The sequence below is a fragment of the Bubalus kerabau genome, chromosome 1 (assembly GCF_029407905.1).
Source record: "Bubalus kerabau isolate K-KA32 ecotype Philippines breed swamp buffalo chromosome 1, PCC_UOA_SB_1v2, whole genome shotgun sequence".
In the NCBI taxonomy this organism is placed as follows: Eukaryota; Metazoa; Chordata; class Mammalia; order Artiodactyla; family Bovidae; genus Bubalus; species Bubalus kerabau.
Genome location: NC_073624.1, coordinates 186,558,485 through 186,619,432, shown reverse-complemented (window position 1 = coordinate 186,619,432; position 60,948 = coordinate 186,558,485). Strand labels below are relative to the sequence as shown.

Genomic DNA, 60,948 nt, shown 5'->3' with positions numbered 1-60,948 from the left:
GGTGTGAGGCTTATAAGACATGTATCAGGCCCATCAAAGTGCTTCACAGTGTTAGTGACCATCGCCCTGGCAGGACTGCCCCTGAGGCACTACCCACGGCTGCCATCTCCCCGACACCCTTTCCTAGAGGTTCCCCCTGCAACGTTCCATACTTGCAAGATGCCCCACAGAGAGTGGCGGCACCTCCATCACTCAGCACCCACCCAGTACCAGGTACTGTGCCCTGAGTCCTTACAAAAATCCTTGAGATGTGGCATGGGGGGAAAACATGAGCCCATTTTACAGGTGAGGCAATCAAGGCTCAGAGTGGGCAAGCATCTTGCTCAACACTGGAGGGTGAGTTGGTAGCATAACTCGGTCTGACTCTGAAATCACTGTCCACCCCCAGATTAAAAGTCCCTTCAGCTCCCAACTCCATCCCACAGGGAGAGGAGGGGTGACGAAAAACGCACTTGGCAGAAACATGGCAGGACAACAATTAATTTATTGAGAGTGAGGCAGTGGGGAAGGTCAGGGAACAGCCTCTCTTGTCCACATGCTCCAGGGCTTCTTTCTCCCCAGCAGCACCCTTGAAAAGCCAAGGTTGGCAGGAGCTGAGGGGAGTGAATTTAGAGAAGTGGGCTCAGGGGATCCAGAGAGAAGGAGGGATTAGAGGGTGGGTGGGGCTTGTGGGGTAAAAGGTGAGGCACATTGGGAGAGGAGAGGAGAGGAGAGGAGAGGCTCAGAGGGAGGGGGCAAATAAGTCAGGGTTTATAGTCTGTGGGTGTAAAGGGGGATGGGGGGCTTGAAGGGAGGTCAAAGGTGGAGAGGTCAGGGGTGAAGGAGGGATCAGGGAATTAAAGGTGGGACTTGTGGGGTCGGAGGTGAAGCAGGGCTCATGGGGGTGGGGTGGGGAGGGTGTGTTCAACGTGGAGAGCTCAAGGGCGGGGATAAAGTGAGGCTCAAAGGTCAACGGTTGGCCAGGGGAAGAGGTGCAAGGTTGTAGGGTCAGAGGTGAGTCAGGCTGGGAGGTGAAGCAGGGATTCTTGGTGGTCAAAGGTTAGCCTCCTAGTAGGGTGCGGAGGTGAAGTGATGGAGGCGCCCTAGGCCACCTCCTCCTCGGCCTCCTCCTCAAACTCGCCCTCCTCGGCCGTGGCGTCCTGGTACTGCTGGTACTCGGACACCAGGTCATTCATGTTGCTCTCGGCCTCAGTGAACTCCATCTCGTCCATGCCCTCGCCCGTGTACCAGTGCAGGAAGGCCTTGCGCCGGAACATGGCTGTGAACTGCTCTGAGATGCGCTTGAACAGCTCCTGGATGGCCGTGCTGTTGCCGATGAAGGTGGCGGCCATCTTCAGGCCGCGGGGCGGGATGTCGCACACGGCCGTCTTCACGTTGTTGGGGATCCACTCCACGAAGTAGCTGCTGTTCTTGCTCTGCACGCTCAGCATCTGCTCATCCACCTCCTTCATGGACATGCGGCCCCGGAAGACGGCGGCCACGGTCAGGTAGCGGCCGTGGCGTGGGTCGCACGCGGCCATCATGTTCTTGGCGTCGAACATCTGCTGGGTCAGCTCAGGGACTGTCAGCGCCCGGTACTGCTGGCTGCCCCGGCTGGTCAGTGGGGCGAAGCCGGGCATGAAGAAGTGCAGGCGAGGGAAGGGCACCATGTTCACGGCCAGCTTGCGCAGGTCGGCGTTGAGCTGGCCCGGGAAGCGCAGGCAGGTGGTGACCCCGCTCATGGTGGCTGACACCAGGTGGTTGAGGTCCCCGTAGGTGGGGGTGGTCAGTTTCAGGGTGCGGAAGCAGATGTCATACAGCGCTTCATTGTCGATGCAGTAGGTCTCGTCTGTGTTCTCCACCAGCTGGTGCACGGACAGGGTGGCGTTGTAGGGCTCCACCACCGTGTCCGACACCTTGGGTGAGGGCACCACGCTGAAGGTGTTCATGATGCGGTCGGGGAACTCCTCGCGGATCTTGCTGATGAGGAGAGTCCCCATTCCAGACCCTGTACCCCCGCCCAGCGAGTGGGTCAGCTGGAAGCCCTGCAGGCAGTCACAGCTCTCAGCCTCTTTCCGAACCACATCCAGGACCGCGTCCACCAGTTCAGCGCCCTCTGTGTAGTGGCCTTTGGCCCAGTTGTTGCCGGCTCCAGACTGGCCTGAAGAAGGAAAGGGAGGGGACACCCAGGCTGATATGGGGAAATCCCACGCTCCACCCCACCCCCAGTCATCTAGTAGTTAAATCGTAATAAGAAAATTATTATTACTATCCATTATGAATTGTTCTTTTGGGTTCCATCCTTGCTTCCCTTCACCCAGCAGCTAGAAGGATATTTTTTTGGAAAGAATTATTATTTTTATTTATTTGGCTGCACAGTCCGTTTCAACGTGTGAAATCTGTTTCCTGACCAGGGATTGAACCTGGGCCCTCTGCATTGGGAGCATGGAGTCTTAGCCATTGGACCACCAGGGAAGTCCTGGCTAGAAGGATTCTGATGAAATCTAAATCATGTTCCACCTTAGCTCAAAACCACCCCCACTTCCTCTCTTTCAGTAAAAGCTCCAGTCCTCCCTGAGTCCCACAAGGTCCTGTATGACTTCTTGGTCCACTGCCCCCCCAATACCCTTCCCTCCTCCCTCTCCCCCTCGCTCATTCCGCTCTAGACACACAGGCTTCCTGGCTGTTCCTCCAACACACCGAGCCTGGTCCTGCCAAGGGCCTTGGCATGGGCTGTACACTCTGCCTGGGGTGCTGTTCCCTCAGATACATACATGGCTCCTCCCTCTTTCCCTCCTTTAGGACTTAGAGGCTCTGCCTGACCAATCTATACAACTGCAAATCTTCCCCATTTCTAATTCCTCTTCCATACTTGATTTTTCTCCATAGCACTGATAAACTTGTTCTTTTTTTTTTTTAATTATTATGCTTATTGTCTGTAATCTTGGAGGGGAATGCAAGCTCCAGAGGACAAGGATTAGGATTAGACTGTCAGCTGTCATTTTTGTGAACCGGTAATATTTCTTCTTGCCCCCTTCTCTGCTTCCAACCTGGTCCGGCCCCCTTATCACCCATCTTGATCAGAACAGTGGCTTCTGCACTGGTTCAAGATCTTTCTGTGTTGTTGGGTGTTGTCATTATAGACATGCCTGAACCGGCTAAATCTGCTCCTGCCCCTAAAAAGGGCTCTAAAAAAGCTGTGACCAAGGCCCAGAAGAAGGATGGCAAGACACGCAAGCACAGCCGTAAGGAGAGCTACTCCGTGTACATGTACAAGGTGCTGAAGCAAGTCCATCCAGACACTGGCATCTCGTCCAAGGCCATGGGAATCATGAACTCCTTTGTCAACGACATTTTTGAGCGCATCGCTGGCGAGGCATCACGCCTGGTGCATTACAACAAGCGCTCTATCACATCCAGGGAGATCCAGACCACCGTGCGCTTGCTGCTACCTGGGGAGCTGGCCAAGCACTCCGTGTCCGAGGGCACTAAGGCTGTCACCAAGTATACCAGCTCCAAGTAAATATAATATGCCTAACCGCTGTTAACGGAGAAGGCAATGGCACCCCACTCCAGTACTCTTGCCTGGAAAATCCCATGGACGGAGGGCCTGGTGGGCTGTAGTCCATGGGGTCGCTAAGAGTCGGACACGACTGAGCGACTTCACTTTCACTTTCCCCCAGCCCCAGCTTACAACCTCTCCACAATCTGTTCTCCTTGAAGCCACTAGAGGGCGCCTGTGAAAACCCACGTCAGGTGTCACGCCTCCTCCGCCCGCTGCCCATCCAGGGCTCCCATCTCCCTGGGATAAAAACCAGTCTCCCCAGCAACGCACAAGGTCCTACACAACCCGCGCCATCCCCTCCCTGTCCTCCCCTCCTCCCTGCTCCAGTCACAGGGGCTTCCTCACTGTTCCTGCCCCAGGGCCATTGCACGTGCTGATGCTGTTGCGCTGCCTGGAATGCTCTCCCTCTCAGGTATTCCCATGACTGAAACTCTCTTCAGGTTTCTGTCCAATGTCACCTCCTCCAAAAGAAAAGGATTTGAAGAGGTGGTCTGGCTCCTGCGTCCACACTTTTACCACCACCTCCCCCTACCTTATCTCTCAGAGGCCACAGAATCTTTTGGCCCAACTGGAGCCACCCTTGATCATCCAAGAATCCCTCCCATTCTTTGGCCAATCTCATGCAGTCTCTCCATAGCCATTTCCTGAGGATTTATTGTGAGCCCTACCCACACAGAATCATCTTTATCTTCCTGAATCTTTCTCAAATCAGAGAGGGGCAGTCACTTGTCCAAGGTCACACAGCTTGTCCTGTCGATCCCTAGACTCCAGATTAAACTACTGTGTACTAAGGAGGAGAGGTGCTGGGGGGAGGGAGAGCCTGGGCTCTGAAGTCATGTGGGCGTGTGCATTTAGCTTGACCTAGTGCATGTGCTAAATTGCCTCAGTCATGTCTGGCTCTTTGCAACCCTATGGACTGTAGCCTGCCAGGCTCCTCTGTCCATGGGATTCTCCAGGCAAGAATACTGGAGTGGGTTGCCATGCCCTCTTCCAGGGGATCTTCTCGACCCAGGGATTGAACCCAGGTCTCTCGTGTCTCCTGCATTGGGAGGTGGGTTCTTTACCCCTAGTGCCACCTGGGAAGCTTGACCGAGAAGTATGAGGAAAGCTTTCCTAGAAGGTTGTTCAGTGTGTGCATTGCCCTTGAACTTGAGGGCTGCAAATGTGCCCATTGTTTTCGCCTATGCTGTTCCCTCTGTCTTGCACACCTTTCCTCTTTTCATTGCCCTTTGGTCAGCCCAAGTCCCACTTATCTTTTAGGCTGAAGACATCATTAAGAATGATACTGATAATAAAACCTACAACAAAACATCAAATGCTTATGTATTTTTTCCTCTGTGCTACGCATTGTTCTGAGTTCCTTATAAATATTAGTGGCTTTAAGCCTCACAGTCTTGAAAAGTAAGTCTCCGTATTAACCCTGTTTTAAGGATCAAGAGACTGAGGCACAGGAAGATTGTAGGGCCTGTCCAAAATCACCCAGTGGATTCAATCAGTGATTGAGTTTGACTTATTTTTCCTTCTCTTCCTATTTATTTATCTTCCCAGCTCCCTTCAGCAGGATGTCAGCTGCAGGGGTGGACAGAGCTTTGTTTGTTTTGTTCTTGGCTATATTCCCAGGGTGGGTACAGTGGGGCCTGGGGTATGCAGTAGGTGCTTAATAAGTATTTGTCGACTGCATGAAGTGGCAGAGCTGAGATCTGAACGCTGCAGTCTGGCTCAGGTCCATCGGTTAAATTAAAATGCCACCTCCTCTGGGAAGCCTTCTCTACCCTGCACTTCGCCTGTTGTGTCAGAGGCCTCCCCTGGATTCCCACAGTGGCCTGTGTATCCGCTTTCCCCACTGGGCTCTGAGTTCCTCAGTCCAGATGCTAGGTGGAGAATTTTCACCAAGCATGTGGAAGTGAAAGAATTGGGGGGAGGGGGGCGCTTCCCTGCCTGTGCCTCACGGTGACTCACCAAACACAAAATTGTCAGGACGAAAGATCTGGCCGAAGGGGCCAGAGCGGACAGAGTCCATGGTGCCCGGCTCAAGGTCCACCAGGACAGCTCTGGGCACGTAATTTCCTCCTGCAGAGAAGCAGATGGACAGCAGCTTGGTCAACTCCAGGAACCAGCACCCAGTCCCCTCCCAGGCCCTCTCCACCCCCACTCTGGCCAGGTGCCTCTGCCCCCTTACCAGTGGCCTCATTGTAGTACACGTTGATTCTCTCCAGCTGGAGGTCACTGTCCCCGTGGTATGTGCCCGTGGGATCAATGCCATGCTCATCACTGATTACCTCCCAAAACTAGAGAGGGGGAGGTGGAAAGGACCAAGAAGGAGGAGTCAATGGCCAGGCCTTCCCCCACCTCCATCTCCTGAGCTCAGGATCCCCAATCACCTCCCTGGCTGCCACCTGTCCCCCAGCAAGGTGAGTGGGGGACCGGGTCGCAGGGTGGGCAGGCGAGGATGAGGCAGCAAGTAGGGAGAGGTGGGGGCGGGGTTAAGCAGATTCAACACCCCAGCCAAGACGGCCGGTGGGGGCAGCTTTCCCTGGCTGCTGCCGTGGGCAGGGGCGGGGTCTCTTTGTGCCTGTGGAGGGGCCAGCGGGCCAGCTGTGAAGCCAGCTGTGGCGAGCGGACAGAAGGCCGGGCCCCACCCCCATCAGTTCTTTGTTTCCCAGCTTGGCCCTGCCCTTCGCGCCCCTCCCCCACCGACCCTGGGGTGCTGGCTTCCTGGGGGACCTGGCCCCCACAGTGGAGGAGCGCTGCGGGCTCAGTGGACTGCGCTCGGCGTCCTTCCAGGGCCCGGTCCCCCCGCGCACCTTGGCTCCGATCTGGTTGCCGCACTGGCCGGCCTGCAGGTGCACAATCTCCCGCATGGCTGTGGAGCTGATGCTGGACTCGGCGGCGCTGGCGCTGGTGCTGATGCTGCGAACTGCGGCGGCGAAGGCGGCGGCGAAGCACGGTCTCTGCGCCCCCGGGGCGCCTCTATATGAGCAGGCGGGGCTCGCGTCACGGCCCGGTCACCGGCCAGCTCCGCCCCCTGGTCCCGCCCCGGGACGGAGGGTGCAGGGAGGGAAGGATATCCCTCCCCTGCCTCCTAGAGACCTCCCGGGAGTGGGGATGCGCTGGACCCCCTTTTACTCCCAAATCTGGGCAGTGGGGGCGAGGCCTATCGGGCGCCCTCAGTACCCTCTCCCTCCGTCCCACCCCTCCCGCCGCTAGCCCGGCCTGGCAATCTGGGATTTGCCGGGATTGGGTGGGGAGGGGGTTGGGGTGGCCGAGAGGGAGGGAGAGAGCCCGGTAAACATGCAGCGGGGAGATTCAGCTTCTCCCCGCTCTCGCCCCCGCCGCGAAAGACCCTGCCTCAGTTTCTCCGGCCCAAGCCTCCCTTCCCATCCCGTTTCGTTGTCATTCTCCAGAAACGCTCGCTTTAACCACGAGGGCTCGTGGTGGGGGCCGAACTGGCTGCTCCAGAGGAGCTGGCTGTTTGGGGAGGTGGGAGGCGGTCGGTTCCTGCTGGACTTCTCTTGAAGCTGCGTAGTAAGTAAAACCACGATTTGCCTTCCATGTTCGACTGCGGATGCTTCTGGAAGCCGACGGAGGTGTGTGTGTGTGTGTGTGTGTGTGTGTGTGTGTGTGTGTGTTGGGCGGGGGGGGGGGTGGGGGGGACTGTGCACTCCCCCTGGACACCTCTATTGGGCTCTGAGTCTGTCGCAGGTGGGGTCATCCTCAGCGTCGCCTGGGGTCGAACAGCAGTGATTAAGACGTATAGCTGGATTACAGATTGCAGGGGAATAGAGGGCCCCTCCGAGGTGGGGGGCTGCCTTGTTCCCCCCAGCTCGGCACCTTCCTGTTCCATTGCTACAATTTATTACAAGTCATCGCCCTGCCTTTGCATTGGTAATTAGTACATGACCTTGCACAGGTCACTTGGCCTCCCCCTGCTGAATTTCCTCCAAGATGGAGCCGTCAGGAATGCCTGCCCTCTAGGCAGTTGGGAGGGTCTGAAAGCCCGCCCCAGGGTCCCCCGGCAGAGTGAACAATAAGTTGTAACTATTGGTATTACAATCATTATTGTGACACTGGGCTAGACTTCCTGTGCTGCCTCTCTTGGGGTCGGCTTCTGCTGGCATCCCAGGAAGCCTCCACATCCTCTGTGGCTTCTGGCTGCTTCAGGGTAGGGGTGGGTTTGGCCAGGCCCTTGGAAGGGCTGGGGCCTCACAGTTCTCACCAGTGGCTTCCGATTTTGTGGTTCTCCACAGGGCAGGGACACTTGGCAATGTCCCGGGACGTTTTTAGTTATGCCTAAATGTTGTGTGTGTGTGTGTGTGGCTACTGGCACCTGGTAAGTGGGTGTTGCTGAGCATTCTAAGGTGCACAGGCAGGACAGTCTCCCACCACTTTAAGAATTATCTGGTCCAAATATCAATAGGGCTCAAGGCCAGGGATCAATCCCCAACCCCCAGGGTCTAATGCCTGATGATCTGAGGTGGAGCTGATGTAATAGAAATAAAGTGGACAAGAAATGTAACGTGCTTGAATGGTCCCCAAACCTTCCTGCGACCCGCCCTGGTCCATAGAAAAATTGTCTTCTATGAAACCAGTCCTTGGTGCCAAAAAGGTTGGGGACTGCTGTTCAAGGCTAAGAAATCCTGCGTTAATTATTTGAGAAAAAACAAAATTGAGTTGGATCTTTAGGTTCACACTAGACACCAGAGCACTGCAGGAGACCTGGGTTTGATCTCTGGTTAGGGAAGATCCCCTGGAGAAGGAAAGGACAAGCCACTCCAGTATTCTTGCATGGAAAATTCCAGGCAAGGAATTTTCAAAGGAGCAGAGGAGCCCGGCAGGCTACAGTACATGGGATCGCAAAGAGTCGGTCATGACTGAACGACTAACACAACAAGAAGACATCAAAATAAATTCCTGATGGATCAGATCGTACAAATAAGGGTGACCCCTGCCCCCACCCCAGGATCAGTGAATTACTTCCTCTGTCATTTAAATGTGTGTAGCATCCTGGGACTTCAGTAGGTCAGATAATTATGGAGCACAGTCTCTTGGGATGGCTCCACAGAATCCCCTAACCCAGAAATTCTCAGCTGGGGGTTACTCCCCCTCCATTACAACCTGGGGTTGTGATTGGCACCCAGTGGGTGGAGTCTATGGAGGCTGCTCACTGGCCTCCAGTGCACTGAAATGGCCCCTGCAGCAAAGAATTATCTGGCCCTGAAAACCAACAGCAATAACCAAAGTCGAGAAACCTGAGACTTTCGAGATTATCAGACATTGTTATAATTGATCCCTGGGATGTGGTTCCCGGATTGATATACCAAGTCTATCAATCCATCTTAATGTCTCTCAAGAATTCATAAACCCAGTGTTGGCATTTCACTCTTTAATATAGCAAGAAAACATAAAAACATAAAGTGGAAGTGGCCCTGCTGGGAGGGGCTAATTTGGGGTTCAGCCCCAGGAAAATGGGACTTCCTGTGTCACCCCCTCCAGGGCAGGGCTGATCTGGGGTCAGGACTGAGCTCCAAACAGGTGGGGCTTCCTGGACTAGCCCACCTGGGGGAGGGACAGCCCCGCTGGGGAGCACAGACCCTGGAAAGCAGAGGGTGCCCTCTGTTTTTCTCTGCATCAGGGCATGCCTCGGGTTCCCTGAGGGTCCTCGGGGAAGGAATACAGAGAGGGGAAGTGGGGAGGAACGTGGCACACAGAGCATAGGTGGCTCTGGGACTTGGCATTGCCTGCGATGTAGAAAACCTGCAGGGATGAAGCCAAGAGAGGTTGTGGTGGGCTGACATCACCTTCATTCCATGGCCATTCTCCCACTCCAGTCTGGCCTCTCCTGTACTCCCTTCCTGGGAGATGAGGAGTGCCGGCCATACCCAAGGGCTCCCAGACAAGCAGACCCTCCCTGTACCCAGGTGTCCCACGGCATCACTTACCACCCAGAAAGCCATCAAAGCTCCCTGCAAGAAGCCGAAAAAAGCATCGTAGGGGTGGTGCCAGTGGTCCAAGACCCTGATGTAGCCCGTCAGCAGAGCCAGGGACAAGAAAAGGAGCTGGATGGTGGGCCGTAAGAGCCAGATTTTCTGTCCCCAGGAACCGGCCTGTATGTAGAGCTGGAAGGCGGGTGGCAGTGCCTTGAAACCCTGGGAGAGGGTAATCAGAGGGACTACACCCCGAGGCTGCATTTTTGTGCCCATCCGTGTTTTCTATCTGAACCTGCCAGTTTTGTATGGAAATGTATTTCGGCTTCCAAAGAGGGTAGGGGCTGTGTCCATCACTGTAACAGCTGTGTGCTCTTAACTACATGCTAGCGTTGGGAGAATTGTTAGTTGGTGAATGATTTCCTAAGAGTCAGGTGAGACCCTCCGGGTAGGCTCATGCTGTGAGTGGGCATTGCCACTTCCTGCATCAGGTCTCCAATCGGAGCAGGTTGGCCTCATTGGCGAACCCTCAAGGAGCAGAGTTTGGGTTCTTGATTTTGAAATGGAAAACAGAAAAAAAAAATCCCATCAGGTGAAATTTACTTCCTTGAGATGAGCAAGAACAGGACAGTGGTGCTTGTGTGCTTCAGGGAGAGATCAACTGTGGGCACTTGAGGGACGCTTAAGAGGTGGGGGAATTCCCCGAGATCCAGAATATTCTGTTCACAAAGTTGTCCACTCCATCCAAAAATCAGACCAAGGCCGGCCTCTGAGTTGTGTGTGGTCTGTCTGTGCACGTTGGCATGTTGGCGTGCACCCAGTCCCCCAACCACTGCCTCATCCCGGGAACGAAGGGAGTCTGTTTTGCTTGTTATTAATGATTAATAGTGACCTTTAGGCCAGATCCTGTTCTAAGTCCTTTGAGGGTATCAGTTCATCTATATGTTAACTCATGAAATCACAACCCTAGGAGGCAAGTGCTATTTCCATACAGATGAGGAAACCGAGGTTCAAGGTCTCACCTAGTGTCACACAAAGTTGAGGCTGGGAATAGAGCATGTACATTCCACCTCCAAAACCCTGTGCTTTTATCACTACAGGAAGCTGTAATTACTTTGTCTTAAAATACAAAGGGGCAGGGATGGTTTGGGGGAGCTGGCAGCTGAATCCGCTGTCTTTCAGGGAGAAAACATTGCTGGTGTAAAGGCAGCTGTGTGACCATCATGTGCCCCGGTGGCTGGAGCTTCTGTGTCGTTGTGTCTGCCCACCACCAAGCTTGGGTGCTTTGGGCTGGCTCAAATCTGCTTCTGCCACCCAAGCCTATGCCCCTGGGTTGTTGACTCCTTCCCAGAGGCAACTCCCCCCTGCCCCCCTCCCCTTCCCTTCCTGCCATTTTATTACCTAAATCTTAGATCTTCACCTCAGCTGGGTCTTGGGTGATTTCCCTTCCTGCTGTCCTTGGTGGAGCCCAGTCCTGGGCACAGACCCAGCCTGGCATGAGCCCTCTCCAGCTGCAGGGGCAGGGGCCGGGAGGACAGAGGGTTCTGCAAGTTGCTGTTCTGGGACCAGGACGCTGAATGAATCTTAAGAGGAGATGGGCCCACCCCACTCTTGCCCTCCTGACTCTGGGGGAACACACAAGCTCTGTGGGAGCTGTGCCTGGCACTGTGGGCACTGACCATGGGATGGTGGGGGTGGGGGGAACAATGGAGCATTTTCTGGCCTTGCTGGGTGTGCAGCTCACCTCCCACCAACACTCACCACCAGATACACCATGCAGTACATCCCCAAGGAGGCGTTCTCAGAATAGAAGGACATCCTGGGGGATGGGCAGGGGGAGCATGGATATCAGCTGGGGGTGGAGTGGGGTGGGGTGGGGTGGGGACACCTCCTGGGTTCCCCTCCCTGCCCACCCACTTGCCTGGCATCGAGGACATCTTCAGGATGCCCTGTGCAGCTGTAGTTGGTGATGTAGCCGTTCTCACAGTTGAAGGAGGTTGGATCGGGCAGGCATGTGGCCAGGAAGTGGGGCCGCAGTTGACCTGTGGTCATCTTGGCAATACTGGTCAGGGAGAAGCTGGCCAGGCCACCAAAGATGAAGGCGCGCAGCTGCTTGTAGATCATGGCCATGTAAGCGCTGCTCATGAAGGCTGGCGAGCTTAGCTGCAGGCCCCTGACCCGAATCAGCTCTCCCAGGCTGATCTGTGGGGCCAAAATGGATGGTTGAGAGGGTCACTGCTGAGGGCAGGGGGTGCAAGGAGGGAGGGAAATCCTCCACACTTTATCGCATATGGAAGGGAGGCTGTTGTTTCCCACTAAACCAGCCTAAAGTTGGGTCTTCTCATTCCATCACACACAAACAAATGGGTGATTTCTCCCACCCCTGTGTCTGAAATGGGCAAGACTCCTAAGCCAAGGAATATGGCTTCCCATTATCGCCAGGGAAAGGGTGGGGGGGTCCCATATCTGAAAGGGGTAGGATTTCGATACATCAGGAAAAGAGGCAGGGCATGGCTCTAGTTTATGTCAGACATAGGTAGGATTTCCTGTCATATATCTGGAAGGAGTGGGACTTCCTGTTACACCAGGAGAAGAGGTGGGACATCTCCCTAGTTTATGTCAGACATAGGCAGGATTTCCTGTCCCATATCTAAAAAGGGCAGGACTTCCTGTCATACCAGGAAAAGAGGTGGGACATCTCCCTACTTTATGTCATACATAGGCAGGATTTCCTGTCTCGTATCTAAAAGGGCAGGACTTCCTGTTACACCAGGAAAAGAGGATAGGCTTCCACCCAAATGCTGGAAAATTGTGGAACATCCCCTGTCACCAGGAGGAAGAAGCAGGATGTTCCATGTTTGAGAGGAGGAGGTTTCCCACCTTCCCAGGGGGCAGGGCTGCTTCCTGCCTTCTGCATAAAGGGTTGGGGCTTCCCAGTCTACTGGGGGGAGGTGGGGCTGAACTTCCTGTTCCATGCCTAAGGCAGAGAGGGGGTTCTTTCCCCTATACTAAGTCAAAAGTGGGGGCTTACTTTGTCCTCAAGGAAAGGGGTTTTATGCCATTGAGCAGTGAAATGTCCCATTTCAGTAGGAAAAAGAGGTGGTATTTACTCCTGCTTTAGATCTATAATCCGTGGGGGTTCCCATTTTGCCAGAAAAAGGGGTGAACTTGCTCATAACGTGTCACCACAGCCTGAGGTGAAGTGGCCAGCCTCTTACCGTGAAGATGGAGATGAAGAAGCCCATCTTTATGAGTGCCGAGTCTTCGATGATGTAATGGGCCATCCGGGGGTATTGGATGGTGGTGTCATTGCAAAAGAAGCCCTGGATGTGGGGTTCCAGCAAACCGGTCTCACTCAGCACAATGGGGAGGCTGACTGCAGGGGGTGGAGATGACCCCACTCATGGACGGGTTACCTGAGGTTGACTCTCCTTAGGCCTTCTGGCCAGTCTGTCCTCCCAGCATCTCCACAGCCTGGACATGGGGACATGGGCGGGGAGGACAGTCTGGCCAGGAGGCCAGAGCCCCAGGGACCCATTCACAGCTGGGGTCTTGGGAATGAGGTGGGTAAGGGGTAAGGATAATGATGGAAGGGATAAGGGTGGAAGGGCTCACTCTTTCCGTATGTGTGTGTGTCCTCCTGTGTGCATGTACATGTGTATGACTGTGGCTCTGCATGTCTTTGTGTGTGAATGTGTATGTGTGCTGATGGATAGCTAGTCTATGTCATGTGTATGTGGTGTGAATAGGTGTTTGTGGTGCTCATGAGTACATGTCTGTGTGTGAGAGAGAGAGAGAAAAAAAGAGATTATACATTGTATCCACGGATGTGTGGGTTGTGTTGGTGTGTGTGGCTGTGTCTGGTATCTGTGTGTGTTTCATGCCTATGTGGATGGTTCTGTGGCTGATCAAGCTGGGAGAAAATGGTAGCAAAGCTGTGTGTGAGCAGCCTCTGGGGCCCCTCACCTGACACTACCATCCAGAAGGCGCGCAGACCAGGGGGCCTGTCTCCAGCCGGTGTAGGCCTGCTCATTCTACAAGCCTCGACCAGGCCTCCCTCCCCATCTTGACTCTGTCATCCGCTGAAGCCTAGTGGCAGCTGGAACCCAACCTCTCACCATCCCCAGCTCCCTCTCTGGGCTGGAAGGGCCAAGCTAGTGTCCCAGCCTGGCCTCCGCATCCCAGCAAAGGAGCTTTGGTCACTAGTTCTACCCACTGGGGAGTTGAGGGTATTGGTCTATGGACCCCAAGCAAGCTCAGGCCACATGGGTACCCACACACCCAGAATCTGACACACACAATTATACAACCACACAGTCTGACCCAGACACCCAGATTCAGATGTACATACACAGACATATAACAGTATACCCATAATACACATAGGCCCATATAGACCCAGACACAAAGCTGGCTGCACAAATACTATTGGATGGACCACCACCCCAGATGCATAGTCACGGGCTCCCATAGATGAAGTACATGCATAGAAGTCACCCACAATGAACCGCCCCCCGCCCACCAAGCCAATACAGCAGGCAACACAATACAATATGCAGCTCAGGGACCCAAAGGGACACACGCATACATGCACACGTGCACACACACACAGAATTATACATTCACATGGATATGAGTGCAACACAGACCAGCCCCAGACATACAGATAGACCCAGGGGCTTGCACACAACATACCCATAGTCAAAACGTACACAGAGATATATATAGTAAAACATACCTCCTACCACAGACACATAGACCCAGATACACAACTCAAGGAGACTTACAGCACGTCAAGTCATATGCAAGACTGAAAAAAAAAGATGAGCAGCTGGACGCTGACCCCAGCATCCAGATCCAGGATGACAGGTAAGCACACAAAATCCATTCTTGTGGAGAGTCCCTTTCTGCTCCCTTCGCGCAGAGTCTCATTGACCCAGACATCCCAGAAATATGCTGATGACACGAATGTCCCAAGTACACACATTAGGGCAGGCAGCCAGCCCCAGGCCCAGCAAACCTCAGATAAAGACACACAGGAAGACAAACTCCCTCCAAGGCTTCTTGGGTGTCCACATAGGGCAGGGGCTCAAGGATGGTAGGGAGGGGGCTCACCCAGCATCAGACAGAATAAGTCCAAAGCCACCAACAGCTTGGCAGTCCAGGAGTGTGGCAGCGGATGGAACAGGGGTGTCCTGCGCGGGTCTCCAGGCCACAGGCACTGGTATCGGACCACCAACTCAGGCAAGGCCAAGATGGTATGTGGTAAGTTGATTGCCTGTGGGGAACAAAGGGGTTGGCATGCCCACCTGGACTGGGATTAGAGCTCAAGAGGCGATCTGGTCATAGTGGGGGAGAGGCTGGTTTGAATGGTGAAGATCAAGGTGGGCAGGGAAGGGTCCCATTGCAGGCCAGTAATTAGATGGCCAAGGAGGCGGGGCAATCCCGAGAATGGCCAAGGAGGTGGGACCTTCCTGAGGATGGCCTAAGGGTCAGAGGAAACTGAGGCCTCCCTGACTCCATTAGTTGGGAGCCCCATCCCATTCAGGGACTTAACTGATTTTGGGGTAAGGTCTTGAAAGTTTGAGTGGGGTCTGGAAGAAGGTGGAGAGGAACAAAGTGGGTGGGGACTAAGTGCTCAGACAAAATGCTCAGAGACCAGAGGACTCCAGGAAAGTTAGACTAGGGCTGGGGATGGTTCAAAGACCTGGACTGGGAATGGGGCAGAGAGTTCTGGAAAAGTGTTGCTGCTGCTGCTAAGTCGCTTCAGTCGTGTCCGACTCTGCGACCCCATAGACAGAAGCCCACCAGGCTCCCCCATCCTTGGGATTCTCCAGGCAAGAGCACTGGAGTGGGTTGCCATTTCCTTCTCTAATGCGTGAAAGTGAAGTCGCTCAATCATGTCTGACTCTTAGCGACCCCATGGACTGCAGCCTACCGGCTCCTCCATCCATGGGATTTTCCAGGCAAGAGTACTGGAGTGGGGTGCCATTGCCCAGGACAAAATACTCAGAGACTGGAGTCTCCAGGAAAGTCAGGCTAGGGAGACAATAAAAGGGCGGAGCCTGGGGAGAGGCAGTCCTAGCCCGAGAAAAGTAGAAAAGTGAGTGGGCCAGGAGAGTGGGCAAGGCCTCAGAAGTCGGTCAGAGAAGTGGGCGGAGCTTACGTTAAAGTGGGCAGACTGGAGGGTGGGCAGGGCTTGGGACAATGGTGGCTAGGAAGTGGGCGGGGCCTAGGGAGAATGACAGGGAAGTGGGAGGGGCTTACGAGTGGGCAGGGCTTGGGATACCGAGGGCGGGAAAGTGGGCGGGGCCTGGGAGAAAGGGAAGTGGAAAGGGCTTACGGAGTATGACGGGGAAGTGGTGGGGCTTGGGATTGGGCAGGGCTTGGGAGACTGGGGCAGCTCTGCGAGGGACAAGCCCACCTTTCTCAGGGTCCCGCGGGTAAAAGGCATATCGGAGTTGACGAGAGTCCTCCTGGGAGAGACGTCTCCGTGCTGGCGATTGCAGACCTTGGGCGATTCCCTGGTGGTCATTCTCCGGCTGAGGGCCTGGTTGGGAAGGCAGGACCCTTCCATCTCCATCAACGGCTGCCCTGTCCCTCTCCGCCACCCCGGGAGTCCTCGCCGCTCCTCATTGGTCCGCCGCGGACCAATGGGAATTCGCCTCCGGGCTTACCCTATCTTTACCGTCCCCGGAGCACCGTCCTCGCGGGGACCCGGGGTTGCACCGAGTGGGGATGGGTGAGGGTCTTCAATCCCACTCCTGCTTCTTACGGCCTGTTCCCGCGTCCAAGACCCTGTCTGGTCCCGTTCCAGCCGGGCTCCGGTGTCTCCCTTCCCCTGTTGCCACGCTCCTTTCTCCGAGTTTTTCAGTAGACGCCGAAGCATCTTTTCATCCTTTCAGCCTAGACACCCTCCGCCCACCCGCCCATTCCGTGAAGCCCTGGACCGAGGCGCCGGGTCCACCAGAGGTCGCCCGCGGCCCACACTGCCAAGGAAAGGGACCCAGAGTTTCCTTAAGGGAGGGAGTGAGTGATACGCCCCCAGAAGGAGAGCCTGGTGGGTGGATCTTTGGTGGCTCAAAGACCCTGGATCTTCCCTGGGGGCGGGACCTGGGTTTCCTTGGTTGTGCTCCCTTGTATTTGTGTCTTTTCCAGTCTTTCCAGGTCAGCCTGTGTCAGTCAGTGTGTGACTTAAGTGCCTTTGGTGGTCTTTGACCATATGATACTGTGTGTCTTTGAATGCATATCTCAGAGCCTTCAGGACTCTTTCAGGCTGTATGTTAGTGGGTATGCGTGACTCTGGGCATGAATCTGTCCTTTTGTGCTCTTGTGGCTAGCTTGGGCAGCTGTGTGTCTAGTATTGCATCTCTGGGCATGTCTTAGTGTGTGACTGTGTGTATGCCTGTATGGTGTATCCCCACCACTGTTTTGGTATGCATGTGATTGTGGTATTGTGTGTACTTATATTCTTGGGTGTTTATGCTCTGAATATGTATCCGTTGTGTCTCTCTGTGCGTCTGTGGCTAACTTTGGGGGCTACTCTTGTGTATCTGTGATTATGTCTCTCAGTGTGTGTATGTGTGGTGTGTTTGTGTGTCTGTCTTTGTAATTGTGTACTGCCTGAATCGGGATGTCTTTTGTACACAAGTGTCTGTTTGGTGGCTGCCTTTCTGGGCCAGTTGGAGAGTCCCTTCCAGGTGTTAGCCATGCTGGGGCCTCCTTCCTGAGACAGGCTGGCTTGCTTACCAGCAGAGTGAGCTGGCTTCTCAGGGACTGGGCCCTCTGAGGGGTACCCCAGGCCTGCCCTGGTATACTTGGGTCTTCCCCATCCCTGTGTTCGTCCACTGCCATTAGCAGGGAAACACCATTTCCTACCTTTGATGTCACTGGTGTGAAAATTTTCTCTTCCTCCAAATAGCTCGGGTCTTTCTCTCTTTTTTACTTTTTCTCTTAAAATTTGTGTGTGTGTGTGGCCACTGGTTTCTTTCTCTATGTACTCATACTTGACCACGATTCTGTATGTAGCACACACACACAAACCAAGACAAAGCAAACGTGGAAAATGTAAGTGGGCAGAAGCTTATACAGTGGAAGGTTCATGATCTCTTTTTCAGATAATTCTCCTGAATACCTCTAGCTTCCTTCCTTCCTTTTTTTTTTTTTTTTTTTTTTAAATTTACTTATTTATTGGGCCACCCTGGGTCTTAGTTGCGGCATGTGGGACCTAGTTCCCTGACCAGGGATCAAATCCAGGCCCCCTGCATTAGGAGTGTGGAGTCTTAACAGGGAAGCCCCCCACTAAGCTTCTTATAAACCTAGATATGTGCTATGCAAATGTGTCTTTGCTCTAAAACCAAATCCGCATTCTTTGTTTTCTTAGCCCTTAGAGATCTCTATCGAGCCCCAAATAGATGACTCAACCTCCCCCATGGCTTATTACTGAACTGATTCTATGAGTGATAATCTGACCATTTCGATGACACTTTTGACTATTTCCATTCTGAATTCTTCCTGCCTCTCTTTTGGCCCAGACATCTGCACTCGTTTCTGGACTCTGCTGCTTCATCTACAGGATCAAATCCCTGCCTACAAGTTACACAGAGGCACCAGACCATCAGCCTCAGTCGTGCCGGAGAGCACTTGCTGAATGCCAGGTGCCATTCTGGCTTCTGATTCGGGACAGTAATCCTAGGAGGTGGTCCCTGTATTAGCTATACTTCCCTGATGGGAACCTCGAGGCAGAGAGGTGAAGGCATTTGCTTTGAGACAGAACTGGGATTTAAAGCTAGCTATGCATTGAGACCTTCTCTTATTCCCATTTCAGTTCAGTTCAGTTCAGTTGCTCAGTCGTGTCCAACTCTTTGCGACACCATGGACTGCAGCACACCAGGCTCCCTGTCCATCACCAACTCCTGGAGCTGGTTTGAAAAGCAAGGCTCAGAGATGGGATCATGTGCCATTGTTGTTCCTCAACTAGAAACACACTGGTAGGTACATCCCCTCACTCCCACTTTCCTTATCCTGAACACTCATTACGTTGGAAACACACAGTTCAACAGTAGCTGGGTAAGCACCCCAACTCCACAAAGTCTAATGGCACCATCATGCCTTGTCATGTTTACACAATATGGCAAGTGCATTCACATGCCGGGTCTGTGTTTCCCCGGCTTCCCCAGGGCCAAGGAGACTCGGACCCAGCTTTTCCAGAGACTTAACCTGGAGAACGTGATTCCTCTCTCTGTTTCAATTTCCTCCTTCAACACGTGTGGACACTCCCTCAGCTCAAAACCAACCTCACTCAATTCTTTTTTTCTCATTTTTCTTCTTTTCTTGGTTTACAGCCCCCTACTAGGTCCCATGCTCTCTCACTGTGCACTTACCCAGTAATCACTAAAGATCTCTTTCAGGCTTTGCCTGTGGGGACACGAAGGATCCAGGCCAATGGACTTCATACAGGGTGGCGGGCAGTCAGGAACTCATAAGGAGGTGAGTTTGGCTAGGAAAAATCAAGGCATACTTCCTGGAGGAGGTGCCTGTTTGCTGGGCCTCTGAGAGGGGAGAGGGGTTCTCCCCCCTCCAACTACTTCCTGCCCAATCCCTCCCTTGAGCCCTGGAATGGCAATGGTGAGAGAATTCAGGTCCTTCCCCTAGAGGGGAGGGAAACCAGGGCCCACTGTCTCCTGGGGAGACAGTTGAGCGCAGAGATGTGACTACTGAACCATGTGGTGCTAGGCAACTGATGCTGAGAGCTCCATGGTGGGCGGGGCTGTCTATGTCAGATGTGCCGACCACAACAATGCGTCATGGCGCTCCCTGGCTGCGGCCTGCGCCTTCCCCAGGCCGCCAGGCCTTGTTCCCCCATCCTGGAGGGGGTGTACAGAATCCTGCTAAGTCCCTTGGCATCTAGAATTCAGAAGTCACTGGAAGTCCTTGACTGTGACTTTGACTTTTGGCATTTCAGTTTTTTTTTACTCCAGCCATTGGAATTGTAGAAAACTCAGTGATCCAGCTCAGCTGGAATGAGCCTTTGCCATGGGCCTGCCACTGCTCACAGCAAGTTCTCAGCTACCCTTTGAGATTTACTCTTATTCCCATTTAGCGGATGTGGAAAGTGAGGCTCAGAGAGCTGAAGCAGCTTGCCCCAGACCACACAGCAAGAAACTGGAGGGCTGAAATGCAAGAATGTTAGAGCGGGGGCAGCAAATTTTCCACTGAGAGACCAGAGAGAGTAAACATTCGTGGCTTCGTGGGCCAAACAATCTCTGTTGTAACTACCCCATTTAGCCGGAACATTGCAAAAATCACCACAGACTGTATGGAAACGAATGAGTGTGGCTGTGTGCTGATACAATTTTATTTGTGGACACTGAAATTTGAATTTCACACATGATTTGCACCTGTCAGGAGTCTTCTTTTGAGTTTTCCCAGCTGCCTCAAAATGAAAACACACAAAATGTCAGTGGACTGAGGTTTTTCCACCTCTAGAATCCATGCTGGTAACTATTATACTTCATTCATTCCTTTATTCAATAAATACTATCAAGGCCTATAATTTTCTAGGTACTGGAGGTAGCATGGAAACCAGGCAGGTGAAGATACTCCTCTTTGGGACTTAACAGTTTCTTGGGGGGAAACAACCACGAGCAAGTAAACAAACGAACAAGAATATCTCACGTGGTGGAAACTGCTAGTAAGGAAATTTCAAGGGGTGATGTAACTGGGGCCCGAGAGAGAGAGACACTTTCGTTTGGGTTGTCCGAGATGGTGCCTGGGAGTTCTCTGAATTCCTCTTTTTCGTCAGCTCGGGCAAACCTTGTCTGTGAGCTGCCTTGGGGTGGGGTTTAATAATAAACAGAATGGCCAGTGGCCTGTGAGCTTCTTGGCAGAGCGATGGTTATCTGGTGAAGCCTCTTTGTCCTCTGAATCTTTGTATCTATCTTCCTGGCTGGTCAGATTCCTCGGAGAAAAGATCCCACCATCCCCATCTTTCAGGTCCTGGCTGCTGGGTTGAGGGGTCGAGGGTCAAGGTGGGACAGTTTCAACTCTTGCATTCAAGTTCACACATTTGATTCACGCATGATCCTAGCATGATTCTTCCATTATCAACTGCATTCCTCCCACCAGAAATGTTGAGATTTCCGTGGTCTGGAGGGGAAAAAAAAAAGCAACCAAAAAATGGCTGTGTTTCCACCCTACTGGGGAGCAGAGCTGGTATCTCTTTTGGGAATTTACTTTCAACCAACGCTTCTACTATAGCTGCCACCCACCACATCTCTTTTGGAGTTGGCAGGAGGTCACCAATAACTGAGGTGTGAGACACGGTGGTTGATGGTGTTATTTTGCTAGGGAATGTGTATTTGGCATTCCACCCCATGGCTGACAAGTTTTGATTTAGGTTTTAAAACAGTCCCTTAACTATGGCTGCAGTGAGATTTTGGGAGACAGTAAAAGTAGGCGCTGGACCTTAATTCTTCTGCTTTACTCAGAAGGACAGCTGACCGCAGATCTGGGGGAACGAACATTCCAGGCATAGGGGACAGCAGGTGCGAAGGAACAACCTTGGTACAACGCAGTGGGTTCTTCAACTTGGGCAAGTGTCAGAATGTTTTTGAAGGCCCCTTCAGACACTGACTGCAGGGCTTCAGTTCCCAGAATGTCAATAGGTCTGGCTGAGGTGCTAGAATTTGCAGAGCTAGCAAGTCCCCAGGTGATGCTGGTTTGGGCACAGCAATTTTTTATAAACCGCTAGTATTAACGGAAGCGTTTTACACCTAGGTGTCAACAAGGGCCAGTATCATTACTGTTTTCTCCTTTTAATTCCTCAGAGAGGCTGCATACAAGGTTGAATACAGGGTCGGTATCCGATCTTTGTTCAGTTGAACCAAAACACCCCTCCCCCCATTTCCTGGGCCGCTGGTGGACGGGTGAGATCAATTCCCGAGTCCATTCTCCCTTGCGCTATAGGGGAAGTGAGACCTGAAGAAGGATGGGGAGGTCCACCCTGCTGGTCTGGGGAGAGCCGGGCTTCTCTGGGAGCCCAGGGCTTTTCTAGGGCTGGCCATCTGTCAATCCACGATTGCTTCCTCTTTTGAGGCAGAGTTCTGCCCGCATCTCCGCTCCTCCTCCCGCCCCCGCGGACACCACCGGAGCGCGAACGGGAAATTTGAGTTTCCTCCGCCTCACTCAAGGTTGTCCCTTTCCTACAAGGGGAATTTCTCCACCTGGACTCTCCAGCCTTTTGCTTGTGGGGTCCAGGGAGCCCCAGACGGGAAGCGTCTAGGTGGGTGGGTGGGGGCAGGCCAGGGAAGATCCGGGGTCCCGGGAAAAGAGAGGGAAGTAGAGAGAGGACTGAGCAGGGCACTCGGGGTTCCATTGGGAGGACTTATGCTCCAGAGGACAAGCGGGCTGAGGCCTGGCTGTTCTTTGACTCCTCCGAAGAAGTGCTGAGTTTAGGGGAGCCCTGAAGGAGCCTCAATGCTGGGGGGGAGCGCTAGGGAGGGATAAGAAATCCGGAAAAGAGACAAGAGAGAGAAGCAGAGAGGCGAAGAGATAACCAGGGAGATGCAAGAGAGATAACTGGGGGTCAAGAGGATTTGATGGAGCAGAGCGTGGAGAGCTAGAGAGAAAAGGAGACGGAGATTCAGGGAAGAGAAAGTTGGGGAAAGTTTGGACCGAAGGTGGAGGGGGCGGGGCGGGGCGGGGCGGGCGGGAACCAACCTACCCAGCGGGTCGCTGGGATCCCCACGGGCCACTCCCCGGAAAGCGGGACTTAGCTATAAAGGGCCGTGCGCGGGACCCGGCTCGCAGCCGCCCGCAGCCGGCCATGCACTCCAGCACCCTCGCCACCCCGGACCCCGAGGCCCAGCGGTCGCCCGCGCCCCCGGGTCGCGTCTGCAACCCGCTGCCCTGGGCTCTGAGCGCCGCGCTGCTGCTGCTTGCCGCTGCCTGCGCCACCTGCGTGGTGCGGGTCTGGGGCGTCCCCGGGACCCCTGCCTCGCCGGTTTCCAGTCCCGCGCCCAGCTCGATTCTCCCCGTGGGGCTGGAGCAGACTTCCGACCCCCACGCCCGCCTCCCCAACTCTCCGCAGGTGAGATACTGCCCGATCTGGATTCCGAGAGAGACCCGTACCCAGCCCTGGGACCCCTTCTCCATCCGCGTCCCCGCCTCCCGCAAGGTCTTTTCTGCGTCCCAGCCCGAGGGTGGAGAGACCCCCCCCCCCCGGCCTTCTTGGATTTCTGAGGGCACCAATTCTTTATCCAGGTCTCCAAGGGGGCGCCATTCTAATCCTAACCCCCCGTGAGACCCCATCTGCACCCCGGGCTTCAGATGGGGACCGTTTCACCAACGCGCACCCCGAGGGACACTGCAATCATCGTGGGGTTCCCCTTTTCTTTCGTAACTAGTGGAGAACCTCGTTTTTTTTCCCGGACCTTTAGGGTACCCTCCTTTCCCTCTCAAGACTCTGCAGTGTCAAGCCCCCTAGAGGGACTGTCTCATTTCCCTCCTAAGTCCTCGGGGTCCTCTCCTTGCAGACAGCCAGGGCTGGGGCAGCGTGTGTATGTGTGTGTGTGTGTGTGTGTGTGTGCGCGCGCGCGCGCGGGGTGGTTCTTTTGGAACGCGAAGGGAAGGGACCATAAAGACTGTAGGCTCAAGGCCTGCGCAGATCCCGGGGACCCCACTTTCCAGGGGGCTGCGTGTTGCGAGTAGGAGGACCTTTATCCACTTTGCGTTTGTCCTTTCTCTCAGCAGGGCGTGTTCGCGCAGCTGGTGGTGGCCGATGGTGGTAAGTGACTCCCTAAAGACCCGGGGGAGAGGGGGGAGGGTGCACTAAGTGGGAGAGCTCCGGGAGAGGGAAGCCCCTCCCCCCTCTGACCCAACCTGATCCTCTTTCCCTCCCTTCTCTGAAAAGCTCCCCCTACCCTCTTAGAACCTCGGCTGTCCCTCTCCGGGTCTCCTTCTCTGATCTCCATCTGTGTGCACCTCAGACCCCCGCCCCCTTAAGGCTGGGCCTGGATCCGCGCAAATCTCTGCCGGGTCGGCTCCCTCTACTGTCCTGGGAGATCCGGACCCCTCCTCCGCAGCCATTTCCCCTCCCTCACTTCTGGAAGCCCTGTTTCCCACTCACTTCCCTTCCCCGCTTTCGGGGACCCTCCTCCTCCTCCCTCTTAGGGAGACTCTTTTCCCTGTTCCCTCTGCCCCTGCCTCTCCCAGACTCTCCTCCTCACCGTCCCTCTGTAGACCGTCCCCCTTTCCTCTCCCTCTTTTGCGGACTCTTCTCCCCAGCCCTTTCCCTCCCCCTTCCGGACTCTCCTGCAGCCTCCTCGCGTCTCTTTTAAGGAGACCTTCACCCCGTCCTCTCCTCTCTTTGAAATTCCCTCCTTCTTCACCCTCCACCCCTTTCTCTCTCCCGTTAGCTTTCCTCTAGGATCTTCGCTCCTTCCTGACAAGCTTCCCTTCCCCGCCCTCTCCCTCTCGTCCCGCCTCCTTCTCCGAGTCCCTCCATTCTATCTCGTCTCTGCCTGCCCCCTCTCTCTCCAAACCCCTTCCTCCCATCCCTAGGAGCCCCCTTTCCCCTCCATCATCCTTTCTGGCATTACATGTCCTCCTCCTCCCTGGTTCCTGGAAGTTTCTCTCCCTCCACCAACACCCCCTCTCTCCCCTCCGCTTCCTCAATCTCCACCTGAGTCTCTCCCCCCTCCCCCCGAATTTTCCTCCCTTCTTAGCCCCTCTTTCCCCTCCTCAAGCCCCACTTCCCTCCGAGACCCTTTTCCTTCCCTGAGCTCCCTTATCTTTCTCACACACTCCTCCCCACTTTTGCCTCTCCCTTAGAGCCGCTCCTCCCCTTTCCCAGGGTTATGCTCCCCGCCCACCAGCTATGCACTCCTGCTCAATGTACCCCACCTTCTCCTCCCACAGCACAGCTGACCGAAGGGCCGGTGCAGTGGCGTAGCGAGCAGGGGTTGACAGGTGTGACTCTGGCGCCAGGCGTGGACTACGACAAGCGCACCCAAGAGCTGGTGGTCCCCGAGGCCGGGGTCTACTATGTTTTCTTGCACTTGACCCTGAAGCGCGTGATGGCGGGCAACCGCAACAGCTCCGACTCAGTCTCCGTGGCCCTGGACCTGCGGCCTCACCAAGCCGGGGCCGCCCTAACCCTGACCTTGGACTTGCCACCCCCACCCTTGGGGAACTCAGCAGCTGGTTTCCGGAGCAGCTTGCTGCACCTGGATGCGGGGCAGCGCTTGAGCGTCCACTTGCACCCCAGGATCCAGGAGCCTCTCTCCTGGCAGCTCTCAGCCGAAGCCACAGTCTGGGGCCTCTTCCGCGTGGCCGCCCAAGTTCCCAGTGGACTTCCCTTGTCAAAGCTCACGTGACCCCAGGCCTAGGTGTCACCTCCTGGAACAAGACTGCATCTTCCCTTCTTTCGTTGGGGCCCCAGGTGATGGGACCCAGCTCCTCTACCTCACTGGGCTGGCCAGGGGTCAGTGCTGCTGACCCCCTTCCTCCAGGATCCTCTGGGTCCCTCGGTATTTATTCTGAGCTGAGCTCAGACACTGTACATTATATTAATCCATTCAACTGATATTTATTGAGCTTCTGCTCCATGCCAGGCACGGTACAGGGCTAGAGAAATAGGAGCAAATAAAATAGACCCTCTCCCCATCCTTATTTATGTTAATATGTGCGAAATAGAGACTCATTTCCAATCCCTCTCCTTCCCACCCCATGGGACTCACCGGGCTAACTTGTGGGAGGGGGTCCAAGTATCTATGCTGCGTGAGCTTTATTCACTCATGCAAAATTTATCAGGCACTGTTTTAGGTGTTGGGGATCCAGCCAGGAACAAGGTAAGACAAAACCTCCAGCTTTTGCCAAGCTGATGGTCTAATATGCTGGCTTTACACTATGACTGTGTGTGACCCTGTGTAACAGGGACATACGGGAGGGTGTGAGGTGGTACCTGATGCTGCATAATAAAATATTTTTATAATTATGACTGCTATGTACTGTACATTTACTAGACAATGTGAGTTATCTTGAGGCTTCAAACTGCCCTGTGCCTTAGGCATGGGATTTTTGTTATTCTCGTGATATTATTTCTATGCCCTTGAGATCGTTCACCTCTACTGTATCTGGCATTGGAAATACTGTGTAATTCCGTTTCGCAGGACATTGCTTGCCAGCTCTGTGTTCAGTGCCACCACACTAGTAACTTAAAATGGACCGTGGTGATGGTATTTACACTAGGGGAAGCGGCAAAGCTTACAAGTCCGATTTGATATATTGTTTGTTGATTGCCTACACTCAAAAGTGCTGGGAAAACATGTTCACCATGTAGATGACATTTATGTGGGTTTTGCCTGTAACTGTTAATATTGTCACTAGCACACAAAAAAATCGAGGGCTGTCAAACCATTATCTGATTTAGCAAAGAAGTTCCAAGCATCATCAAAAAGCAAGTGAAGTGTGAACACACATCTTGATTGTTTCGTTCCATCTCCGTGTCTAGAGGAAAATATCAACCTCCATTTGCTTGTTTCTCACCTGCAAGCATAGATTGGCTTTGGGTTACAAAAGTGGAAAAAAAAAAAAACAAAAAACGAGAAAGGCGGTCTGTGACACTCAGTTTTGGCTGTATGGAATTTGCAGTGGGGAGTATCTTATTTTATCGCTGGAGGTTGCCTGCTAAACATTTATGCCAATAAAATTTATAATAAATACAGATTCAATTCTCTCCTTTTTAAAAATTTTAATTTTGTTTATTCATTTTGCTGCATTGGGACTTAGTTGCAGCACTTGAAGATCTTTTGATCTTTCTTTGAGCATGCGAGATCTTTGTGGCATGTGGAATCTAGTTTCTTGATGAGGGATTGAACCTGGGCCCCCTGCATTGGGAGCATGGAGTTTTAGCCACTGGACCACGAGGGAAGTTCCTCAATTTTCTACTTCATGAGAGCTGGTTGTTAAACATTTGCCAGCACACCACTGTCCTGACCAGTTATCCCAACCCCCCTAGTTTTCCCATCATGAAAATCTGCCCCTTGGCCCATTTAAACCAGATGGACCTTGGCTCCTGGGGCGGGGGTGGACAGGGAGGTTTCCATAGAGCAGGTGACCTTGATGGGGACTTAAAAGGAGGGACCTTGATGGGACTTAAAGGGAGGAAGGGGAAGAGCTTTGCCTGTGCTAGACAGCCAGGAGGGTATGTGATGGGCAGTGAAGATGAATTTCTTTGCCTGACCCAGCTCTACACCTTCTCAAAGAGTTCCTTCCATTCCCCACATCCCTTCTGAGTAAGCAGTACTGACATTGAACTGACAACCATGAATATGGGCATGAAAGTGAAAATGTTAGTTGCTCAGTCATGCTTGACTCTTTGTGACCTCATGGACTGTAGCCTCTGTCCATAGAATTCTCCAGGCAAGAATTCTAGAGTGGTTTTCCATTCCCTTCTCCAGGAGATCTTCCCAACCCAGGAACTGAACCCAGGTCTCTCACACTGTAGGCAGATTCTTTACCTTCTGAGCCATCAAAGTGAAGTGAAGTCGCTCAATCGTGTCCGACTCTTTGCGACGCCATGGGCTGTAGCCTACCACGCTCCTCCGTCCATGGGATTTTTCAGTCAAGAGTACTGGAGTGGGAGGCCATTTCCTTCTCCAGAGGATATTCCCAACCCAGGGATCGGACCTGAGTCTCCCGCATTGTAGGCAGACACTTTGCCATCTGAGCCATTAGGGAAGTCTCAAATATTTGTAGCTCAGTCAGTAAAGGATCTGCCTGCAGTGCAGGAGACCTGGGTTCGATCCCTGGGTTGGGAAGATCCCCTGGAGAAGGAAATGGCAACCCACTCCAGTATCCTTGCCTGGAAAATTTCATGCACAGAAGAGCCTGGTGGGCTGCAGTCCATGGGGTCACAAAGAGTCAGACAGAACTGAGCGACTAACACACACACACACACACACACACACATCCTTAAATTATTAAACTAGCTCTATAGTGAAAGTAGTGAAGTCGCTCAGTTGTGTCTGACTCTTCGCAACCCCATGGACTGTAGCCCACCAGGCTCCTCAGTCCATGGAATTTTCCAGGCAAGAGTACTGGAGTGGGTTGTCATTTCCTTCTCCAGGGGATCTTCCCAACCCAGGGATCGAACCCAGGTCTCCCACACTGCTGGCAGACGCTTTACTGTCTGAGCCATCAGGGAAGCCTAGCTTCCTGGAAACTAGCTCTATGCTAATTGGCAAATATCTATTACTCCCCACCCCCTTTTGTTGGAAGTTTCCTCTGGACCCTAGGATGGCCCTGATAACCCAGGATCCAAAGTGTTAACACTGAGTTCGCCCCTGGGATTGGTGGGGGAAGGGTGTAGTCCAGGGGCCAACTTCAAATCTGATTGGTCAATCTCTGGCTACACTGAAGTGAGTGAGTGAAGTGTCTCAGTTGCGTCTGACTCTTTGGGACCCCTTGGACTGTAGCCTATCAGGCTCCTCTGTCCATGGGATTTTCCAGGCAAGAGTACTGGAGTCGGTTGCCATTTCCTTCTCCTGGCTACACCGGCTGTTTCCAATTTTAGCAATCACCCCTGGTGCCATGTGGTGCCACTTCTCTGGCACAGTTGATTGGTCAGTGTGGATACATGACTCAAGGTGGGCCAATCAGATCTCCTTGGAAGGAATGCAGTGTGCCTGGCTCCTTGCTGATCTTATTATTCATGAATTGGAAGCTGTATGAAAGAGAGAGGCATGGAAGGGCCCACGGGCAGAGCGAGATGGGTGGAGATGTGTGGACGAGAGCACAAAACCCTGGTGTCACAGAGGAGCCACCGAGGTTTCCAGTTTGTGCGTGCTCAGTCCGTCAGTCTTGTCCTACTCTTTTATGACCTCATGAACTGTAGCCCACCAGGTTCTTCAGTCCTTGGAATCTTCTAGACAAGAATACTGGAGTGGGTAGCCATTCCCTTCTCCAGGGGATCTTCCCCATCCAGGGACTGAACCCGTCTCCTGCATTGAAGGTGGATTTTTTACCAACTGAGCTTGATATCAGGGAAGGCATTGCGTTGGTGATGGCATCCAACTGAGAGAGTTAATTCTCAGGTAGGTTGATAAGAAGTCCGGGGTCCCTGAGGAGGAGAAAGGGGTCTGGGGCTCTTGAGGAAGAGAAAAGACAGATTTTTTTTCCCCTACATTCCTTAGTCTGTAACATAAGATGTTATTTTCTTTAAGCCCAAAGCTGATGATTACACAAGAAACAACTCATCTTAAGCTCCATACTAAGGATTATATAACAACAATGTATCTTGCTCAAGGACATGTTTCTCCTTTTTAACAAGAACCTTTTGGCTAATCTTATTATTTTACATGGGAGTGGTTCTGGTAAGACCTTTCTATTGTTAATTCTAATCTTTTTAATTTAAGATGTATGTTGTGGGAGTTTGTCTGGTAAAAGTATATAAGGCCTTGATAAGACTAGCAAGGGGGCACTCTCCATCCCCCTTCTGATGTCAATGTCAGAAGCTTTCTCTGTCCTTTTTATACTTTAATAAAACTCTTCTACACAAAAGCTCTTGAGTGATCAAGCCTGGTCCCTGATCCCAAAGCTAAATCTTTTTCTTTGGAGATCACGAATCGAACATCGTTCACCATAAGCTGTCACAGCCATCTCATCCTCTGTTGCCCTCTTCTCCTTTCGCCTTCTCCCAGCATCAGGGTCTTTTCCTTGCCTTGCAGCTTAGGCTGCTCACAGGAAGCACGTGAATTTTGGGGGGACACTATTCAACATCTAGTGTGTTCTCTTGTGGGTGGGGCATGAGAATTTTGAGTGTGCTCCCAGGAATTTCCTTCTGGGGTGTGTTCTGTTCTGCCAAATGACCTTGGAGACAGTGTCTCCAAGGATGCAGTCCCCCAAGGCTCTCTCTATCCTTCCTAGTGGCTTTGGGATTCCAGTGTTATATTGTTATGTTGAGAATGAGTCTGAGATCCCTAAGTAGAGACCCATAGCCCCTCCCACCAAAGCAGGAGGGAGGGGACATGTCCCACCAGGACATGTCTCCAGTGATGGAGAAGGCAGAGTGGAGAAGCCCAATGCCTTGCATCAGCTTTGCGTGTTGAGTGTATGTGTTTTGGGAGAAGTACAGTGAGGCAGGAGCAGGGATGGGTCTGCAAAGCATGTTTTATTTTTATTATTTAAAAATTTTTTTGGCTGTGCCACTCAGCCTGTGGGATCTTATTTCCCCAACCAGGGGTTGAACTCATGGCTCCTGCAGTAGAAGGAGGATTCTTAACCACTGGAACTACCAGGGAAGCGCCGAGCATTTTTTCTTAAAAAAAAAAAAAAGAAAGAAATTGTGTTAAGATTACAGCATAAGATCTACCCTCAACAAAAGTTTAAGTGCACAACAGAGTATTATTAACTATAGGTGTAATATTGTACAGCAGATCTCCAAAACAAATTCAATTTCAGTAACTGAAACTTAATACCCATTGAACAACAACACCCCATTTCCCCGTCTTGCTAGTCTCTGGCAAGCATCATTCTACTTTCTGTTTCTATAAATTGACTGTTAGGTTTCTCATAGAAGTGGAATCATGCAGCACGTGCCCCTCTTGGTCTGACTTATTTCACTGAGCATAAGGTCCTTTGGGTACAAACATGTTGTGACATACAGCGGAATTTCCTTTCTTTTTAAGGCTGAATTATCTGCTATTGTATGAATGGGCCTCATTTTCTTTATCCGTCTGACCATGAACGCTTAGGTTGCTTCTTTTTTTTGGCTATTGTGAATAATGCTATAGTGAGACTGAAAGTACAAATTATTTCTTTGGGATTCTGATTTCAATCTTTTTGGATCTGCAGCCAGAAGTGGGATTGCTGGGTCACACAGAACATGCATTTTAGTGTCACACAGAGCTGAGTTCAAGCAGTGCTAGCTAAGCTGTGCATCGGCAAGTTCCTTCACCTCTCTGGGCTCAATGTCTTCATGGAAAAAGTTTTGTATCTCATGGGCTCCTAGGAGTATTAAGTCAGTTAATGGGTTTAATGGCATGGTGCCTGGTATTTGACTCAATATGTAGAAGCTGTTGTGATTATCACATCAGTTGGGTCATGGAGAGATAAAGTGTCTCAGGTGAAGTGAATTCCTGGTAGGAAGAACAGCATGTATAAAAGGTCAGAAGTAGGAGATCGGCTAGAATGGTGTGAGATGGGGTTGAGGGGGTCAGATCATCCAAGCTTGTGGATGACAACAGCCCAAAGCTTTATCCTGTGGTCAAAGGATTATGAAGACAGAGGTCAGACCCTAGAAAAGACCCTGATACTGGGTAAGATCGAGGGCAGGAGGAGGACGAGGAAAGACAGCACGAAATAGTTGGATGGCCTCACCGATTCAGTGGCCATGAATTTGAGCAAACTCCAGGAGACAGTGAAGGAAAGGGAAGCCTGTCATGCTGCAGTCCATGGGATGGCAAAGAGTTGGACATGACTTAGCAACTGAACAACAGCAACAACAGCTCGGATTAGCTGGTTAGATTCTGGAACCAAGCAGGACTCTGTGGGGCTCCTGGGCACAGAAGCCCTTCTGTGTCCCCCATTTCTTTCTTTTTTAATTAAAAATTTTTATTGATTTTTGACTGCATGGGACCTTTGTTGCTTCGCACGGGCTTTCTCTAGTTGTGAGGAGTGAGGGCTACGCTTTGTTGTGGTGCACGGGCTTTGCATTGCAGTGGCTTCTCTTGTGGAGAAGCACAGGCTCTTTCAGAAAGAAAAGTAAAGACGGGGCAGGGAAGAAGGTCTAAGATTTAGGGCTGAGACTTCCCTGGTGGTCCAGTGGTTAAGAATCCACCTTGCAATGCTGGAGATGTGGGTTTGATCTCCATTGGACTGCAAGGAGATCCAACCAATCAATCCTAAAGGAAATCAGTCCTGAATATTCATTGGAAGGACTGATGCTGAAGCTGAAACTCCAATACTTTGGCCACCTAATGTGAGGAACTGACTCATTGGAAAAGACCTGATGCTGGGAAAGATTGAAGACAGGAGGAGAAGGGGACAACAGAGGATGAGATGGTTGGATGGCATCACCTACTTGATGGACATGAGTTTGAGTAAGCTTTGGGAGTTGGTGACGGACAGGGAAGCCTGGTTTGCTGCAGTCCATGGGGTCACAAAGAGTCGGACAAGACTGAGTGACTGAACTGAACTGAACTCAACTGGGGAACTAAGATCCCACATGGCCACAAGACAACCGAGTCCACGTACCACAACTACTGAGCCCGCTCGACGCAAGAAAAGATCCCTTATGACACGACTAAGGCACAGTGCAGCCAAATAAATAAGTAAACAAACAAATATTTACGGTCAAGGGCTGAGGAACCCTATTATCCAATAGATAATCTGGTTCAGTTGGAAGCCAGGTTGTACAGAAACCTGAAAAGGAGCAGCCAAAGAGGAGAGAGGAAAGTGAGGATTCCAAGGAATTTCTTTCTAGAAGGAAGTAGTGGTCAATGGTGTTTGATACTGCTGACTGAGAACTGAAAATGTTTACCAGCTTTTGAATCATCAGATTCACGGGTGGCTATATTTAGGGGTGTGATTGAATCAAGTTGCATCAGAGTGGCTTGAAATTAGTTAACAAGTGAAGAATTTGAGATTGTCTCGAGAGATACTGTCTTGAAAAAATTTAGTATTTGGAAATAATTTCAGATTTAAAGAAAATAACAAAAGGACCAAGATTACCTTTACCCAGATTCACTCACTGTTCACATTGGGCCCCTTTTGCTTTGTCATTTGCTTTCTGTCCTCGCTTCCCCCTGCCATGTTGCGAATGTAAGTTGGATGTATTTATTTAAGATGAGTCAGACCAGATCAGGATTATTAAGAAACAGAACCAGTAGAAACCACATCCGCAGAGGCTGGGGCAGTTCTAGGAATTTCCCAAAGGTAGTGTGTGGATTTAAGAAATGGGAGGAAGTTTGGGGGCATTTATCAAGGTGATCACATAGAAAGAAACATGGGTAAAGCTACATTAGCTGTACTCATTCTTTGGCCCATGTTCTAAGTGTGCTTCCCAGGTGGTTCAGTGGTAAAGAATCTGCCAGGCAATGCAGGAGATCTGTGTTTAATCCCTGGATTGGGAAGATACCCTAGAGAAGGAAATGACAACCCACTCCAATATTCTTACCTGTAGAACCCCATAGACAGAGGACCCAGGAGGGCTACAGTCCATAGGGTTGCAAAGAGTCGAACTAAACAACAGTAACAACATGTTCTAAGCAGATCCAACTGATATAATTTACCCCTTGGCTAAATCAGTGAATAAAATATATCCAATATGTTACAACTTGACTCCTTTTCTAAGTCAAGTTATAACAAATAGAATAGGCAGTGGGAAAATATTACTTCATTAAAAAAACATTTTGTTGTTGTTGAGTCCATAAGTCATGTCTGACTTTTTGTGACCCCATGGACTGCAGCATGCCAGGCTCCTCTTTCTTCTACTGTTTCCCAGAGTTTGCTCAAATTCATGGCCGTTGAGTTGGTGGTGCTATCTCATCCTCTGCCATTCCCTTCTCCTTTTGCCTTCAGTCTTTCCCAGCATTTTATTCATTTCTTTATTTTATTTTTGGCTGTGCTTGGTCTTTATTGCTGCACTCGGGCTTCGTCTAGTGGTTGTGCGAAGGGGCTATTTTGTTGTGGAGTGCTGGCTTCTCATTGTGGTGTCTTTTCCTGTTGTGGAGCATGGGCTCTAGATGCATTGAGATTCAGTGGTTGCAGCATGTGGAATCTTCCCAGACTAGGGATCAAACCCATGTTCCCTATATTGGCAGTTGGATTCTTTACTACTGGACCACCAGGGAAGTCCCTGAAATTGTCAAACAAAAGATGAGCAGACAACTAAGAATCACCAGGCATATGACCAAGATCAACATTGTGAAAGAAACATTTTAAACTCTGCAAATCAGAAAAGAATCGACACCTGAAGAAATAGAGCTAATAGAACAAGACTCCAGACAAGCTAAAGTCATTTCCCTAGAAATATTTTTTCAGATTAAATGACATTTAAATACTCCAATATTAAAATCTATAAGGATATGCCCTCAAATTTGAGTCAAGCTTCGAGAGATATGAAAGTTTAAAGATTAAATGCCATTGTCTTTGAAGTTCAAAGATACTAAAATGCAAAAGGATTGACCTACTGAAGTGAGATTAAAGAATACTTTTTAATTCTCTCATTTGTTTGTTCAACAAATATTTACTGAAAGTTTTTAATGTACTAGCAATTTTTCTAGGTGCTAAGGATTCCTGGGGAAAGAAAACAGACATGGGTTCTCTCTCAGGTAGCTTATGTTCTAGGGCAATCGTTAACTATTTTTGTAAGTGAAGTTTCCTTTTTTGCAATATATATGTAAATAAATTCAAAGTGAATCGACAGGAATCCACCATAAATTATTATTTTGACACTCACCAAAATAGTCACCTGGAAAACCTGCTTTTTGTTGCAAAATGCAGAAGGTCTGATTACATTTAAATCACTGAGAACTTGAAGAGAAGTATATCACAAACCGTATTGCATCCATAAAGATTTTCTCGGTCCTTACTGTAATACTGCACAGTGCAGTTGTGACGTGGCAAACTAATACAGCACAAAGCAAAGCAAAACCCAACAAACCAAAGAAAGAAAGCCACAAGTCTAAAATTGCTAAACAGTGAACAGATCAAACTTAGTAATCAAATCTATATCATTGGATGCTTTAAAACAAGTCTTCCTACACCTTGCAGTGTATGATTTAATTTTTACTTAACACAAATCAACTTTAAAATTAGTAGTAGAGATTGTTTAAATGAAGAAGTTTTGCTACTGCAGTAATATAGTTAAACACCCTGAAGGAAAAGAAACAAAATATCAGGATATTTGATGGAAAAACAATTTGTAAATTAAAGTAGTATGCAATTTTTCTTTCATTAAAAATTAAAAAAAATTTTTTTTTAAAAAAAGAAACATGAATATTTTTAGTGATAAAAGATACAATTCACAAAGAAGATAGACACCATAAACGATTAGACACTTAACAACAAAGAAATGAAGATACATAAAGCAAAAATCAGAATAAATATAAAGGAAAAGAAAAAAGTGTATAGTCAAATAGTGAGACATATTAACATTTCTCAGAATATTTTATCAAGTACAGAAAAAAAAAGAATAGGAGCGTCTTCAATGGTGTCATTAATAATTTAAATATAATAGATTTTTATTTATATTAATTTACATTAATCTTATATCCTACACAAATATATTTAAAATTTTGTATCTCATACATGCAAATTTTCAGCTTGGAATTCATGCAGTGGTTTATTTTCAAAAAAATTAAAATGAAAGGAAACTGGTGAAAATGGTTATAAAGAGGGTATAAATCCAGATTCTCTTGACAGTAGGCTAAATTTAGACTTCTGCAGATTCTTGGATTTTTTTTCCTCTTTAAAAAGTCCACGATTAGAATCAGTTAAGAGCAGTGTACTTAACTCAGGTACGCCTTTATAAAAAAGGACTGTTATATTATGAAAACATTGAATTCTATCATTCACTGTCAATTTAACAAGACATCTCAGTCTTGGAACTGAAATACAGAAAATATGATGTTCCAGGGTAGTAGACACAGCCTTGAACAGAAAGAAAACTGTGCCAGTTTTGTACCTGGTACAAACATCAATCTTTTGCACTTGGGATTTCTGAAACATCCACTGCCAGCCCTGATTCTTCTGCAACAAGTGAGCAGATTCCAGTAAACTGATGGACCAGATAAATAAAATTAGAAAGCTGTGTAGGGCAGTTCAGTTCAGTTCAGTTCAGTTCAGTCGCTCAGTTGTGTCTGACTCTTTGCGACCCCATGAATCGCAGCACACCAGGCCTCCCTGTCCATCACCAACTCCTTGAGTTCACTCAGACTCATGTCCATCGAGTCAGTGATGCCATCAAGCCATCTCATCCTCTGTCGTCCCCTTCTCCTCCTGCCCCCAATCCCTCCCAGCATCAGAGGCTTTTCCAATGAGTCAACTCTTCACATGAGGTGGCCAAAGTACTGGAGTTTCAGCTTTAGCATCATGTCTTCCAAAGAAATCCCAGGGCTGATCTCCTTCAGAATGGACTGGTTGGATCTCCTTATAGGCCAAGGGACTCTTGGGAGTCTTCTCCAACACCACAGTTCAAAAGCATCAATTCTTCAATGCTCAGCCTTCTTCACAGTCCAACTCTCACATCCATACATGACCACAGGAAAAACCATAGCCTTGACTAGACAGACCTTTGTTGGCAAAGTAATGTCTGTGCTTTTGAATATGCTATCTAGGTTGGTCATAACTTTCCTTCAAATAAAGGAAGGGCAGTAAGTGTAGGGCAGTAAGTTTATTTAAACAGTGACTCAATCACTTTTCCCTCTGTAAATAATCTTTTAAGTTAATCTTAGGCAACTCTTTTTATGTGTGACAGTGAAAGTGTTAGTCACTCAGTCATAGCCGACTCTTTGCAACCTCCTCTGTCCCTGAGGATTCTCCAGGTGAGAATACTGGAATGAGTTGCCATGACCTCCTCCAGGGGATCTACCCAACCCAGAGACCAAATTCATATCTCCTGTGTCTCCTGCATTGCAGGCAGATTCTTTACCCACTGAACCACCTGAGAAGCTGTTTTTATGTGTAATATTATATATATATATATTTCTATTTATATAAAATGCATAGAATTGACTACTAAAAACATTGAAACTTGTGTGGAAAATTAAGTCCTTCATGTTCAGCATAACTAAAAATTGTGCTGCTGGTTTTTATTTTATAATTTATCACTGTAATTATTAAGATGAATATCAGGTACATTTATTTCATTGATGATTATTAAATAAACCACTCTTGTATTAATGGAATAAAGAAAAGTTTATCCACGATTAACTTATTGTTAGAGCTATACTAGATCAAATTGCCAACATCCGCTGGATCATGGAAAAAGCAAGAGAGTTCCAGAAAAACATCTATTTCTGCTTTATTGACTATGCCAAAGCCTTTGACTGTGTGGATCACAATAAACTGTGGAAAATTCTGAAAGAGAGGGGAATACCAGACCACCTGACCTGCCTCTTGAGAAACCTCTATGCAGGTCAGGAAGCAACAGTTAGAACTGGACATGGAACAACAGACTGGTTCCAAATAGGAAAAGGAGTACATCAAGACTATATTGTTGCGGAGAAGGCAATGGCACCCCACTTCAGTACTCTTGCCTGGAAAATCCCATGGACGGAGGGGCCTGGTCGGCTGCAGTCCATGGGGTCGCTAGGAGTCGGACACGACTGAGCAACTTCACTTTCACTTTTCACTTTCATGCATTGGAGAAGGAAATGGCAACCCACTCCAGTGTTCTTGCCTGGAGAATCCCAGGGACGGGGGAGCCTGGTGGGCTGCCGTCTATGGGGTCGCACAGAGTCGGACACGACTGAAGCGACTTAGCAGCAGCAGCAGCAGCGGATTTGGCAATTTGATCTCTGGTTCCTCTGCCTTTTCTAAAGCTTGAACATCTGGAAGTTCACAGTTCACATATTGCTGAAGCCTGGCTTGGAGAATTTTGAGCATTACTTTACTAGCGTGTGAGATGAGTGCAATTGTGAGGTAGTTTGAGCATTCTTTGGCATTGCCTTTCTTTGGGATTGGAATGAAAACTAAGATTAATAGAGATAAAACACTGATGCAAATAACACACCCCAAAATAATATATGCTACTATTTTCCATCACTTACAATACAGTAGTTACAGTGATACTCCAAACAGAAAAGCAAAGTAAAAAAATCAGAACCCCAGTGAAGTTTTTTTGATTAATTAATTTATTTGGCTGCACCAGGTCTTAGTTGTGACATGTGGGATCTAGTTACCTGACCAGAAATCGAACCTGGGACCCCTGCATTTGGAGCATGGAGTCTTAGCCACTGGACCACCAGGAAAGTGAAATTTTTATTGGAACATGGCCATGATCATTTTTTATGTATTTTTTTTAGTTAGTTTCATGCTTCAAGGTAGAGTTGAGTAGCTGTGACAGAAATTGTATGGCCTGTGAAGCCTAAAATACTTAGTAAGGAAGTGTTAGTCAATCGTGTCTGATTCTTTGTGACCCCATGGACTGTAAACCTCCAGGCTCTCTGTTCATGCAATTCTTTAGGCAAGAATACTGGAGTGTGAATTGCCATCCCCTTCTCCTGGGGATCTTCCTGACCCAGGGATTGAATCCAGGTCTCTTGCATCGCAGGCAGATTCTTTACCATCTGAACTACCAGGGAGCTGGACCTTTACCGAAAAGGTTGCTGATCTGTGTTCTAGGTAACCCCCAATACAATAATTTTATATTGTATGAATGCATATTAATGAGTTCTCCAGAGAACCAGCAAGATATGTATGAATATAGAGATTTATTTTAAGGAAATGATTTATACTACTACGGAATTTTGCAAGTCTGAAATTTACAGGGCAAGGCAGCAGGGTGGAGAGCCAGGGAAGAACTGAGGTAGTCTCAAATCCAAGGGAAGTCTGGAGGCGGAATTACTTCTTCCTTTGGGGGACCTCAGTCTGGTTCTCTTAAGTCTTTCAACTGATTGAACAAGGCCCACCTACATTATGGAGTGTAATCTGCTTTATTCAAAGTCTAATTATTTAAATATTAATTGCATATAAAAAACACCTTCCCAGAAACATTTAGATTGATATTTGACCAAGTATTTGCATACTGTGGCCTAGCCGAGTTGACGTAAAATTAGCTATCACAAATGTTATGAAAAAAACATATAGGGGATGTTTCAGAGAATGAAGGAGGTTTACTTTCAAATTATGGCCAGGGCTATTTTTAAAAAATATTATTTATTTAATTGGCTGCACGGGGTCTCAGTTGCAGCAAGTGGGATCTTTGATCTTCATTGCAGGCATTAGTTAGTTTAGCGCTCAGTCGCTCAGTCATGTCCAGCCCTTTGCAGCTCCATGGACTGTAGCCCCCCAGGCCCTTCTGCCCATGGAATTTTCCAGAAAGAATACTGCAGTGGGGTGCCACGTCCTACTCTAGGGGATCTTTCCTACCCAAGGATTGAATCCACATCTCTTGCATCTCTGCATTGGCAGGCAATTCTTTACCACTAGCGCCACCTGGGCAGCCCTCATTGCGGCATTCGGTTTCTTTAACTGTGGGATGTGTGATCTTCAGTTGCAGCATGCAGGATTAGTTGCAGCATGTTGGATCTTTTAGGGGCAACATATGAATTTTTAGTTTCAGCCTGTGGGATCTAGTTCCCTGACTAGGGATCAATCCCAGGCCCCCTACATCCAGAGCACAGAGTCAGCTACTGGATCACCAGGGCCTCTAGAAGATAACAGATGAGCTGGGGTTCAAGTGGTGGGAATTCGAGACATGGGAATATCTGAGGAAAAACATTCCAGATAGAGGGGACAGCAAGTGCATACGTCCCAGAAACAAGTCAGGTATATTTGAGATCCAGAAAGACCAGTGTGGTGGGCAGTAGTGGGGAATGAGGATGCTGGTGATATTATGAGGGCCTCATGTGTAGCTTTAAGGGTTTGGCACAAAACAGCAACCATTTTCTTATGCTCATGAATTCAGTGGGTCAGGAATCAGGGCAGGGTACACTGGGAACAACTTATTTTCTTCTCTACAATGCCTAGTGTCCAGCTGGGAAAACTCAAAGGGTTGGAGGTGGAGGTGACTTGAATGACTAGAAGTTGGAACCATCTGGAAGCTTGTTCACTCATAGGTGCTTCACCTGAGATGGATGGTGGGAAAGCTCAGCTCAGTTAGCACTATCAAATGATGTACCTGCCCTTGTCTTCTCTGTGTTGCTGGGCTTCTCATGGCATGGCAGGCTCACAGATGGATGCCAAGAGGCAGGAAGTAGAGGCTTCCAGGATGGTTCAACACTACACCTGAAAGTCACTTTGTCACCTGCCATTGGGCTAATCTTCCTGAGGGTCCACCCAGGTCCAAAGAGTTAGAAAAACTGACTTTGGAGGGGCAAGTCCCACTTGCAGAAAGGCCCACTGGTATGGGAGTTGCTATGGCAAACATACGATCTGCCATTCTACCTTGAGGGTTTGTGGGGAGGATTTAACAATATGAAGCATTTTAAGTACCTAGAGAAGACTTCTAGTTCCAGGGAAGGGGAAGAATGAAGTATGTAGGATGAAGTACAGACCAGAAGGACCCACTTTTTAAAAAAGTACATTTTATTATTATGTTTTAAAATTTATTTGGCTGCCCTAGGTCTTATTTGTGGTACTTGGGGTCTTAGCTGTGGCAGGCAGGATCTAGTTCCCTAACCAGGGGTTGAACCAGGTCCCCTGTATTGGGAGTGTGGAGTTTTAACTGCTGGATCACCAGGGAAGTCCCAAGACCAACTCTTACTAAATTTACTTATTTATTTAATTTTAAATGAAACAAAGATGAATGTTTTTCATGATAAAAGGTACTATTCACAAAAAAGACAGACATCAGAAGCCATGAGGTGCCTAACAACAAAGGAACAAAGATACATAAAGCAAAAATAAAAAGAAATAGAAGGGAAAAGAAATATATAATCATAGTAAGACATATTAACATTTTTCTAAGAATATTTTATCAAGGGCATAAAAAGTAAGAATAGGAGCATCTTGAATGATGTCATTAATAATTTAAATATAATAGATTTCTATTTATATTAATCTTTATACCTTATGCAAATATATTTAAAATTTTGTATCTCATACATTCTTATTAGATGTCTATAGGGCATTTAGAAAAACTGGCAAAAAAATAAACATTACTAAATTTCAAAAAGTGGAATTCTTTTTTTATAATTCATTTATACATACACACATACATTACTTTTGAAATAATTTTCCATTATAGAAAATCACAAGATATTGACTATAGCTCCCTGGGCTATACAATAACCTTTGTTGGATATCTGTTTCTTTTAAATTAGAAATATAGCATTCTGTTTATACTAAGCCAAACAAGTGGAATCAAAATGCCAAGACTGACTCTTGACCTGCTAGATGCTAAGCTCCATGAAGGCAAGAGTCTTCATGTTCATTGAAGTTCACTGATGAATCCCGGGCCTCAACGACAGGGCTGAATATTGAGTAGGTTTTTAATAAATATGGGGAGTAAGGAGAAAGCACACAAACTCGGGCATTTCAGGGAACCACTCTAGGGCTTCCCAGGGGGAGCTAGTGGTAAAGAACTTGCCTGACAATGTAGGAGATCCTAGTAAGAGATGCGGGTTCCATCTCTGGGTTAGAAAGATCCCCTGGAGGAGGGTATGGCAACTCACTCCAGTATTCTTACCTGGGGAACCCTATGGACAGAGAAACCTGGTGGACCACAGTCCATGGGGTCGGAAACAGTTGGACACCTCTTAGCCTCTTAGTACACATATACCCGAGGGAAAGCAAACGAGAGGCTTTCAGTTCTTAGCCTAGCTTTGCAGGATTAAGAGAAGTTATCCAGTCCTTGGAAGGAAAGCTACGACCAACCTATGGGTCATATTACAAAGCATATTAAAAAAGAGAGACATCACTTTGCCGATAGAAGTCCATCTATTCAAAACTATGGTTTTTCCAGTAGGCATGTACGGATGTGAGAGTTGGACCATAAACAGCGAAGAACTGATGCTTTTGAACTGTGCTGGAGAGGACAGTTGAGAGTCCTTTGAACTGCAAGGAAATCAAACCTGTCAATCCTAAAGGAAACCAACCCTGAATATTCATTGGAAGGACTGACCCTGAAGGTGAAAAACTCCAATACTTTGGCCACCTAATGTGAAGAGCCGACTAGTTGGAAAAGACTCTGATGCTGAGAAAGATTGAGGGCAGGAGGAGCAGGGGACAACAGAAGACTAGATGATTAAATAGCATCACCAACTTAATGGACATGAGCAAACTCCAGAAAATAATGGTGGACAGAGGAGCCTGGAGTGCTGCAGTTCATGGGGGTGGCAAAGAATCGGACACGACTTAGTGACTGAACACAAACAATCCAATCTTAAGAATCCCCCACAAGAGGGAACAAGAAGTGTGAAGTGAGTGCATTCATGGAAAAGGTCTGAGACAGCTCCAGAATCCTGACTGGGCTGGCTGGTGAAGGTTTTTCTCTCTCAATAGCGTGTGTTACGGTGCTTCAGTCATGCCCGATTCTTTTGGACCCAATGGACTGTAGCCTGCCAGGCTCCTCCGTCCATGGGATTCTTCAGGCAAGAATACTGGAGTGGGTTGCCATTTCCTTCTCCAGGGGATCTTCCCGACCCACGGATGGAACCTGCATCTTTACATCTCCTGCATTGGCAAGCGGGTTCTTTACCACTAGCACCACCTAGGAAGCCCTTTCCCTACCAAAGCCAGGAAGTAAAGACTGGAGGAAGTGACTTCTTCAAATGTGAAGGCAGCAATGCAAGATTTCAAGGAACATGAACACTGAAGACAACTAAGCACCACTAACCTGGAGAAGGGCATGGCAGCCCACTCCAGTATTCATGCCTGGGAAATCCCACGGACAGAGGAGCCTGGCGGGCTACAGTCTGTGGGGTCACATAGAGACGGACACAACTGAGAGACTAACTCACAGACACCACTACAGGGATGCAGTAATTTTTCAGCAATTGATCCGAAGGAGATCTACAAACTGCCTAGCAAATAATTTTTAATAACATTTATTTATGTATTTATTTTTGGCTGTTCTGGGTCTTTGTTGCTGCTCCCAGTTCTCTAGTGGTGGTGAGAGGGAGATACTTTCTATTATGGTGCACAGGTTTCTCACTGAAGTAGCTTCTTTTGTTGTGGAGTGTGGCTGTAGGGCATGCGGGCTGAGTTGCAGCTCCTGGGTTCTATAGCACAGGCAAAATAGTTGTGGTGAACGGGCTTAATTGCTCCACAGTATGTAGGATCTTCGTGGATCAGGGATTGAACCCGTGTCTCCTGCATTGGCAGGTGGATTCTTTACCACTGAGCCACAGGGAAGCCCTCACAGTCCTTTTGTTATTGAACTGGTTGCCAGGACCAGTGCTGGGTCTTAGCCTGAATTCCTTCCTGGTCCTCACATGGGCTTTTCAGATTGTCACGCAATTGTCAACTGTCATAATTCTAGTGAGTGCGTCATTTGCATGCCAATGTATTACAATGAGTGTATAGTGAGGCTCAAGTTCTACTGGAAGTCAAATGCTTTTTTAAAAAATATTTTTATTGGAGTATAATTGCTTTGCAATGCTGTGCTGGTTTCTGCTGCACGACGAAGTGAATCGGCTATACATATACTTATATCCCCTCCCTCTTGGACATCCCTCCACCCCACCCTCCATCCCACTCATCTAGGTCATCACAGAGACCCAAGCTGAGCTCCCTGTGCTATACGGCAAGTTACCACTAGCTATCTATTATACTTCATATAAATTACATATTATAATTTATAGCAAACCTAATTTCCCAATTCATCCCACCCCCCCCTTTCCCCTCTTGTGTCCATAGGTCTGTTCTCTATGTCTGTGCCTCTATTTCTGACCTGAAACTAGATTCATCAGTACCATTTTTCTAGATTCCATATACATGCATTAATATATGACATTTATTTTTCTCGTTCTAACTTATTTCACTCTGTATGACAGACTCTAGTCCATCCACATTGCTACAAATGACCCACTTTCATTTCTTTTTATACCTGAGTAGTATTTCATTGCGGAGAAGGCAATGGCACCCCACTCCAGTACTCTTGCCTGGAAAATCTCATGGACGGAGGAGCCTGGTGGGCTGCAGTCCATGGGGTCACTAAGAGTTGGACACGACTGAGCGACTTCACTTTCACTTTTCACTTTCATGCATTGGAGAAGGAAATGGCAACCCACTCCAGTGTTCTTGCCTGGAGAATCCCAGGGATGGGGGAGCCTGGTGGGCCGCAGTCTCTGGGGTCGCACAGAGTCGGACACGACTGAAGTGACTCAGCAGCAGCAGCACAATTCCATTGTATATGTGTACCACATCTTCTTTATCCATTTATCTGTTGATGGACACTTAAGTTGTTTCCATATCCTGGTTATGGTAAATAGTGCTGCAATGAACATAAGGGTACATGTGTCTTTTTGAATTATGGTTTTCGCAGGGTATAAGCTCAGTAGTTGAATTGCTAGGTGAGATGTTAGCTCTATTTCTGGTTTTTTAAGGAACCTCCATACTGTTCTCCATGCTGGCTGTATCAATTTACACTCCCACCAACAGAACAAGAGGGTTCCTTTCCTCCACATCCTCTCCATCATTCATTGTTTGTAGATTTTTTGGTGATGGCCATTCTGAACCATGTGAGGTGATACCTCATTGTAGTTTTGCATTTCTCCAATAATTAGTGTTTCATGTATCTCTATATGTGTGTCTTCTTTGGAGAAATGTCTATTTAGTTCTTCTGCCCATTTTCGGACTGGGTTGTTTATTTTTTGATATTAAGCTACATGAGCTGCTTGTATATTTTGGAGATTAATCCTTTGTCTGTTGCATCATTTGCAAATATTTTCTCCTATTCTGAGTGTTGTCTTTTCATTTTTGTTATGGTTTCCTCTGCTGTGCAAAAGCTTTTAAGTTTAATTAGGTCTCATTTTTTGTTTGTTTGCTTTTATTTTCATTACTCCAGGAGGTGGGTCATAAAAGATCTTGTTGTGATTTTTGTCAGAGAGTGTTCTGCCTATGTTTTCCTTAAGAGCTTTGTAGTGTCTAGTCTTACATTTAGGTCTCTAATCCATTTTTGTTTATTTTTGTGTATGGTATGAAAAGGAACTAAAGAGCCTCTTGATGAAAGTGTAAGTAAGAGGAGACTGAAAAAGCTGGCTTAAAACTCAACATTCAAAAACCTAAGATCATGGCATCCATTCCCATCACTTCATGGCAAAGAGATGGGGAAAAAATGGAGACAGTGATAAGCTTTATTTTCTTAGGCTCCAAAACTACTGTGGACAGTGACTGCAGCCATGAAATTAAGACTCTTGCTCCTTGGAAAAAAAGCTATAACAAAGCTGCTGCTGCTGCTGCTGCTGCTAAGTCACTTCAGTTGTGTCCAACTTTGTGTGATCCCTCCAGGCTCCCCCGTCCCTGGGATTCTCCAGGCAAGAACAGTGGAGTGGGTTGCCATTTCCTTCTCCAATGCATGAAAGTGAAAAGTGAAAGTGAAGTCACTCAGTCGTGTCCGACTCTTAGCAACCCTGTGGACTGCAGCCTACCAGGCTCCTCCGTCCATGGGATTTTTCAAGCAAGAGTACTGGAGTGGGTTGCCATTGCGTTCTCTGATAACAAAGCTAGACAGCATATTAAAAAGCAGAGACATCATTTTGTTGACAACAGTCCATATAGTCAAGGCTATGGTTTTTCCAGTAGTCTTGTATGGATGTGAGAGTTGGACCATTAAGAAGGTTGAGCTCCAAAGAATTGATGCTTTTGAACTGTGGTGCTGGAGAAGACTCTTGAGAGTCTCGTAGACAGCAAGGAGCTCAAATCAGTCAATCTTAAAGGAAATCAACCCTGAATATTCATGGGAAGGACTGATGCTGAAGTGGCCACCCGGTACGAAGAGCCGACTCACTGGAAAAGACTCTGATGCTGGGAAAGATTGAGTACAGGAGGAGAAGGGAGTGACAGAGGATGAGATGGTTGCATGGCATCACTGACTCAATGGACATGAGTTTGAGCAAACTCCAGGAGATAGTGAAGGACAGGGTAACCTGGCATGCTGCAGTCCATGGGGTCAAAAAGAGTCAGACACGACTGAGTGACTGAACAACAGCAACACGGTGCTAAATAGTGTCCTGCTGCTGCTAAGTCGCTTCAGTCGTGTCCGACTCTGTGCGACTCCACAGACGGCAGTCCACCAGGCTCCCCCGTCCCTGGGATTCTCCAGGCAGGAGCGCTGGAGTGGGTGGCCATTTCCTTCTCCAATAGTGTCCTAGTTTCATTCTTTCACATGTAGTTGTCCAGTTTTTCTAGCACCATTTATTGAAGAGACTGTCTTTTCCTCATTGTATAATCTTGCCTCCTTTGTCATAGATTAGGTGAACCTAGGTACATGGTTTTACCTCTGGGCTTTCTGTCCTGTAGCATCCTGACATCTGGGGCCTAGCTGGTTCTAACTAGTTGTTGGTTTTCTCTTTGTGGCTGCCTCCTGAAACCTAGGTAAGAGCAATTGGTTTCTGTTGGAGAAGGGGCAGGTGTATAATTCTGGGTCACTATTCTGAGTCACTTTTACCATTTTGATTATTTTCGTCAGCCCAGAAATTCCATTATGTGCCTCTCCCAAGTCAGTATCGCCAGTTGTAATCAACATTCTAACATCTATTACAATTCATTGTTGTTGTTTAGTCAATAAGTCATGTCCAGCTTTTTTGCGATTCCATGGTCTATATAGCCTGCCAGGCTCCTCTCTCCATGGGATTTCCCAGGCAAGAATACTGGAATGGGTTGCCATTTCCTCCTCTAGGGGATCTTCCTAACCCAGGGATCGAACCCCTGGGTCTCTGGCATTCCTTCATTGCAGGAGGATCCTTTACCACTGAGTCACCTGGGAAGCTATTACAATTCATAACATTTGTCTATTCTTTTTGGGGGATGGAAATCTTAGTTCCCCAACCAGTGATCAGACATGGGCTACCTGCAGTGGAAGCATAGAGTCCTAACCACTGGACCACCAGGGAAGTCCCAACATTGTCTGATACGTGGGGGTATATAATATGCATTCTTTTTTTGTCTGATATGAATTTCTGATTCATATCAGAATACCTGATTCATATCATTGGATTTCTGATAAGTGGAGGTATATAATATGCATTCTTTTTTTGTCTGGAGTATGCCACTGCAAAATTATATTTCTGAGGTTTATCCAAGTTCTGTGTAGCTATAGTTCATTCTTTCTTGTTATTGTCAAATAGCATTTCATTATATGAATGGAGCACCACTTGTTTATCCATCCGCCAGCTGATGGACATTTGGGTTGTTTCCCATGTTTGCGTTTTATGAATAAAGCTGCTACAAAAATTGTTGAGCAAATGTGTGCGAACATGTGTGCATTTCTTTCAGGGAAATACCTAGAAGTGGAATGAGCTGTTATAGGGTTAAGGCAAGTTAATGTTATGAGACCAAAATAGAAACAGAAACTTGAAAGCACAGACATACATTTACCCATAAGTTAAAAAAAAAAAATGTGGCCCCCATATGGTACCAGTTTTAGGCAACCACGTGATAATTTGTGACATCTCTTCTCATTTAAGAAAAAAAGTTCTATTCCAGTAAAATACACATAAAATTTACTGTCTTAACCATTTTCAAGTTAAGTTAATTCATATTGCTGTATGACCATCGTTATTGCTGTTTAGTCGGAAATTGTGTCCCACTCTTTGAAATCCCATGGACTGTATAGCCACCAGGCTTTTCTGTCCATGGGATTTCCCAGGCAAGGATACTGGAGTGGGAGGGATCTTCCCAACTGAGGGATTGAACCCACATCTCCTTCGTTGGCAGGTGGATTCTTTATCACAGAGTCACCTGGGAAGCCCCTTCCATCACCCATCTCAAGGACTGTTTTCATTTCCTATCCTTCCTGTTTTGCATTCACATTTCCTCTTTTCCCAGGTAGCCTGAACTTTCTGGGGGTGACTTAGAAACTTTAAAAGTCTAAAAATTCCTTGAAACTACTGTTTTTCTTTTTTGAGTATATTCTTGCAATTCTCTTTTTTTCCTTTTGAGTGTTTTTTTTTTTTTTTAGTAACTCTCTCATAATATATTCTGTTTCTTTTTCTCTTATTACCTTTTTCTCCATCCCCTGATTCAGATCTTCAGCTAAAAATTGAACACGTGTGACAATTATTCCAGGTTTAGGAGTTATAAACATGAGGGAGTTTCTATGCCTGGCTACCTACAAAAATAATCTGGAGAGCTTTGTTTTATTTTACTTTAAAATTATTTATTTATTTATTTGGCTGTGCTGTGTCTTAGTTGCAGCATGTGGGATCTTTGATCTTTCTTGTAGCACGTAGAATCTTTAGTAGAGGGACGCAAACACCTGGTTGCAGCATATGGGATTTTGTTTCCTGACCAGGGATAGAAACCGGGCCCCCTGCATCGGGCAAACGAATCTTATCCGCTGTACCAACCGGGAAGAGCTTTAAATAATACAGAGACTTGGGGGCCACCCGAGACCTGACCTACTGATTTGGCATTTCTGGGTGAGAGAACCCGGGAACATGTATTTTAATACTTTACTGAATGTGATAGGCTGAAATTAAAGACCACCCCAAATGACCCCGGCTTTTGTATAATTCCCTCTCCTGTGATATGTTGGGATAGTACTCCCATGATTATCAGTTCAGTATATTATGGGGTAAAAGGGACTTTGCAAATTTTCTTTCATTGACTTGAGTTAATCAAAAGAGAGGTCATCCAAGAGGGCCTAAACTAATCACCCAAGCTCTCTCTCTTTTTAAAAACTTTTATTAAAAAAAAAAATAAAAATAAAAAATAAAAACTTTTATTTTGTATTGTGGTATAGCTGATGAATACAAACTTGGGCAAACTCCTAGAGATGGTGAAGGATAGGGAGGCCTGGCGTGCTGCAGTCCCTGGGGTCGCAAAGAGTGGGCACGACTGGGCAACTGAACAACGATAGCTGATTCACAAACAATCTTATGATAGTTTCAGATGAACAGTGAAGAGACTCAGCCATACATATACCCATATCCATTCTCCCCCAAACCCTGCTCCCATCCAGGCTTCCACATAACATTGAGCCGAGTTCCATGTACTATACAATAGGTCCTTGTTGGTTATCCATTTTAAGTATAGCAATGTGTACATGCCTATCCCCAACTACCTAACTATCCTTTTCCCCCATCTTCCCCCTCTCTCCTCAGCAACCATAAACATAAGAATATTTATTTGTATTTATTTACTGTTTATTTGGCTGTGTCGGGTCTTCATCAAGGCACTTGGGGTTTTTATCTGCAGCATATGAACTCTTAGTTGTGGCGTGTGGGATCCAGTTCCCTGATCAGGGATTGAACCCAGTTCCCCTGCATTGGGAGTGTGGAGTCTTAGCCACTGAATTACTAGGGAAGTCCCCGTGCAAGCACTGTAAGCCTAGATCTTGAAGTTAGAAATGGAGAAAGTCAAAAGCCAGAGAGACTCAGCACTTGAGAGGGATCCAATCTGTCCTGGTTGGCTTTGAAGATGATGGGGATCATGTGGACAAAACCTGAGAACATCTTCAAGCTGAGAGTGACACCTGGCCAACAATGAGATTACTGTGGGCTGAGCATCTAGTTCTCTCTCTGCCAGGCCACCCTGGGGTAAGAAAAATTGATCTAAAATCTGGGGAAAAGGAGATGGACGGCTGTCTATCAGTGTCACTGCTTCACACGTGTGTTGGTGTAGTTCTCTAGGAAGCAGATGCTAGGAGTCAGGATCATTACCGAGAGAGAACGACTCATACGCCTAAGTGAGAAGGAAGCCGGACGGGGCAGAAAGAACCTCAGACTCAACCCAGATCTGACCAGGCTCCGGCCAGGGCGGTGTGGAACTTGGAAGTGAAGATGAGTCACTAAGGAATCCCGCATTAGTCAGAAGACCTAGTGCCCTTAGCTGTGTCATCAAGTCTGAGCAGCAGAGGAAGAATGAGATCTGGGACAGATCCTGAAGGTGTGGACAGCTGGAGGCTCTCGGGGAAACTGCATTTCTTGCAGCTGAATGACGGATTCTCTAGGGAGATCTCAGGGATAAGTCTCAACGGGCTTATTCAAAATTTATTTTCTCATCAAGAAAAACACATCTTTAAAAAGAGTCGTGGGGAGACTTCCCATGAGCTCCTAATACAAGGGGCCAGGGTTCAATCCCTGGTCAGGGAAACAGATCCCACATACATACCAGACCTGAAAGAGACAGATGTACATGTGTTAGTCTCTCAGTCGTGTCTTACTCTTTGCGACCCCATGGACTGTATGTAGTCTGCCAGGCTCCTCTGTCCATAGAATTCTCCAGCCAAGAATACTGGAGTGGGTTGCCATTTCCTTCTCCAGGAGATCTTCCTGACCCAGGGATCAAACCTGGGTCTCCTGCATTGCAGGCAGATGCTTTACTGTCTGAGCTACTAGGGAAGCCCTACTGTATATAAATTAAAGTTCAATCCATGCCTTTTAAAAATATTTAATATTTATTTATTTGACTATTAGGAAAAAAATGTCATGGTGGTCTAGTGGCTACTCATGGTGGTCTAGTGCAGGGGTCCCGATTGGATACCCGGTCAGGGAACTAGATTTCACATGCTGCAACTAAGACCCAGCACAGTCAAGTAAATAATTTAAAAAGGCATGGATTGAGCTTTGATTTATATAGAGTAGGGCTTCCCTAGTAGCTAAGCGACTATCACTTTCACTTTTCAATATTCCATTTTATTTATGTACCGCATCTTTATCCATTCATCCATTGACAGACATTTAGGCTGTTTCCGTGTTCCGGCTATTATAAATAGTGCTGCAATGAACATTGGGGTGCACATATCTTTTTGAATTGGGTTTTTCTCCAGATATATGCCCAGGAGTGGGATTGCTGGGTCATATGATTGACTCTATTTTTAGTTTTTGTTTTTTTTTTTTAAGAAACCTCCATACTGTTCTTCATAGTGGCCATACCAATTTATATTCCTACCTTAAAAAAAAAAAGACTTTATTTTTTTAGAGCAGTTCTAGGTTCACAGCAAAACTGAGCAGAAAGTAGGGGGTTTCCATAAACTCCTGGTTCCCACACAGGCACAGCCTCCTCCACTGATGACATCCCCCCGTTGAACTCCAGTGTTGCACGAATGATGTGTAATGACACATACCCACCATTACAGTATCATGTAGAATAGTTTCAGTCCCCTAAAAATCCTGAGCTTCACCTATGCATTCTTTCCTCCCCTCGGTAATTGTAACACACCCAATACGTATTGTATAACTACTACCACCATCAGCGTAGGCAGACCCTTGGTCCTAGACCCTAGTTACACTTTAAAGTCTAGTCTTCACTAGCTAAATTCCTGGACCCTTAGGCTTTCAGGTATTTTCCAAGCTCTTTGTTCTGCTTTGCTTAACATATTGGTTCTTTTTCCTAGATTAAAGGAAGTGGGGGAGGGAATACAGAAATGAAGGAATAGCAATCAAGCAACAATCGTGCAGGGACTTTCCCGGTGGTCCAGGGGCGAAGACTTCGAGCTCCCAATGCAGGGGCCCAGGGTCCAATCCCTAGTAGGGGAACTAGATCCCACATGCCGCAACTAAGAGTCTGCATGCTGCTCCTGAAGATCTGGCATGCTCCACACTGTTCTCCATAGTAGCTGTATTCAGTTACATTCCCACCAACAATGCAAGAGGGTTCCCTTTTCTCCACACCCTCTCGAGGGTTTATTGTTTGTAGATTTTTTGATGCTGGCCATTCTGACCAGTGTGAGGTAATATCTCATTTAGTTTTGATTTCCATTTCTCTGATAATGAGCAATGTTGAGCATCTTTTCATGTGTTTGTTAGCCGTCTGTATGTCTTCTTTGGAGAAATGTCTGTTTAGGTCTTTTGCTCACTTTTTCATTGTGTTGTTTGTTTTCTGATATTGAGCCACTTGTATATCTTGGAGATTAATCCTTTGTCAGTTATTTCATTTGCTATTATTGTCTCCCATGCTGAGGGTTGTCTTTTTCACCTTGAGGGGTGAGATGGGGTGGAGGGTGGCAGGGAGGTTCAGGAGGGAGGGGACATATGTATACTTACAGCTGCTTCACATTGTTGTATGGCAGAAACCAACACAATATTGTTAAACATTTATTTTTCAGTTAAAAATAAATTTTTAAAAAATTAGAAGAAAAAATATCCCTCATGCTGCAATGAAGATTGAAGATCCTTAGTGTCACAACTAAGGGTCAGCACAGCCAAATAAATAAATATTTTTTAAAGATTAAAAGAAAGAGAGAAACAATAGTGCAGCGTCCTGGTTCCTCCTGAAAGGATATGCATAACAATATCGTTGAGCTCTTCTGCAGAAACCCCGGGGAAGATGGTAAACGTCAGGTTCAACACAAAATTCCTGGAACACCGCTCTGTTACGTCACCACTAACCAATCAGAAGAAAGCTTGCACCCAGTGGAAGATATAGAAGACTCTCACTCCCTCCCCCCGTGATTAATTTCGATTAACTTCCCCTTTCTCCCGTAAAAAAAAGAAAAAAAAATTTCATGTTTCAGCAGAAACTTTGAAGCTGGTTCTTGGACATGAGTCTGCCTTCTTCCTAGGTTGCTAGTCTGAATGAAGCAAACTTTCCTCTCCAATCAGCACTGTCTCTCAAGTATTGACTTTCGAGCTGTAAGCAGCCAAGTACCGTCAAGACACGGGATATTTCCACCACGCCACAAAATTCCTCCAGGTCTTTGTCTTAAGTCCTCCCCTGCCCCCGACAGCTACTGTCAGCCACTGTCTGATTTTCATCCCTTTAGCTTGGTGTTTTTCATAATGTCATATAAATAGTAAATGCACCTGTGTTTGAATGAACTTCTTTCTACTTCATTATAAGCCAGGCATGGGAAAATTCCACGTGAACTTGCAGATTCTTTAGGAGAAAAGACAAAAGTTATAGGGTGACCTTTTTTGACCCTCTAGGACATTAACTGGCTTCTTTTTTGGTGGGGAGGAGAAACAATTCGATGGAGATAAAATTTCACATACACATCCCATTAAGGTATGCAACTCAGCTTCTTTCAGTATGTTCACAGAGTTGTGCAACTTGCATCATCACAATCAATTTTTCAAATTATCCATCACCTCGCCATAGAAAACCCTGTGACTTTTCCCCATTCTCTCGTCCCCCTCAGCCCCTGGTAACCCATAAATCTACTTTTTGTTCATATAGATTTGCCTATTCTGGACGTTTCATATAAATGATCACCTACAATGTACGGTCTTTTGTGTCTGGCTTCTCTCACCAAGCATCACGTTTTCAAGGTTCCTCCACGTTGTAAGGTGTCGTGTTTCATTCCTTTTTATGCCTGAATAATATCTCCTTGGGTATGGCTGTAGCACATTTTGTTCCCTGTTTCATCCATTAATGGACATTTGGGTTGTTTCCACTTTTGGCTATTATGAATAATACTGCTACAGATACTCATGTACAACCATTAATCACTTTTGTTCCTATTGGCAAATTCACTTTAGGATTTCTTTGACTCACTATAAAAAGTATGTTCCTTGAACTTGAACCTGCCTTATCATTTTACCTGTTCCTTTATGAACGAATGAATGAAACAAAATCTTTCATTTTATATGGTCTTCACTTTTTGAAAATCACACTTTGAAAATATCCTCACTTAAGGCCACAGGTCCTCTCCTGTAGCCCTTTGCTAGAGCAAAATTGAGTTCTAGTAATTGCTTCTTCCTCTGGCTCTAGGGATTCATTCCATTTCTGGAGGATTCCCTTAACACTGTCCACAGGGTTGAACGGGACCCTTTTCTGAACACCGTGAGTGTGCTATTTGTTTCCTGACTGGATCTGACTGATAGTGATATTGCAGGGAACATTATGGGATATGGTTCACATGGTAGCCTTAGAAGATACATAGTAATACACAGCAGGTTCTCATTAAACATTTTGTAGAATGAATAAATCAAAGCGCATAATGAGGCATACAATTTGTTCTTTTTTTAAAAAAGGTTTCTCCATCTATTTATTTATTTTTGGCTTCGCCGGATCTTTGTTGCTGCCTGTGGACTTTCTCCAGTTGCAGCAAGCGGCGGCCGCTCTCTACTTGTGGCGCTTGGGCTTCTCATGGCGATGGCTCCTCTTGTTGCAGAGCACAGGCTCTAGGCTCGTAGGCTTCAGTAGCTGTGGCTCAAGGACTCTAGAGGGCTGGCTCAATAGTTGTGGTGCACCCGCTTAGTTGCCTTGAGACATGTGGGATCTTCCCAGACCAGGGATGGAACTCTTCTTGTCCCCTGCATTGGCAGGTGGATTCTTAACCACTGGAACACCAGGGAAGTCCAATTTGAAGGTTCTTAAAGTTTCCTTAATTATTCACTGCTATGAGCTGGCAGGATTGAATTTTATCTGAAAGTTAGAAAATCCCCTTACCCTTTGTGTTATGAAAAAGTCCCTACTGCAAGGACCACCATCCTTCTTCATATGACTAAGATATGACCCAAAGATCCCCCTCCCCCAAATTATCTGTAACAAAGCCACACATGGACTCTTCAATTCCCATTCTTTGCCTCATAAGTGATTAGCTGAATTGCATGCCCCCATGTTAACGAGTCCAAACTCGCTCTGCTCATCGCATGTCAGACCAATGAAGATGAAGAGGTGAGGTATTGAAGCAAGGAATACAACTTAATTCAGAAATTCAGCAGACAGACAAGATTGCAGACTAATATCTAAAAATAACCATCTTCTCAGGGTCTGGATGCCAGGATCTTCTGTGGAATGGAAGGTTGGGGGGAGGTGAGGAAGTAAAGTAAAAAGATTGTTAACTTTTCTTTTTTCTTTTTTAAAATTATTAAATTATGATAATACATTTATAGGAGACTTGGGAAATACAGAACAAAGTTATGTATTAGAATTATTTTTTTAAGTAGAAAAATTAAGATTTTTAGTTGGAGTTTCAATGTCAAACACTAAAAATTAAAGAAATGAATCGACAGAAAAGTAGAAGGATATGGTAGACCTGAAAAACCCAATTCAACATAATTAAGATTTGCACAATTTTCCCAGAATAGTAGATACAAATTCTATTCACGTTCCCATAGACTATAAACCAGGAGACACTGGAACATACCCAGGGACATAAAACAAGGTGCCAAACTTTCATGGTCTAAAAGTATTGAAATCATACAGAGTCTGTTCTCTTATCACTGTGGAATTATGTTAGAAATCAATAGAAAAATATTTGAAAATAACCCACATATTTTCAAGGGAAATATGATATTTACCAATACAGATCTTTGACTTAGCCACTGAAAGCCTCAATAAAGTTAAAAAGACTGAAAAAAAAAACAAACACAGAGGAGGATTGCAGAGAAGAAAGCAAAAGATCATTAAACTTGCAATTATCTCCAGGACTGGCCAGCCTTGGGGAGGGAATGTGTTAATTTCTTCCTTCCTGTAGTTACCCACAGTTTAACAGGGTCCTGAACAAACGCATTTTGGTTTAACATTCAGGCAGAGTGGTGGGGTTTCCTGAGGCAGTGAACAAAATGTTCACTAAAAGGAACATAGTGAACAAAATGTTCCTTTTAGTGATTAGTGAACAAAAGCAATGGGAAGCAAAGGTTAAAGTAAAAGAAACAGATCCAACATGGAGTAAAATTTTGTTCCTCTCTGTCATACCCATTGATCAGTTGAAAAAAGTTACTCTTAAATCAAATTTTGATTAAATTTCTTTGCTTCCTCCTGGGCCCTGTAAAGGAAAGGTACATTGCTCAAAATAGCCCGGAAGTAAAACTCCCCTCCAGGTCCTCCCCTCCATTCTATGCAAAACACAAAACTCTCTCACCAGAAGAAGAAAATGGACATTAAGGGTGATTACGCCCAGCTCCCAACTGGTCCAGCCTCTGGCTGATCTCCAGAATTCCTTGCCCCAGCTGTTTAAGAGATAACTACTCCAAACAACCTTGGAGAAAAACAGGTCCCCTTAAGACAGTAGCTTTCCACCTATATGCCTATATATACTTAGTCTTTTCTTGGGTTAGCATTAATCTGACTGCTGCCCCTTCTCGCCTCATTAAAGGTGATCTGTTCCTGTAAAGTGCCGGCCTCATTCTTTTTCCAAACCTCGCCTTCTCTAACTCTCTTACCCTACACTCTGAACTTTGGCCCCAGCCTCACCTGAGCCAGCAGACAGCATCTCTTGAGAACAGGAAAACTTCTGAGCTGCTGTCTCATTACAACATCCTTTCATCCCTTCCCCCCAATCCTAGAAAGCTCAATTCTTTCTAGTATTCCTATTGTCAGGCGAGTGTATGCTCCTCGGTTCTGTCTCACCACAACAAAGATTTGGAGTGACAGACATTAGAGCCCTTGGCGTATCACAGCTCTCGGGTCTTGGACAGACCGTGTTATAGCTCTCAGGTCTCAAACGGACCGTGTTATAGCTCTAAGACAAATCAGTGCTACAGCTCTATTTTATTTAGATAATAGCAGGAAAATCCATCCTGGAGGCGTAAGGGCACGTCAACCCAAAGACGCAAAGAGATCGCCCCGGGGCGCGGGAGACCGCAATTTTGGACTCCTGTTTCCTATTTTAACCACCTAACACTATAAAAGAAAATTTTTGGAACAAAAATCTTGAAATGCTTATCAGAGTGTTCTCCTGCCCTATTTCAATATCTTCCCTTTCTCCCTTGAAGAATCCTTCTGAATAAAGTCTCTTAAGTCTGGGTTTGTTTTCTATTTGACAGAGTAACGATCCATGTGCCTAGCCTGACATATATGGTGTAGGGGAGAAAAAAATTCTGTACCCTCTTTGGGGTATTATTTTTAGTAGTTTTAATTATGTATATTAATTTAAAATCTTAATTCTTAGAAACCTTAATTTTTAGTGAAGCAAGAAGCTTCTTCACTAAAAGAAGTGAACTAAGAAGAAAGTAATTGTTAACTGTTACATACCAATCATTCTGTAGATCAACAAATTTGTGAATATACTATTTCATATTTCCAGAAGCATACACTTCTTCAGAGTACAATTTTTCATTGTGGCACAAGACATGTTTACTGAAAGACCTTTAAAATCTTTGTGTTAGGTAGGTAGAATAGGGAAAAGGAGTCCAAAATGGCGGTGGCTAAAAGACAAGGAAGGTCAAAGGAAGGTCCAAGGACCAGAGTGAAGACTTCAGGCAGAACAAACAGCACTCCTGGCTAAGTCCAATTTGCATAGGGCAGGCCCAGGTGGAGGAAAAAACATATGAAAGGAGGAGCCAAAGCGCTTTCTCATGGACTCTTTCTCCCGCATGCGCGCGCTCTTTTCTTTCTCTCTCTCACTCTCCTGCTATCTTCTAAATAAAATAGAGCTGTAACACTGATTTGCCTAAGAGCTGTAGCATGGTTTGTCCAAGACCTGAGAGCTGTGACGCGCCGAGGGCTTTAATGTCCGTTGCTCCAAATCTTTGTTGTGACAAGACAAAGAACCGAGGAACATACACTCGTGTGACATCTAGTTCAAATAGAAAGTCCAAAGCAGGTAAACTAAGATTTAGCAATTAATGTTTCAGTACTCTATCTTACTGTTTTTTTTTTTTAATTTTAATTTAATGTAATTTAATTTTTTGGCTGCTCCACAAGTCTTACAGGATCTTAGTTCCCCAACCAGGGATGGAACCTGTGCCTCCAGCAATGAAAATGCCCAAGTCCTAACTACTGGATCTCCAGGGAATCCCCACATTATCTTATATTCAGTTAAGCCATCATTTGACTTAACTGAGTAGAACTTAAAAGTTACCAGAAAAGATTTTGGAAACTATTTTAAAGTAGACATATTTTATAAAACATCATCCTTGTTGAAAACGTTGTAAGTTTCATCTCCCATTTATTTAACTTGCTTGTTGTTAACCATTATGCTGAGATTACTTTAAAAATTTCATGAAATATTAAAGTCATCAAAATTTTTCTTGCTGACAAATTTTGTAATATATGTGTATACCAGGCAAACATCCAATCCTATAGTGCTGGGGAATCTCCCAGGACCTTCTGAAGGTCTGTTTGCATGTGAAGAGGGAATGTGCAAGTTTTCTTACTGTTCAGCCTGTATGTGAGCCTGAGAGTTCTGAGGGCTTTTAGATCTAAAGAAAGCTCGGGCAAGTCTAGACTTGTCTGGGGGCCCAACCTTTCTGGGTCTATTTGCATAACGATAATGAACAGTTCTTACAGTACAGAGTTAATTGCAAGGAAGAAAAGAGCCTTGTAACTGTAATATTCTTATGGGAAACACGCTGACTGAAACCGCTCACCCTGGCCAGTCACCATAGTAACCATTTATTTATGAGTTATATTAGGACAGGAGGTCCTGGTAAGGAACACAGAACTAACATGTCACCACCTTTCAGGAAAGGTCAAAAGGAGACGCTGCATGTCCTACCACCTCCCAGAATCATCCTCACTGGTTGATTTTTGGCATCCGTTTTCAATGAGCAATGCCTGAGCCTCCAGGAAGTTCCCTGAGTCAGAATGATTGGCCAAAGACAACCTGGAAATTAACCCAATTAGCATAAACCCAAGACCGCAAGGCACAGGGCAGAGCATTTCTCCTGGGTTCCCTCATCCTGATGTTCTCCACCCAGGCATCCCTTCCCAACAGAGTCTCTTGATGTGTCAGCCCATGTGTCTCCTCAGACAATTCATTTCTGAGTATTAGACAAGAGCCCCTTTTCAGGACCTGGAACAGGTTTCCCCTTCCTGCAATAGTATCATCTTGTTATAAGATGAGAGAAAAGAAAGAGAGTCTGCCTAATGTACGCCAGGATGGACTTTTGCTTTCTCTGGGTCTTATGTGACTCCCAGGGAAACGGATTGACTATGAGGAAGAATTCTCAGATCAGTTTTTCTGAGAAGGAACAACCTTGTCAACCTCTCTTACAATGCCTTGTTGGGGAAAATCTCAATGTCCGGGAGCTTTAATTTAAAGCTTCTCCAGTACTGTGCCTATGGGCATTTATTTTCATGCATTTTAAAACCCACTACAATACATAGAATTAAGTCTAGGTTGTGACTATTTCAAAGGAACTATAAGCATGAAAGTTAATGAGCCAAATCCGAGCCTTTTCCCATTGGATCATGTCAACTGCAAATTGACACTTACCGTGGGTGCTTGCCATCTACCTCTACAAGGATTAAACCGTGTACTGCAGCAGAAGCTGACCTTCAAAAGCTCCTGAAAGGATTTCAGGGTGGAGAGCAGAAATGAGTCACTGTGTTTGGGGGAAAAACTGACAGGACAGGTCTTAAGATAGATAGTCTCAGGGGCTGGTTTTATGAGTCCAATTCTTGTATCTCTTCATCTCTAGAAAAGCACTAAAATCCATCATGGTGATGACTATTTTTTGTGACTTAAAGAAAGCTTCACGGAGATCAGCAGAGAGTTCCTGGAAAAATATGTGCTTGATTGCACGTGCTCCCCCTTCACCAAAATCACATCTTTACTGACCTTCCTGCCTGCCTCTTTGGAGCAGTCTGTCAGAGCTATCGGAGGTGCTGTCTCCCGGGCTGCAGTCCTCATTCTACCTTCCAATAAAACTTAACTTACAACTCTCCTGTTGTGGATTTTTTTTAGCTTAACATGTTAGGGAATTTCACAAATTTTTATTTGGCCCTTCAGTTCAATTCAGTCGCTCAGTCGTGTCCGACTCTTTGTGACCCCATGAATCCCAGCACGCCAGGCCTCCCTGTCCATCACCAATTCCCGGAGTTCACTCAGACTCACGTCCATCGAGTCAGTGATGCCATCCAGCCATCTCATCCTCTGTCGTGCCCTTCTCCTCCTGCCCCCAATCCCTCCCAGCATCAGAGTCTTTTCCAATGAGTCAACTCTTTGCATGAGGTGGCCAAAGTACTGGAGTTTCAGCTTTAGCATCATTCCTTCCAAAGAAATCCCAGGGCGGGGTTATCAAAAAAGCTTTGGGAAGAGATCTTTACAATCTTATCTCCTGAGTAATTTTAAAAGTCTCCCGAGACTTTTATTTAGCATTTACCACCTGTTAAAATAACTTGAGGAAGTAATTTAGATAATTTTCTCTCCAAAGTATATATCTATAGCTTTTTAAGAAATCTACCATGCTGCAATGATAAAGTGCAGTTGTTTTTAAGAGAACTTTGCTTTCCAGTATCAGTTGAATATCTTTTTTTTTTTTTTAAACTTGATAAATGTTTTCCTAGCAAAGACAGTCTAACACTGATGATGTGTATTTCGTGGATTTTTATTGCACTAAAATATTTATTTTCTGATTAGATTTCAAAGTTAGAATTGAGATGTTTTATTCAAATTTAGCTTTACTGTTCCTTTGTGACTCCTCATAAACATAATTGATAACATTCAGTTACACATAATAAAGACATTTAAAAAACTTATTTATGGATTCACCAAAGAAATGACCTTGCTTATAGGTACATCCCCTACATGTTCAGAGAAATGAAGTGTGTGGTGACTGTCTGGGGTCTTGCATCATACTGGGGGCTGTGGTTATCTCATTGGGGAAATTTGAGCTATTTTTCTTCAAACGATTTCACTTTGTTTCTAGGGCTGGAGAGATTGATCAGAAATGCAGTTTATATACCTATGCCAACATGGTCTTTCAAGTCGGTATAAATGGCAACCCACTCCAGTATTCTTGCCAGGAGAAGCCCCATGGACAAAGGAGCCTGGCGGGCTACAGTCCATGGGGTCGCAAAAGACTGAGCGACTAACACACAAACACATGCATAGTGAATTTTAAAGAGATAATATGCTTTCTTCTTCAGCTTAACATACTTTCAGGCTTTTATCGTCATCAAAAAGAACATACAGAGAATGTTAAAATTGTGAACCCAGGAGTCAGATAATTTGCGTTCAAATCCCGATACTGTCGGTTATTAGCTGGTTACTGTGGACAAGTCTTAAAACCTCACCGAACCTGCTTCCTTGTCTGTAAAATGGGAAAATAATGGTACCGGAATAACGCAGTTGCTATAAGGAGTGGGATATGGGCAGTGGAACCAGACAGCTTGAATTTGAATCCCAGTTCTGCCTTTTGTTAGCTGTGTGATTTTTGGTAAGTGACTTAACCTCTCTGTGCCACAGTTTGTTATCTGCAAAATGGCGGTGACAATACAAGTACATAAACCACTGGATTGTTGTAGGAGTTAATGAGGGTGATGTACATAAAATGTCAAACTCTAGTATAATGTCATCTAAGTTTTGCTGTTATTATCATAAGGCAAGCAACAATTTTTACACAGTAGTACTTATGCAAATGTTTGAGCCAGGCTAAGGGATAGGCTGAAAGGGCAAGATCTGAGAGAGAAAAGGGAAACGGGACAGGCGGGTTATGATATTATTTTAGGAGAAAGGTGGGCAGAGGAGTCAATCACAGGACAACTTTCAGAAGTTCTGGAGTTTCATGAGAATTTCAGGCTGGGCACCATTTCCCTCAGGGTTCTAAGTTCTAAATCTCTCTGTAGAGAGATATTCTGCCCATTGCTTTTTTTGTTAGATTTTCCCCTCAAAAAAGGTTTTAGGGATTTCCCTGGTTGCCCAGTTTAGATTCTGCACTTCCAGTGCAAGGGGCTCAGGTTCGATTTCTGGTCAGAGAACTAAGAACCCATAGGCTGCAGGGTGTGGCCAAAGAGAAAATGGTTTATTCTGTGTTTATATCTTTTGTGGTTTGTGCGAGTTGAGTCGTGTTCATCTCTTTGCGACCCCTGGTT

The 60,948-nt window shown here is 47.1% G+C and overlaps 5 protein-coding genes across 5 annotated transcripts; 2 read left to right on the top strand and 3 right to left on the bottom strand.

Annotated features, from left to right (window-relative positions):
* Positions 1-464: 464 nt before the first annotated feature.
* Positions 465-6,627, bottom strand: TUBB4A (tubulin beta 4A class IVa). Its single transcript, XM_055546254.1, has 4 exons — positions 6,349-6,627; positions 5,724-5,832; positions 5,504-5,614; positions 465-2,140 (listed from the first exon to the last, which is right to left on the bottom strand). Exons 1-4 carry the CDS (start codon positions 6,403-6,405, stop codon positions 1,083-1,085), a joined length of 1,335 nt encoding a protein of 444 aa, XP_055402229.1. The 5' UTR covers positions 6,406-6,627; the 3' UTR covers positions 465-1,082.
* Positions 2,928-3,502, top strand: LOC129626796 (histone H2B type 1-C/E/F/G/I-like). Its single transcript, XM_055546259.1, has one exon. The coding sequence runs from the start codon at positions 3,125-3,127 to the stop codon at positions 3,500-3,502; it is 378 nt and encodes a 125-aa protein (XP_055402234.1). The 5' UTR covers positions 2,928-3,124.
* Positions 6,628-8,931: 2,304 nt separating the features above from the next.
* Positions 8,932-9,839, bottom strand: LOC129642059 (phospholipid phosphatase 2-like). The gene is made up of 2 exons (XM_055566629.1): positions 9,484-9,839; positions 8,932-9,298 (listed from the first exon to the last, which is right to left on the bottom strand). Exons 1-2 carry the CDS (start codon positions 9,742-9,744, stop codon positions 9,173-9,175), a joined length of 387 nt encoding a protein of 128 aa, XP_055422604.1. The 5' UTR covers positions 9,745-9,839; the 3' UTR covers positions 8,932-9,172.
* A 1,477-nt stretch (positions 9,840-11,316) lies between these two features.
* LOC129624690 (phospholipid phosphatase 3-like) lies at positions 11,317-12,943 on the bottom strand. The gene is made up of 2 exons (XM_055542911.1): positions 12,687-12,943; positions 11,317-11,670 (listed from the first exon to the last, which is right to left on the bottom strand). The coding sequence occupies exons 1-2, from the start codon at positions 12,750-12,752 to the stop codon at positions 11,317-11,319; spliced, it is 420 nt and encodes a 139-aa protein (XP_055398886.1). The 5' UTR covers positions 12,753-12,943.
* A 9,351-nt stretch (positions 12,944-22,294) lies between these two features.
* On the top strand, positions 22,295-26,467 carry TNFSF9 (TNF superfamily member 9). The gene is made up of 3 exons (XM_055566628.1): positions 22,295-22,558; positions 23,218-23,254; positions 24,388-26,467. The coding sequence occupies exons 1-3, from the start codon at positions 22,295-22,297 to the stop codon at positions 24,843-24,845; spliced, it is 759 nt and encodes a 252-aa protein (XP_055422603.1). The 3' UTR covers positions 24,846-26,467.
* Positions 26,468-60,948: the final 34,481 nt, after the last annotated feature.

What these genes read in the sequence shown, in the direction of transcription:
- TUBB4A (XM_055546254.1), bottom strand. Translation starts at nt 6,405, where the DNA reads ATGCGGGAGATTGTGCACCTGCAGGCCGGCCAGTGCGGCAACCAGATC. An exon ending in GTACTACAATGAGGCCACTG is followed by an intron (nt 5,615 to 5,723) that starts GTAAGGGGGCAG and finishes GCTTCTCTGCAG; the next exon opens with GAGGAAATTACGTGCCCAGA. An exon ending in TCCTGACAATTTTGTGTTTG is followed by an intron (nt 2,141 to 5,503) that starts GTGAGTCACCGT and finishes TTCCTTCTTCAG; the next exon opens with GCCAGTCTGGAGCCGGCAAC.
- LOC129624690 (XM_055542911.1), bottom strand. Translation starts at nt 12,752, where the DNA reads ATGGCCCATTACATCATCGAAGACTCGGCACTCATAAAGATGGGCTTC. An exon ending in TCTTCATCTCCATCTTCACG is followed by an intron (nt 11,671 to 12,686) that starts GTAAGAGGCTGG and finishes TTGGCCCCACAG; the next exon opens with ATCAGCCTGGGAGAGCTGAT.
- TNFSF9 (XM_055566628.1), top strand. Translation starts at nt 22,295, where the DNA reads ATGCACTCCAGCACCCTCGCCACCCCGGACCCCGAGGCCCAGCGGTCG. An exon ending in GCCTCCCCAACTCTCCGCAG is followed by an intron (nt 22,559 to 23,217) that starts GTGAGATACTGC and finishes CCTTTCTCTCAG; the next exon opens with CAGGGCGTGTTCGCGCAGCT. An exon ending in GCTGGTGGTGGCCGATGGTG is followed by an intron (nt 23,255 to 24,387) that starts GTAAGTGACTCC and finishes CTCCTCCCACAG; the next exon opens with CACAGCTGACCGAAGGGCCG.
- LOC129642059 (XM_055566629.1), bottom strand. Translation starts at nt 9,744, where the DNA reads ATGGGCACAAAAATGCAGCCTCGGGGTGTAGTCCCTCTGATTACCCTC. An exon ending in CTTTGATGGCTTTCTGGGTG is followed by an intron (nt 9,299 to 9,483) that starts GTAAGTGATGCC and finishes TCATCCCTGCAG; the next exon opens with GTTTTCTACATCGCAGGCAA.
- LOC129626796 (XM_055546259.1), top strand. Translation starts at nt 3,125, where the DNA reads ATGCCTGAACCGGCTAAATCTGCTCCTGCCCCTAAAAAGGGCTCTAAA.